Below are 50,651 nucleotides of genomic sequence, written 5' to 3' on the forward strand. Positions count from 1 at the left end.
ATTACTGGTCAAAGCTACGCTTGCTCCTCTGCCTTCCTGCACACCTTTGCAAGCTATTTTCTCAACCCAGAAAAGAAAGCCACCACCCACCAGCCCACACTGGTGTGTCATTTCCAGTACCTGATGGCTGATCTTCTGCGGATGCAAGATTGGATCTCGTTCTTTACCTGATTTCCCCGCACACCCCAAGCTTTTCCTCAGTCTTTTGCTGGAGCCAATAAATCTGGAAATCTGTTCTGCATCTCAGTTGTTTAAAGCATGTGCTTGACTTATCTCTTTATTGCGTTTAGATCTGACCTTTTTCTCTAAGGAGCCTCAGGTGGCACACGTGGTTCTCCCTCTCAATTACAGTCCATGACAACCCTGTGAGGTAGATTGGGCTGAGAGGCAGTGAATGGCCCAAGGTCAGCCAGTGAGCTTTGTTGGCCAAGTGGAGATTTTAAGCCTGGGCTCTCGGTTCCTAGTGTGACACTAACCAAGGTTCCACGCTGGCCCTCCTAACTTATACCGTCTTACTTATTTAGGACTCTTACTGACTTATGTAAGGGTAGCTTATAAAAAATCAGCTCTAAGGTGGTCCATGCCTTCAGACTCACAATCTAACAAAAAAATAATAATGCTTCTGGTTATATATATATATATATATATATATATATATATATATATATATATTAGAAAGGAAACAGGCCACCCAGCATTCCAAAGAAGGAAATAGGAATATAGTTTTGAAATAACCCTGTTTCCTTAGCAAAGATCACTGGAGAGACCCTTTCTTTCTTAGAATCATAGAAGCATAGAGAGTTGGAAGGGACTTAGTCTACTTTTCTAATCTACCCCCTGCAATGCAGAAATTACAGCTAATACAGTGGTACCTTGGGTTACATACACTTCAGGTTACATACGCTTCAGGTTACAGACTCTGCTAACCCAGAAATCGTGCTTCAGGTTAAGAACTTTGCTTCAGGATGAGAACAAAAATCGCACCGCTGCGGCGTGGCAGCAGTGGGAGGCCCCATTAGCTAAAGTGGTGCTTCAGGTTAAGAAGAGTTTCAGGTTAAGAACGGACCTCCGGAATAAATTAGGTACGTAACCACAGGTACCACTGTATTCCTTTATTGCATTAGGTAAAGGTAAAGGGACCCCTGACCATTAGGTCCAGTCATGGCCGACTCTGAGGTCGCGGCGCTCATCTTGCTTTATTGGCCGAGGGAGCTTCCGGGTCATGTGGCCAGCATGACTAAGCTGCTTCTGGCGAACCACAGCAGCACACGGAAACGCCGTTTACCTTCCCGCCGGAGCGGTCCCTATTTATCTATTTGCACTTTGATGTGCTTTCGAACTGCTAGGTTGGCAGGAGCTGGGACCGTGCAATGGTAGCTCACCCCGACGCGGGGATTCGAACCGCCGACCTTCTGATCGGCAAGCCCTAGGCTCTGTGGTTTAACCCACAGCGCCACCTGCATCCCTTTATTGCATTACACAACACAAAAAGTTCTACACGCTCTGTTGTATTCTTTATCTGATACTCTGCCATAAGCCTTCATCCCTTCATGGAAAAGCCAGGATGAGGTCTGCAGTGGCACCATCAGGGCAGGATTTTGGCACTACTCAGCTGAATGAGTAGGTGGGATACGCGCCCACCCCACCAATGCAGCAGCACTAGTGTGCCACATGTGGGAGACTCAATACACATAAGAACAAAGAGGGAAATCAGTTCATCACTGAGGATGTTCTGGCAAAAAGGTGGCAGCTTCACTCTGAGGGGTACCAGGAGTTGGGAATTGGGCAAGGGGTTTAGAAAGAGGGTAGGGTACCTAGGAATGAGACCTGAGAGACTAAACCAGGAGCCAACACTGCCCCCTATTCCCAAAAAGCAAATCAAAACTCTCTGGACCTGGGAAGATCACTGTTGCTGTTGCAGGCAAAGTCTCAATCCAAACAGGAAGCCTTTTTTAAAGTCCTTCCTGTCTTAGAGAGCCAGTGAGCTGGAAATTATAGCAAAGAAAATTAAGAGGCTTCAAGACACAGCAATCCCAAAAGCACAATCCCCAATTCAGGAGGGAGTTGTCCTCCTTCAAAACAGCCCTTCATAAGTGCTGTGATGCCACAGGCAAACCACTTAACATATTTTTGCCCTGAAATCCTGCAGTGTGATTAAAAAAAATAGGTCAAAAATGCCTCCTAGGCTCTCCTGGGAATTACAGTGTTGTTATAAGGGTGGGGGGAGCACCAACCACACACCGAAACCTGTTCTTTAAGAGGGAGCGGGAAACTGAGACTTTACGGGAAACTTACAGATATCTGTACAGCAAGCAGAGATGAGTTGTGACGCGGAGATCAGTTGTGATGCGGCAGCTAAAAAAGCCAATGCAATTCTAGGCTGCATCAATAGGAGTATAGCATCTAGATCAAGGGAAGTAATAGTGCCACTGTATTCTGCTCTGGTCAGACCTCACCTGGAGTACTGTGTCCAGTTCTGGGCACCACAGTTCAAGAAGGACACTGACAAACTGGAACGTGTCCAGAGGAGGGCAACCAAAATGGTCCAAGGCCTGGAAACGATGCCTTATGAGGAACGGCTAAGGGAGCCGGGCATGTTTAGCCTGGAGAAGAGGAGGTTAAGGGGTGATATGATAGCCATGTTCAAATATATAAAAGGATGTCACATAGAGGAGGGAGAAAGGTTGTTTTCTGCTGCTCCAGAGAAGCAGACACGGAGCAATGGATCCAAACTACAAGAAAGAAGATTCCACCTAAACATTAGGAAGAACTTCCTGACAGTAAGAGCTGTTCAACAGTGGAATTTGCTGCCAAGGAGTGTGGTGGAGTCTCCTTCTTTGGAGGTCTAAGTTATTCTTCCATTTCTCTTAATGATGATTTTAGCTTCTTGATTTAAGGTTTTTTTAAATAATTTTTATTAACTGGCCAATCAAATCAAATCAAATCACATCACATCACATAAATTCCAAATTACAAAGCCGAATTTTAAATTTTGTTGAGGGCACCCATATTTCAAGATCCGATTTAAGTTAGTCCTACTAATGAACTTACTTTCATGCCAGGATTTTTCAAATATTATATTCAAGAAGGTCCTTCTGAGTCCAGCCACCAAGTGCTCAGATACGATCTAGGCAGAAATAGCCCATAAGATTTTCCATTTCCAAATCATTTGGGACCAGCTTACTCTAAGCACTACTGCCTAAGGGCACTAGGCTGCCTAAGGGCGGCTGAAGAGCTGCTTGGTCTAAAAGAATATACAAGGTTTCACAACTGATATTTTGTCACCAAAAGAAGAGAGCAGGCACCCCCAAACTAGGCCCTCCAGATGTTTTGGGACTACAATTCCCATCATCGCTGACCACTGGTCCTGTTAGCTAGGGATCATGGGAGTTGTAGTCCCAAAATATCTGGAGGGCCGAGTTTGGGGGTGCCTGGAATTGAAGAACATGGGGTAGCAGGCTAGCTTTAAAGACCTAGTGGAAAGTGTTTAGGGGAAGGTTGCTAGAAGGATGAATGGATGAAATATATCCCATAGTATGTGTGTTCTGATGTGGCCCAGGATATCAGTAAAACTTGGGGGTTGGGGAGAAATAAGGAATACAAAGGATCTTCAGTATATTGATGCTTTATTGCATTGGAGACAGAAGAAAGAATGTAACAGGTAGACTTTAACAACATGCAAGATTCCGGATGTTAAGAACATATTGTAAATGATGTAGAATGGGGAGAAAATTGCATCTGTTCAAGATACAAGTCCATTGAAATAGCCATTATCAACATTAAGCGCACTACTATGATGATGCTCCACATAATAATAAGCACAGAGAACTAAGTCACTGTCCCATGGAGCTTATAAGCTAAATTTCAACAAGGGGAGGGGAAGCAGGGAGGACAGCTGGGGTAATGAGAGGCTGGTGTGGACAAATATTCAAGCTGAGTTTCAGTTTGGGTGATGAAGATTAAGGGGTAAAATTCAAGGGCAAGGTGGAAAGCCAGGAAGGCTTTGAAGGAAGAGGCAAAATATGAGTGACTGATGGATTTGTGGTTGTTTATGGCATGATAGCTGCTATAAACAGATTCATCCAGCACACTTCTGACCAGGTGTTTAGCAGAATTGAAATACAGTCCACTGCAAAGTGTGAGGAAATTGGCCCTGAGTCTTGATTGATGAGCAACACATAATCGTTCTGGGTAGATTACTTTCTTGTCCTCTCAGCAGATCAAAACTGAAACTCTCTCAGTCACTCTCACATAATGCACTGCGCATGTCACTGTCTTATCTTTGCACACCCAGAGTTTCATTTTACATGCAGAAACCCACGGTTTTCTGAAAACGAATGACCAATAACCACAACAGGATCCTGGTGCAAAAATCACTGATCTGATTTTACAAATACAGTGGTATCTCGGTTTTCCAACATAATGAGTTCTGGAAGACCGTTTGACTTCTGAAACGTTCAGAAACTGAAGCATTTACTTCCAGAAGCATTTACGTATGAAAAACTCAATATGGAAGCCGTGTGGCATGTTCAACTTCTGAAGCAGTTACTTCTGGGTTTTCAGCGTTCGAAAACCGAAACATTCAACTTCCGAGATGTTAAAAAACTGAGGTACCACTGTAAGTGCCCCAGATATACAGTGGGTTTAAAAACATTATTGGCCATTGTGTTCAGAAAAGAAAGCAACTGCATTTGTAAGGTGATGCTCAATAGCTTTATAGTGCAGAGCAGCCTTTCTCAACCTGTGGGTCCCCAGATGTTGTTGACCTACAACTCCCATCACCCCTAGCTAGCGAGGCCAGAGCTCAGGGATGATGGGAGTTGTAGTCCAACAACATCTGGGGACCCACAGGTTGAGAACAGCTGGTGTAGAGAATGGGCTCTTGTCTGGACTGTACATTCTGGAGTGCATATATAAGAGTTGTACACCAGATCTGACCAAAGCCCAAATCCTGAACCACATCAGACTGATTTGAGGGGGTGAGGGCTTTAACCAAGTTGAGCTGGGATAGCCCCAAATCTCTCCAGGTTGGATCAGGCCACCTAAAGTGATCCACGGGTGTCAAGGGATGGGATGTTGGGTGGGATGAAGGAGAGGGGTGCAGTGTCTGTAAAGAGCAGCTCAGGGCTGTTTGCATGAGGGTTTCTAAACAGACCTGAACCATCATCTAGCCCAGAGGTTTTCAACCATTTTGAGTCCATGGCTCCCTTAACCAACTACATTCTTTCTGCAGCACCCCTGTGGGGCTCAGGAGCCCAGTTATGTCATGCCTTGCCTGCAGAGCTGGCAGTCTCTCACCTTTTCTTGAGCACCCTTCCTTGTGGAGTGTTCCCTCTGCCTCCTCTCCTCTCTCCTTGGGAGTCCACCGGGTAATTGCTGCTGCTGTCCCTGGTCTCTGAGCTGCCCCACCACCATCCCAAAGAGAGGGGCCTCCCAGAGGCACCATTCGCCTTCATAGCTTATAGCCAGGGCTGCTGCTGCTGCTGCTGCTGCAAAAAAGCTGTGCAAGCCTTTGGGAGGCAGAGATGTAAGAGGGCATAAGAGGAGGGAGGGAAGGGAAGAGGGACAGAGGCCAATGTTGCCCATGACACCCCTGGCCATCATTCAAGGCACCCCAGGGTGCCAGGGCACCCTGGTTGAAAACCACTGATCTAGCCACATGTGTCTGGTTCCAGTAAAGAAACACATGTGTGCAATAAAAGCTGCTGCCTGCAGGGCTCTGCATCACCAGCTCATTCAACACAAGGAAAGCTGAGACCAGGATTGAATCCTTTGCCCACCAGCTGGTGAGCGAAGGGTGCAATTCTGCTAGCTGCAGGGATCTGCTTCACCTGTGGAGTACACTCTGGAGAAGCAGACTCAGATCTCTCAAGGTGGCCTGACCCAATTCCAAATCCTGACCCAATTCCAAATTATCTTTTCAGTAGTTTCTGGAGGATACTTGAGATTTGCGCTACCTGTTATACCCTACTTGTGATCTTCAGACATGAAATCTAAGGGTTGTGTCAAACGTTAATTCTACTCATTGCTATTAAAGGACATGTCTAAATTAAGTCAATAAATTTTAATAATAATAATAATAATAATAATAATAATAATTTATACCCCACCCATCTGGCTGGGCTTCCCCAGCCACTCTGGGCGGCTTCCAACAAAATATTAAAATACCATAATGCATCAAACATTAAAAGCTTCCCTAAACTTCTACTCTGAGTGGAACTGTGTTGGATACAACCCTACGTATAGAGTGATTCTTTGGGAACTTGGTATGCGCTTTTAGCAATGAAAACTTTTTTATATGCATAAAGTTTTGGTTCAGCACACAATTTGGCATTAGCACAATAATATAGGTCCACGGCCCAGTTCTTTAGGCTTGCAGTATTTCAGCATGGGGGACCAGCGATAGCTCACTGTGAAGGAGTTCAGAACTATCAGATTGTCAGAGGCAGGCGAGCCACTGGCTGCCGTTTCATTATGGCGGGGTGACATTTCATTTCCCCCGCGGTCAAGCTGGGGGATAGCAAAGCTATGCCCAGTTCTTTCGTCTCCAAGGTTTGAAGAAGTGCCATTATCAACACCTCCTTGACCCGATTCTCCTCCTTGAGCCTGAACTATCGATCTAGCGCCATGTTTTTCATCTGCACAGGATACAGCACTGTGCTTGTCATAAGCCATTTCCCCTGAAGGCTCATCTTTGACGTCCACCAGGATTGCAGTTGCCTTTGTCATCTCCCCTGAAGGTTCCCCTTTGACAGCAGCTAGGCTGGCAGTTGCACTAGCCATCTCCCCTGAAGGCTTGACACCAACTACGTAAGTACTTGCATGATGATCAGAGCTTGGGCAGGTGCCATGACCCATCTGCCTTGGATTTTGCTCTTGAATGAAGACTACCTGCCCAGGTACACAAACAACGCCAAGCTGTTCATGGTGTCCAGTGTGTGGACAGGTGCAATTGCCACTTGTCTCAACCAAAGGTTGCCCTGGAGAGCAAACTAAGTTTGTCACTGCAAAGTGTCCATTTCCGTGACTCGGTCTCTCACCGCAGTTCATTCTTCCTAAATACTGAGGTTAAATCTAAAAGAAACAAATAACCATATATATATATATATATATAAATCTGAAGGTAGGTTGTAAAGAAGTTAAAGGCTATTGAGTTCTCCTGGAGTCCAAGAGGACAGCTCCCAGGGCTCAGGCCTGAGAAAAATATTATAGGGCTGCCCAGATGTTGTTGGGATATAACCCCCATCAGTCCCAGTCATCAAAGCCAATGATCAGGGATAATGGGAATTGAGGTCCACCAAAGTCTGGAGAGCTGTAGGTTCTGCACCTTTGAAGTCTGAGAACACCCACATTTAAAAAAGATTTTTGCAGCCCTCAGACTCCTGTTCCTTTTCTTCCAGAATACGTCATTCTGCTTGAAGAACAAATAATATGGTACTCTGAGGTAGCGTGGAACACTTCATTTCCATTACTTAGCTACCACATATCAAGAGCTACTTCCAGGTCAAAGGGCAAAATAATCAGATGCGTTAAACCAGTGGTTCTCAACCTGTGGGAATCCAGATGTTGTTGGACTACAACTCCCATCATCCCTAGCTAGCAAGGCCATAGACATAGGGATGATGGGAGTTGTAGTCCAACAACATCTGGGGACCCACAGGTTGAGAACCGCTGCCTTACACCATAAGAAATTGCTAGATCAGGCCAGTGGCCCACCTAGTCCAGCGTCCTGTTCTTACAGTGGCTGATGGGACACTCCTGGGACACTTACAAGAAGGACATGACCTTCCAGCAACTGGAATTCAGAAGCACACTGCCTCCAACAATGGAGGGAGAACATATCCATCAAGGTTAGTAGCCATCAATAGCCTTCTCCCCCACAAATTTGTCTCATCTCCTTGTAAAGCCATCAAAATTAGTGTCCATCATTGCCTCTTGTGGAGAGCAGATGACTTGCTCTTAACCGTGTCTACTGAGAAAGAACTCCTATTGAATTCAATGGAACTTGTCCCCAGGAAAGTGTTGCCTAAGTTTAAAAATAATAAGGAAAACCAACTTACCTGTTTCAACAGCAGCAGCTCATGGAAAGCAGAGAAGCTAAGTGATGAAAGGAGGGTTATTTAACATGGGAGAAGCCTTAAAAGTCGCTCTGCTCATCCATCCCAGGAAATGAGGCACTGCAAAAAGAATGGCGCAGTGGTACAATTTGCCAGCATAACATGCTTTTATCTGGCGTTTTCATGGTCCGCTCTCTTTCGTTGTGTGTTGACTCAGCCTGTACATCACCCCCACCCCCAAGTTCATTATAAAAAGGAATATATTCAGTGCTTCCCATAGATAATTAAACCCCTTTATCCAGCTTAATGACACAGTAGCTTTCATGGTAATCATGCCTCCATCATGGGGCTAAAAATACCTTTGGGGAGTTATCCCAGAAGGCATGCTTAGCCCCATTTTCCAGGTAAGATGACCAGTACTTGTGTGCAGTTTCTGGCTTGCTCACTGGGATTAAGTTTTTAGCCAGATGATGCTCACTTTACACATAGGAATGCAGGAAGTTGCTTTGTATTGAGCCAGAGCAATTGGTCCACCTGGCTCACTATTGTCTACACCAATAGGCAGTAGTTCTTTAGAGTTTCAGGCAGGGGATTCTCCCAGCCCTATCTGGACATGAGTGGAATTGAGCCTGGGACCTTCTGCACACAAAAACAGGAGACATAGGACATGAGCTTGAGACCTTCTGTGCACAAAAACAGGAGACACAGGACTGTTTTGAAGCCATCCAAGTTGGCAGCCATCACTGCCCCTTGTGAGATCAAGTTGCATAGTTTATGGCAATTAATGGACCAATGGTCTGACTCAGTGTAAGGCAGGAACCTGAGCCCCTCCATATGTTGTTGAACATCTGCTCCAATCAGCCCCTGCTTGCATGACCGATGACTGAGAATGATGGGACCCTAATTTCCATTATCTTCAGCCAACATGGTGAATAGCCAGGAATGATGGGGCTTCAACTCCACCTGCAAATTCTGCTACACAGTTCTTGTGGGTGGATGTTAAAGAGCTACCCCCCTCTCTCCAGAAGCCAAATGTGAAAACTTTGCAAAGAGGTTCAGACATGACTCATGTTGTGGAGGACATAAAGTCCAGGTATTCATTAAGGAGTCACTGTATAATTAACTTATAGTGCAATAATACACATGTATACTCAGGAGTGAGCCTCTTTGGGTTTAATGGGACTTACTCCCAGGTAAGGGGCCACAGGATTGCATCTGAGGCTTTCTTGTGAGGAACAGGTGGAGAAGATTTCATGATCAGAGGGTCATAAGAATGTAAGAAGAGACTGCTGGATCAGGCCAGTTGCCCATTTTGTCCAGCATCCTGTTGTCATTGTGTCGGCATCCTTCAGGGGTCGAGATGCCAGCCGGCTAGCCCCCAGCTGGATCATGCCCTTCCAGCCATGATAAACCCCCGACCTCTGGTGCGACGTAAATCAGCGACTCAGACTTCAAAAGCCTGAGCACGCTATATCAGCAGAACATACTGTGCAAACAGAACAGGCGTGAGGCTTGTGGAAACATACTAACAAGCTACAGATTTATTAAGCATAAATCAGGACAAAAGAAACATGTCGTCTCCCTTTCTTCTTTATTTGTGCTTCTGCCTTGTATTTTTATCTTGCAAACCACCCTGAGATCTTATGATGTAGGGCAGTATATAAATCTAATAGATAGATAAATAAATAAGCATTTTTATACCAACCTGGGAGTTAGCTCAGGTGATCACTTACGTGTGACTTAAGCATCTAAAGATGACACAACAAATCAGGTCAGAGTAAGACTGAACACAATGTGTGGGTTGTTGAACCCCAACACTGGCCTTCTCAAACTGGAACCTGGAAATCCTGCTCTAATTCTTGCTAAGTATGTCATTTCTGCTAACAGTGACCTCTTTGAGCATCTTTCAGAGAGCTGTCCAGCAGTGGGAGGCCAAAGCTGTAGCAAAGCAGGTGGGGGAGCTGTCCAAACGTGACAGAACTGAGAAATGTGATGCAGGGCTCACATTTCACACACACACACACACACACACACACACACACACACACACACACACACAAAGGTACAAAAGTGCTCATATGAGGGGAGAGTGTGAATTAAAATTAAAATATCCATGAAAAATTAAATTAAAAAATCCAGCCCCAAATCCATCCTCAAATCTAGTTCCACTTTTAGGCATCATTTTTATTGGAAGGGGCTTGAAGACTACTTTGTTAATCCAAAAGCTTCAAAACCCAGGATATTTTGGAGCTGGATTGAATGAATGGGAAGAGACATTTTGCCATTTATTACCCATTGATGAACTTGTTTGGGATCTGCAAAGTGGTACATGTAAGAAAGGGGCCACCTGAGGACAGCCTTGGCTACATTTGAATACATTTCACACAGATGTCAGTTTCACACGGGTACCTATTTGGACATCTGGAGGTCTTGTGTTATAGGTTTAAGGGGTCACCAAATCCAAGAGTCATGAGATCTACTCTTAGATCAGGAGTAGCCAACAAGATACCATCCAAGGATCTGGATTACAGCTCCCATAATCCCCAGCCATAGGCCATGGTGATGGGGTTTGCAACACCTGGAGGGCACCATGTTGACTAACCATGCCCTAGATAATTTGTTCCAGTTTTCCAGAATAATCTCTATGTTAAGAACTTGCCTTGACACCAAACTCCCAGGACATTCCAGTGATAGGTGCAAAGCCACTTTGTTCTGTCAACTGTAGACTCTTGTGAGCAAAACTGTTTTTTATTAAGAAATGACCATGAAAGTTAGCATCTTGGGTGATTTTGCAATTTTTATTGTGTTTCAATCGACGTAGAAAGTGTGAAGGCGGAAGATAATCCAAGCCATCAACAAGACAATTTTGGCATCATCTGCACTTGCCAACAAACTTGCTTTCTTCACTGATCAGATCATCACCAAAGGCTTTTCAAGGATTAATCTTGCACAATGAGTAGCTGTCACAATGCTTTGTGCTTCACCAGCAATGAAATATGTAGAATGGGGAAGAGGAAAAGCACTACATCAGGAAGACGGGGGTGTTGCGCTTGACACTGGGGGTGGAAGAAACGAACTTGAGATGGATTTGTGACAGGTCTCATTGAGTTAGTGCATAAAGGGGTTAAGACAATAAAGCTGGATTCATAGACTAGCTAGGTAACGCCCTCTCTTCTCTGATGCAATGAGTTGTGCAGAGCAAGGAATAAGGGGCCTGGTTTCTGATGATGGTCAGCTGACCAGGCTATGGGGTCAGCAGTTAACAGTACTCATCAGTCCAGCTGCTTAGAAGACACCAGCAATTCACAGGGCCTTCCCTAAAAAAGTGTTTCGGACTACAACTCCCACATTCATCCTCATCCCTGTCCATTGTTAATGCTGGATGGTGCTGATGGAAGTTTTAATCCAAAACAACTGGGGGGTGAAACTGGTCTCATTTATCTGGGTGGCTGAGAATATGGCAAAGAAGCTTCACTGCTGGCCCTTGGTGTCTTCAAAGTCCCCTTTAGGGCCATGCAGGTAGCCACTTCCAAGGGAAATCATGAGAAATAACCAGTCATAAATCATGAGCAAAGAGTAAAGGTAAAGGTAAAGGGACCCCTGACCATTAGGTCCAGTCGTGGCCGATTCTGGGGTTGCGGTACTCATCTTGCTTTACTGGCCGAGAGAGCCAGGTTCATGTGGCCAGCATGACTAAGCCGCTTCTGGTGAACCAGAGCAGTGCACGGAAATGCCATTTACCTTTCTGTCAGAGCGGTACCTATTTATCTACTTGCACTTTGACGTGCTTTCTAACTGCTAGGTTGGCAGGAGCAGGGACTGAGCAATGGGAGCTCACCCCGTCATGGGGATTCAAACCGCTGACCTTCTTATCGGCAAGCCCTAGGCTCTGTCATTTAACCCAGCACCACCCATGTCCTAAAAAACCACACACAATGAGTTAGAAGCCAGCAATAAGAAATGAGGGGTCATGAGCTATGCACAGCACTCATTGTTGACTTCCCATCAAAGTCCCAGCTTGGTTTAGGAGTCCTTAATGATCCTTCCAGGACAAGGAGAGTCAATAGTCAATATCAATGTCTGGAGTCTCTCCAGAGCCTGAGGACACTTCATTGCACCAGGGAATGCCCTGAAAAGACAACCCCAGGCAGTGGAGCATTCGGCAGCTCACCATCCAGCGCAGGATCACTCAGTCTCATGATATTGTTATCCCAGTCCTGGTGGTAGTAAGCACTGGGTCTTCAAGTTTGTGTCACTGAAGATCCAGTTGCCGGGGTTTATCAAAGTGCCCCTGACAACATTTCTTTGTTTTGGCCCCACATGATTCGGTAGAGCAGGTTGCTTTCACAGGAGCACAACATGACTGGCTGGTAGAACAGCATGATGGTGCTTGCTGGGTGCTCCTTGGGGTGCAACAGGATTGGACTGGGATGCAGTATGGGGTGCAGCAGGATTTTCCACAGCTTGGAGCACAACAAGAGTCCAACAGGAGTGCTCACTACACGAGGAGCAGGAGGTTAAGCAGCAGGGAGAGCAGCGAGATGGAGTGGCACAGCAGGGCAGATGCTAACTATTGCCCCACTAGTGCTGCTGGCGGGTGCACAACAACCAGAAGAGCCCATCTTGGTGAAGTGACAGCAAGTCTAAAGAAGCCAAACAAAGATATTAAAACTGGGTTAATCAGGACAACCAGCATTAGAGTTTCACAGAATGCCTTCTCAGGCAGGACACTTTAGGTCCAGCAAGGCCATGACTTTCGAAACTGTATGCATGTATGTTTACAGTGCTGTCTCCAACTAATTACAAGTACAAGCATTCAGAATGGACTTGCAGGAATTAATGAACCTAAGTTAGTCATATCCATCAGCCTCAATGGATCAACTCAGAGTAGGGCTCACATGGGATGTAACCCTACTTTTTTATAACAATCTCAAAACAGCTTTCAAAAATAAGGTGGAAGAGGCATCAAAATTCATTGCAACTTTCAGAAGAAAGCAACCCATAAATGATAATGGGACAGTGACACACACACCATCTATTCATTTATACTGATTGATCCATCAATATAGGGTTGGATCTAAAGTAGACCTGCTGAAGTGAATGAACCTGTGGTAGCTATTAACCTCAGTGGGTCTACTCTGAGTAAGACAAATGTTGGTTATAACCCATGGATAGATGATAGATAGATAGATAGATAGATAGATAGATAGAAGATAGATAGATGATATAGATAGATGATTAGATAGATAGATGATAGATAGATAGAAGATAGATAGATGATATAGATAGATGATTAGATAGATAGATGATTAGATAGATAGATGATAGATATAGATGATAGATAGATAGATAGATAGATAGATAGATAGATAGATAGATAGATAGATAGATATAGATAGATAGATAGATAGATAGATAGATAGATAGATAGATAGATAGATGATAGATAGATAGATGTAGATAGCGCTGCATCCAATGTTATCCCTATTCATGTTATTTGGGCAATTCTATGTACGCTTTCCTCTAACCTAAACATTTTTGTTTACTTTTATTGTTTGTTGGAGACCCACACCACAAAATCCCAACATTCCATTTACAGCTTGTGTCATCAAATCCTTGAATTGTAGAGTTGGGAGGTATTCCAAGGGTCATCTAGTCCAATCCCTTGCAGTACAGGAATTACATCTCAAGAATCCCTGACCTCCAATGAAGGAGAATGCACCACCATCAAGAAAGGCAAAGTGTGTGGGTTCACATTACAATGGAATCCAACCCTCATTTCAGCAGGATCCCAGAGAAAGCAGACTGAACTGGGTCTGGCTTGTAAAAGCTGAAATGAAAGAAGATAGGGCAGTCAGTCCAAGGCAGATAACCGGTGACCAAAGGAACGTATCTTTACACACTTTACACACTTCCTTTCGCTTTGGAAGTGAGGCATCGGCCAAGAATGGCTAATTTCTTTTTATTAAAGACCAGGCTCCCCACTGTTTGACACATATTGAGACTCAACCCCTATCATTAAAAGCAAATATTTTCCTATCGGGGATAATTAAAAGGTCACATTCCACCGAGAACACTATAATTCACATGCCGTACCAGGATGTACATAGAAAGCTGCGTTTGGCACCAGGATGTTAGGTTTGGTGACTATCATGGCCAGCTGGGCTCCATGTGCCTGAAAAATCATAATAACTTAAATGTGAAATGTTCCTGGCTGTCCTTAACCACTCTGGGCTGTATCAAACTAAATCCCACTTAGGTGGGCTATAACCAGCCAAGACCCATTGAAATTAATGGACCTGTTAGCCATGGCCATCAATTTCAATGGATAGGACTAACATTAGATACAACCCTCTGTTCTTTGTTCCATTATCATTCAGTAAGCACAGCTGATTCTGCCCTCTTACATATGAGTGGTGCGGCTTTGGCTAAATATGCGCAGCGTCTGGTTGCTGGATCAGGCCAACAGCCCATCTAGCTCAGCATCCTCTTCTCTCAGTGACTAAACTTTTCGCCTCTTCATCTGCATGGAAAGAGTCCAGTGGTTACCTTCATGGTTCATTTCAAGAGGGACTTGCCCCCCACAGCAGTGTAGCACTCTCCCAGCCAGCCTTCAGCCAACCTGCCCAAGATGGATCTCTGTCTGTTTTCTCCCTTCTTTCTCCCAGCTGCAAAGACTCTCTTTTCCTGACACACACCCCATCAAACACAAACCCCATCACTATGGGAACCTCTGTCAACCCAGGCCCAAAAATTCTTCTCAAATGGACCATCACACCTTTTTTACAGACCATGGCTTGGAAAAGAGGCTTAGCCTGTCTATTTTCTACTGGCCTGCAATCTTCCCTTCAATACAGTTACAGACGCTTCAGGTTACAGACGCTTCAGGTTACAGACTCGGTTAACCCAGAAATAATACCTCGGGTTAAGAACTTTGCTTCAGGATGAGAACAGAAATTGTGCAGCGGCAGTGGGAGGCCCCATTAGCTAAAGTGGTACTCCAGTTTAATAACAGTTTCAGATTAAGAACGGACCTCCAGAACAAATTAAGTTCTTAACCTGAGGTACCACTGTACTCCAAAGAATAAAAGCCCCACTATTTATTAATTTCTAGGGTTTAGGGGGGTCCCCCCAAATCTACAATAATACAATTGACACTTAGAGCCTTCAGTGTAATTTCTTCTTCTGAATACCTAAAATTGATATGAAATACCATACAATGGAATTCCCATTAAGTGAGAAAGAAATGATGAATGAGATTTTTTGTGTGTGTGTGTGTAAAAAGCATGGCTTTGGGTTCATGAATTCTGTTAAGCAGGTCTATAGATACAAACATTATTGTCCTGAATTCTTTTAGCACCGCTGGCTGGATTAAGGACCACCCTGTTATTAAGTTAATAACCCAGCTGAAGACGTAGAATGGCAATGATGACTAGTGGCCAGGTCAAGTACCACATGGTCTTGTTAGGGATGTGCACACTAATGGCTAATAAGAGTTTACCATTTGGGGAGGGGGTGCCTCATTTCCTCTGGAAACATACCAAGGCGCTGTATAAAAGGTCCACAGCCCCAGACCTCTTCATTCAACCACTGGGTTCCTCAACCTTACAACTCTTCATCTACCACCAAACAAGGTAAGCTGTGCTTCTAAATGTATTGTGTATTTGAGAGATACACACACAGAGTGTGTGTGTGTGTGTGTGTGTGTGTGTTTGTGTGTCCAATGGTCAGAGTAGACCCAATGAAGTGAATGGATATGGCCATCTTTGGTCCATTAATTTCAACAGGTCTACTCTGAATGTAACTTGGGTATAGTTAAGTTGCATACACCCCTTTAACTAAACACCTCTGCATATTATAGCATTTCTATTCTGTTCTAAGTTCTGAGCTGACGTCTGTAGCAAAGGCTTACCTCGATTATGAATCAGAGAAACAAACCTGATCCCATCTCGTTCCCATTTTTAAATTCACCACTTAAGTCCCATTCTGCAAGTGCTTCTAGCATTTTAAATAAGGGGGGCAGGTGTTTTGCTTCACAAAGACATTTGGGAGCACACCCTCCTCCCATGATATCTGATAGCTCACAAATGCTCACAAACACCTGTTTGTCCTTTTGAGTTATGACTCTTTTAATCTGCTCCTTCTAATGTTATCTTTTTCTAGCATGCCAATTTACTGCATTTTTATTGTCAGTTGCCAGGTGGATGGAATTATGGAAATATTACTATTGAAATATTACTATTGAAACATCCAAAAATACCTACCTTGTTAAGAATGTACAAAATGATGAAATAATATTGATAATAATAATAATAATAATAATCAGAATAGACCTACAAACTAATACTGTCGCTGGACGACATTAAGAAATTTCTGGAGCTCTGATCAGTGCCAAATGGGTGGGTCTAGCAGCCATTTGGGTTTCCCACAATGCACTGGAATGACACTTCATCGGGTGCACTGGGTGAACGTAAAACAGTGGCTAGAATAGGAAACTCGGTGCCCATAGTCCAGTAAGCCGGCCAGGCTCTACCATTCCACCAGGCTTCCCTAAACTTGATACGAGCCCTAGAGCAGTTAGCAAGTGTCAGTTCCTATTAGTCAACCCACGATGGTGCAAATGTAGTTCCTCCTCTACATCACAAACATAATGTATCTTTCACCTGTTTCAGCCTACCTTCCACGCTCAAAGATGGGTTACTGTGGCTGTGGCTCCAGTTCAAGCAGTGGACCGAACGTCATTTGCATCCCCTGTGGTGGCGGTTGTGGCTGCGGTTGTGGCTGTGGTTGCGGCTGCTGTTGCTGCCCTTGCTGTTGCTGCTGCCCCAGCTGCTGCTGCAGCAGCCCCTGCTGCTGCTGTCCATGCTGCTGCTGCTGCCCCAGCTGTTGCGGTTCCAGCGGTGGATGCTGTATCTACTACATTGGGTCTTCTAATGGCTCTTCAAGCTGTTGTGGTTGCTCCTGATACTTCGGACATTCCACCCGGGCTGCAGTAACAGCACAATCTTCCCAGCATCCCAAATGACAGCATCGGCATCCTTCGGAAGACTTGTCGGACGACCTCCTCTTCTCTTCTTGACCAAACCGGAAACCCTAGAGATTTTCCTCTGTATGTTTATTATAGCACTCTGATTCTCTCGTTCCCTTTAATTTCTTTGGAAGATTTCCCCCATCCATGGAGAAGCTCTAATGTGTAAAGGAAGCATGATGATGGTGTAGATTAGATGGGTAGGATTTCTTCTTCTTCTTCTCCTTCTTCCTGAGCTGTAGAACTGCCTTGTACTTCAAACTGTTGCATAAATAAAAAATAAAACAAAACAATTATAATATATTTATTGTCTATGAGGTTTCTTGGAAATTAGCTGCTTCATGTGGTAGGGCTGTGCACTGCTAGGTGGGCATTCTACTGAGAAGGACCTTTCATGTGTCAATGTCAGCCAGGCAGGAACCAGAGGCAACACCACCAAGAGGGCCTCCCCTGATTATCACAGGGCCCAAGCTGGTTTATATTGGGGGAGCTGATCCTTTAGATACTCTGGCCCCAAGGCATTTAGGGCTTTATGCTATAATGCCAACACATTGAACTGGACTTTGTAGCTCACTAGCAGCCTCTGCAGACCTTTCAAGACCGGTGACATATGGTCTCCTCACTGCCATATTTACCAACCTAGCAGCTGCGTTCTGCACTGGCTATAGACTCCAGACCATCTCTAAGATCAGCTCCACGTAGTGGGCAGTACAGTAGTCTAAGTAGGAGGTCATTAGACCATGAGGTCAGGGTATCCCAGTACAGGAATGGCTGCAGAAAACTAGCCTAAACTGGACATAAGTACTCCTAGTCACAGGAGCGACTTAAGAGTCTAGGAGCAAGATGGAATCAAGAATATAGATAGAGACAATGAGAGAGAGAGAGAGAAAGAGAGACCTGGGTAACACAATTTGGAGTGCAAGGGTACCTATAACTGCTGGAATTTAGTAAATGATTGATAGAATTTAGATAATATTTGGAGTCTTGAAGGAAAGATGACAGGCCAGTGAAAAACACAGACAAAGCTCTTCTCCAGGCCAGGGTCTCACCTAGGATAGAAGTTATTAAGAATGATAAAAGATACTAGAAGCATGTCATTAACCCATCAATAGAAACAAGAAAGGAGGCTCTGCTGGTGAGGGTAGGAGGTTGCCCAGGTGAAGGCTGGATATCACAAAGAAAAATGTTGTCCTTAAAAAGAGAGAAAGATCTGGAGATAGGGGGCAAGCAGACAGATGTGGGGGGTGTGGGGGAGTTGTTTGGAGCAGGCCAGGACTGAAGTCTCAATGTGTGTGTGTGTGTGTCCATCAAAACCATATCCATCTTCTACTTCTCCCCTAAATCTTTTGTATGGAGGTCATTTCCATTCCCATGTGACCTTCTGCTTCCTTCCATCTAATTATTTCTTGATCCAGTCCTGCCAACTTTTCACCAGTTTGGTCTGGGGCCTCTGCATATTCCCTATTTCCATTTTCTACCTCATATTCCTCTGGTTCATTCCCCCCCCCATCATCGTCTGGCTCCCCGCCCCCATCTTCATCAAACACTGATCTGATCATTTTTAATTGTTCAGCCATGTGGACTATAGCCACCAGGTCATCACAGCCAGTGGTATAACACCAAATGAGTCTAGACACAAGCTCATCATGATTGACCCCCTTGTCCTTCAGTGCTTTATGAGGGGACATGTATGTAGATCAGAAATATAGAGGGAGAAAATCAGAAGGCATTGGACACCTTAAGAAGTGGTACAAAATTTAGTATTCCCTTTAGGCTCTAAAGAAGATTCTTAATTCATTGGTCCTGCTTTAGAAAGAAAACCACCTAAATCATAAGATCCCAAATCTGGGCCTAATAGAATTTCAGCAAGTTTCCTATGTTAGGAAAATCAATCTTTGGCATTACAGCAAGTTTGGGGGAACATCTGGTACTCCATAAGTTGTTGAACTATGGTTCCCATGATTCCAGGCTATTGGCCTTGCTCGTTGGGGCTGATGGGAGATGTAGTTCAGCAACATTGAGGATCACGATTGTTACTATATATCTGCCAGCTCTTCCACCTTAACTTTGTACATTATACACTTTTTGCCAAAGGTACTGTACAATGTCTTCTTTAATGAAAATATACCGTAATTGTTAGAAAGAGCCTGGAGGAGTTGGTTTTGCTTCCCCACTCCTCTGCATGCAGCTGCTGGGTGACCTTGGGCTAGTCACACTTTTCTGAAGACTCTCAGCTTCACTCACCTTACAGAGTGTTTGTTGTGGGGGAGGAAGGGAAAGGAGAATGTTAGCTGCTTTGAGACTCCTTAAAAGATAAAGGTAAAGGACCCCTGACAGTTAAGTCCAGTCGTGAACAACTCTGGGGTTGCAGCGCTCATCTCGCTTTACAGGCCGAAGGAGCTGGCGTTGGTCCGCAGACAGTTTTTCTGGGTCATGTTGCCAGCATGACTAAGCTGCTTCTGGTGCAATGGAACACCAAAACCAGAGCAGCGCATGGAAACGCCCTTTACCTTCCCACCGGAGCGGTACCTATTTATCTACTTGCACTTTTTGGTGTGCTTTCGAACTGCTAGGTTGGCAGGAGCAGGGACAGAGCAACAGGAGCTCACCCCATCACTGGGATTCGAACCGCTGATCTTCTGATCGGCAAGCCCAAGAGGCTCAGTGGTTTAGACCACAGCTCCGCCTGCGTCCCTTGACTCCTTAGGATAGTGAGTTTGGATTTGATATCCCGCTTTATCACTACCCCACTGAGACTCCTTAGGGTAGTGATAAAGCAGGATATCAAATCCAAACTCTTCTTATTCTTCTTCTACATGCAATGTAATTCACATGAACTGAGCCAGCAATAGTGAATCAGATATTTTTGGGTGCAACAGGTGTTGCCTTGGGTTCATGGATTCTGTTAAGCATGTCTACTGATATAAACATTCTCCATAACCCTCTTAGCGTTCTCCAGTTAAACTGTGGATAATAGAGCTATTAGGTTTAAGGTAAAGGTAAAGGTAAAGGGACCCCTGACCATAAGGTCCAGAGCTATTAGGTTTACTGATGCTTTTAAAGACATAGTGTGGAAATGTTGACCATGAGCCAGATCAAGGTTTTTGCAGCTGATAATGGTACATCATTTGGATAGAGATGGGTACTTCAATGGATAATAAAAATAATTAATATTTTTTATTTATTTATATCCCGCCCTCCCCGGCGAAAGCCGGGCTCAGAGCGGCTAACCACAGGTAAAGCACAGTGTACATAAAATCACACAGTCAATTAATTAAAATACATTCTAAAATCAATTCAGAATCGAATTAATGGCAACCATTGGGCTAGAGTTCTATGAGGATTACAGAAGGAGAGAGGGGGTCAGACTGTTTCTTGGCCAAAGGCCTGGTGGAACAGCTCCATCTTGCAGGCCCTGCGGAAAGATGTCAAGTCCGCAAGGCCTAGTCTCTTGTGACAGAGCGTTCCACCAGATTGGGGCCACGGCCGAAAAAGCCCTGACTCTGGTCGAGGCCAGCCTAAACTCCCTGTGAAGAGTTTACCTCTTTTCTCTTTTTTGGGGGCAGTAATGAGTGGTGGTATTCTGCCTGCAAATTTCATCCACTTCTTTGAAAGGGGAAAAATATAGCTATTTCCCCACAGTTGAAGAAAACAACTGTGACATTGGGCATGATTCATGCTTTCAGAAGCAACAACATTGCTTGCAAATGATATCCTTACCTGCCTTAAAAGGAATTTAGGGGAGCATTCCTTCTATTATTATGTTTTTCTGGCAAAAAACAAAACACCTGTACCTGTTTCACTTTAACTTATAAAGCTTTTTGCATTCTGAAGAGGCTAGTTACCCTTCAAGTGTTATCAGTCTTTGTTGAAAGGGTCAGGAAGTTATAGCCATTTGCGATGTCATCCGTGGTGATGGGGATGAAAATGGTTCATATTAATTCCCCCCCCCCCCGGGGGTGTTCATAAAAATTGATGTACCAATACTCAAACCTTGATAAAAGTGTGATGGGTGCCAGGTAATAATAATAATAATAATAATAATAATAATAATAATAATAATAATAATAATAATAACAACAACAACAACAACAACAACAACAATAATAATAATAATAATAATAATAATAATAATAATAAATTTTATTTATACCCCGGCCTCCCCAGCCAAGATGGGGCTCTGGGCAACTGACACCAGGTATAAAAACAATTGATTGAAATACAACATAAAAACAAGATTAAAATACGACATTAAAACATTAAAATGAAGCCTGATTTCAGTAGGAACTCAAATCAAAAACTCTAAAAGCTAGAGATAGGGGAGACAACCCCCCCCCCCCCAATTTTTAATGCATCACTTCCACTATTGGGCGGGGGAGTGTATTATGAGGTTCTAAATCTGAGGTGAAGAGAATTTCAGAAGGATTTCCATGTTTGGAAATACTGTGTTTGGTGCTAGACTTTGATGTCCATGATTGTTACGACTGCTAACACTTCCGCACTGCCATTGTTAAAGACTAGATCTTCCTTGCCAAAGGCAACTTGTCTCCCTTAATAACAATACAGTTGGCACTAAGAGCTTACTGTGTCCATTTGTGTTGTTTTGCCCTGCATGTAGAAAATGGATATATAATATCATACAATGGAATGCATGCTTAATGGGCCAACAGTGATGAATCGGATGTTTCTAGTGTAAGAAGCATGGCCTTGGGTTCATGGATTTTGTTAAGCTGGTCCATGGATGCCAGAATTCTTCTCCATAATCTTCTCAGTACCCTCTGGCCAGATCAAGGACTGTTATTAGGTTTAATCAAATTTCAGCTTATTAGGTTTAAGACATGGAGTGGAAATGACGAATATGAGCCAGGTCAAGGGACGTGCAGGTGATAATGGCACATTGTCCCGGCAGGGATGGATTCTTTGATGGCTAATGAAGAGTTTACCATTTTTGCCATGATGCCTCACTTCCTCCGGAAAAACAACAGAGATGTATAAAAGGCCCACCACCTGAGACTTCTCCATTCAATCACTGGGTTTCTGAACCTCATACACCTCTCCATCTACTACTGAACAAAGTAAGTTTAAGTACTTTATATCTGGGATATTTTTTTTCTGGTGTTGGACCTATTCTGAGTAGACCTATTGAAATTAATGGACGTGGCTAACTCTTTTGGTTGGATATGTCCTTTTAGCCGAACTGACCTGCATATGATTCTATTTATATTCACCTGTAATTTATGACCTTACTTTGCAAATCCCTGCCTATTGACCCTGTACCCTCTCCAGCACCTGCTTAAACCATTTTTGTTCTGTCAAGGCTATTCAGACATGTAGATTTTGACCTGCTTCAATCCTTTTTTTACTGTTAATTTCAATTATGTTTAAATGTGTTTAATTTTTTTAAACCATTTTTACTGATAATTTTAATTTTTCTAGTAGACAGCTTAGAGGTTTCATTACCACCAAGCAGGATAGAAATCTTGCTAACTAAATAAGCAACTTACAAGTCAGATCAGCAGGGCTGGTCTCATCTCACTTCATATTAACATCTGAATATGATGCCCTACCGTAGATGCCTTCATTATCTCAAATGAGATGGTCTCTAACTGGAGGGGGAGGTGGGCTTTGGGAGTTGTCTTCTGCTTAGGTAATCTACTCAATGAAGATTCTTGCTATCGTCCCTTGCTATCGTCCCTCTTGCTATCTTTCATGGGCTTTTATTCTTTCTAAGTTTTGAGTTACTGGCTGCTGCTTTTAGTATCGCAGTCTTGGGGTTCGCCATTTTGTTCCGTTTGTGTGGCGGATAGCAAGGTGGACTGAAGAAGCATTTTAGAAATGTTTTAACAACCATGACTATGATCAGTGTCAAGGACCGTGCAAGATTCTCTGAAAACCTTACACAGGTTGAGAATAGGTCTACTATTTATCATAATCCTGAGCAGTGCTGGATTTACATATAAGCTTAGCAAGCTCGGTCTCGGTCCAGTATACCTGAAGGAGCGTCTCCACCCCCATCATTCTGCCCGGACACTGAGGTCCAGTGCCGAGGGCCTTCTGGCGGTTCCCTCATTGCGAGAAGCAAAGCTACAGGGAACCAGGCAGAGGGCCTTCTCGGTAGTGGCGCCCGCCCTGTGGAACGCCCTTCCAGCAGATGTCAAAGCGATAAACAACTACCTGACATTCAGGAGACATCTTAAGGCAGCCCTGTTCAGGGAAGTTTTTAACGTGTGATATTTTATTGTATTTTTGGTTTTTATGGAAGCCGTCCAGAGTGGCTGGGGAGGCCCAGCCAGATGGGCGGGGTATAAATAATAAATTATTATTATTATTATTATAAGCTATAGGTTAGGGCTCCACTCTCTTAGGGGTCCCCCAAAAAATTAAAGGGAAAAAACCCTGGATGTACATTTCCAAAATATAAGATAAAAAACAAATAAAATAAAACCTACACACAGCAAAAGTGTTTGTGTTGTGTAGGCTCCTATTTGTTATGTGCAAATGGCTTTGATACCTATCAAATCCATAAATTACCATATAGCATATATTCAACACAAAAAACAGTGACAATTTGTTGTTGAGAAAGGAGAGCTGGACATATAAAGGTCCCCATTACCTTCAGTAGCTTAGGGCCTCATCCAACCTAAATCTGGTTCTGACCCTGGGTTCCCATTAAAACTTTTCTGGAGCTCCAGTTAGTGCCAAGATTTCCAACAATGCTTTGGAGCAGCACTACATCAGGAGGGTTTGGGGAACTTAAAAACTATGTGTCTCATTGGAACACTGCTGCCCATTGTCAGGTATGTCTGCCAAACCCCACCAATGGCACTAACCCCCCCCCCCGGTACCTTAAACCTGGAATAAGCTCTACACCTGTCAGCAAGTGGCAGTTCTCAATGGTTAGTCCACTAAATTGTGATCATCATTTCTCCTCTACATCACACACACACTAAACGTAATGCCTATTTCATCTGTTTCAGCCTACCTTCCACTCAAAATGATGGGTTGCTGTGGCTGTGGCTCCAGTTCAAGTGGTGGACCCAACATCATCTGCATCCCCTGTTGTGGCGGTTGTGGCTGTGGTTGCGGTTGCGGTTGCTGCTGCCACCCCTGCTGCTGCTCCCAGTGCTGCGGTTCTGGAGGGTGCCGCATCATCTACATCAAGAATAACAACTCTTCTTCCGGCTGTGGTTGCTGTTGCTGATACTTCGGACGTCCCACTCAGCCTGAAATAACAACACGATCTGTCCAACATCCAGAACAGTATCCACACCATCAACCTCCTTTTGAAGACCTGTTGGGTCACCTCCACCTCTTCTCTTTGCCAAGTGGGAAACCCTAAAGCTTTTGCACCTGCCACTTATAATAAGCTGCAAATTTGCTTCCCTTCCCTTTAATCTCTTCGGAAGAGGTTCTCCAAGAAGACCTAAGAAGCAAAAGAAGCATGACTACTGCACAGAATTAAATGGGTAGGGTTTGACCACAATTTCCCCCCATTTGCTGGGCTGCGGAACTGCCTTCTGCTTTCAGCTCTTGCATCAATGAAAATAAAATAAAATATATTCTATAATATAATGATTGTCCCTGAAGTTTCTTGAAAATTAGGTACAGTGGTACCTCGGGTTAAGAACTTAATTCATTCCAGAGGTCCATTCTTAACCTGAAACTGTTCTTAATCTGAAGCACCACTTTAGCTAATGGGGCCTCCCGCTGCTGCTATGCCGCCGGAGCACAATTTCTGTTCTCCTCCTGAAGCAAAGTTCTTAACCTGAGGTACTATTTCTGGGTTAGCGGAGAGTGTAACCTGAAGCGTCTGTAACCTGAAGCGTATGTAACCCCAGGTACCACTGTATTGTAGGTTATAAGGTTGTCTAGCAACTCCAATGGTTTATCTAACACCATCTCTAAGGCATCTAAGCCAGGAGTCATCATTGATTTTCCTACCAGCCAATTCTACACTGATTTATGATCAGAGGCAGTGATGCTTCTGAATACCAGTTGCTAGAAACCACAGAAAGGGAGAGTGCTTCTGTGCTCAGTTTCTGTTTTCCGGTTTCCTATAGGCATATGGTTGGCCTCTATGAAAAGAAGATGCTGGACTAGATGCATCACTAGCCTGACTCTTCTCATGTTCTTCTCATGTTTGGATTACATCCTGTATGCAGATTGGGGAAATGTTTCCTTTCATCTGTCCAGAATCTATTTGCGTGTGGAGGTCCCCAAGCTGCCCCTCAAAATAATTCACAAATCACACATAATTTTTGTTTAAGGTTTTTGGCATAATTTTGGCCACAACTTTATTAAAATACATAATCTTTGAGTGGTTGCTTAGGCATTGGTTATGACTATCTGTCCCCCCACCTGGGACAGAACTGACTTTCCGAACTCCCTCGGAAGCCAGTGTAGGGAAAACAATATTGGGGATCAGTTGAGCTGAGTGACAGTCCCTCACCGCTCACCCAACCTGCTCCCTAAGGCTTGCCGGCCCTGGTCCCATTTCAGGGATTGGACGAAATCGTGGCAAGCCCCAGGATTCCTTTAACGGAATTCCCTTCCACACCACCATTGGAGGGGCAGGCCCAGCCTATCCTTACCCCTCCTCCACCAATTTTTATAACCAATGCCTAACCGCAACCTTACAAGTTGTGACAAATTGCTAGGTAGTAGGCAAAAACCAAATGGAACCAGCCAATCAGCCAAAAGGACAAAATTCCTACTAGGCCCCTGCCCCAACGGCGGATGACCTCATGACAGGCATAGCAAGGTCAACCGGAACTCAGGACGGGCGGGTGATCCGATGCACTCAGCGAAAGAGAAAGGAAAAGCTGAGTGCCCCAATATTTAAAGCCTTTGGTCCCACCCACCAAAATTGCAACATGCAATTTGTCCCAGCAACCCAGCCTTCCAATCGTTGCCCCAGGCCAGCACAATTTTACCTGCCTAGCAACAGAGGGTTGGCTTGGCAGACCCCACCGCAACACGTGCTCTCATTTCAGGGAGAACACGCTTTGCCATGAATCTCAGTTGGCCTACCAATATCTTCTATAGTGCTGAGAGATCTTTTTTTTTTATAAGATATTTATTAAAGTTTCACAAATTATATAGACAAACACAATAATACAAACAAACACAAACAAAAAACAAGTATAATTTCAAACCCTTATTTTCTTATAACTTACTTCTCCGACCTCCTCATACCTCACCTTTCTGTATTCCAATTTCAGATTTTAATTCAGCAAATCCTCACCCTTAATTTTATCTAATTTTTAACCTTTCTTCTTCTTTTAACTTAATCCTTACAGCTGTAATCCACTTAATTTCTAAAACCGCATCATTCTAACATTCATTAATTTTACAATGTTTCTTAAGATAGTTCTTAAATTTCTTCCAATCTTCTTCCACCGACTCTTCACCCTGGTCTCAGATTCTGCCAGTCATTTCTGCCAGTCCCATATAGTCTATCACCTTCATCTGCCATGTGCTGAGAGATCATTACTAGCACAAATGGTTTGGAAATATGAGACAGGGGGCTGATATACACACACAGAACCTGACAACGACAAAGCTTCATACCCCACATGTTAGTCCAGAAATGCTATTGTTTGGTTTGCGGAACACTCTGTACTCATCTCTTGAAAAGTGGAACATATTTGGGTTCTTTCTATTTTCTGGAAGTGAACAGGACTAGGATGAAGAAATTGAGGAAATGTTTTCTCTGAGCTTCCAGTTCAGGCATAGGCAACCTCAGCCCTCCAGATGTTTTGGGACTACAACTACCATGATCCCTAGCTAACAGGACCAGTGGTCAGGGATGATGGGAACTGTAGTCCCAAAACATCTGGAGGGACGAGGTTGCCTATGCCTCTTCCAGTTCATAGGGGTATAGTAAAATGATTGCTGTTTTTCAATCCCTCAAATCAAAGGCATGTGTCTCAGTTATTTAATATTTGCATAGGAAAAAGTCCTGCTGAATCAAGTCAAAGGTCTGTTATAATTCAGCATCTGTGGCCAAGATGTTCTCGGGGAGCCAAAATATGGATCCTAAAAGCAGCAGCTCCCAACCCCTACATATGATTCCCAGAACTAGTATTCAGAGGCATACAGTGGACGCTCGGGTAGCGAACGTGATCCGTGCGGGAGGCACGTTCACAACCCACAGCGTTCGCAACCCACAGCACCGCATCTGTGCACACGCGGGTTGCAATTCAGCACTTCTGCGCTTGCGCAAAGCGCAATTTAGCGCTTCTGCACATGCGCAACCGCCGAAACCCGGAAGTAACCCATTCTGCTACTTCTGGGTTTTGGCACGTCCGTAACCCGATAAAAGGCAACCTGAAGTGGCTGTAACCTGAGATATGACTGTACTGTCTCCCCCCCCCCAAGTTTTTTTTAAAAAAAGTTTCAACAATACAATAAAATAGCATCTAGAAGAAATAGAATCAAAACAGAGCATTTGACTGCAGTATTCTCTTATCTCAATGCATGTCTGTGGAAAAACACTGTAGGGCCAGGGCCAATACCCTCACAGGTGACTTCCCCTGTTCCGCAGTGCTTTAGCAGTGCATAATGTGCTATTTCATAGCAATTGGGAGACTGTGAATTGCAAGACCTCAAGCCGGGGTGTTGGCCTTTTAAGAATCTGAAGTCTCCACTAGGGGGCAGAGCCTAGAGGAGGTTGTCTCTAAAGCAGAGGCTTGACTCAGCTGCTCTCTGACTCTGTTGGAGCAACTTACTCACTTGGAGCTGCCTGGCATCCAAGGAAGCTGCTTGTTGGAAGATTCAGGTCAGATAAAGGAAAGCACATATTCATGCGCTGAGTAGTTAAACTATGGGACTCACTCCTGCAAGAGGCGGTGATCACCACCAACTTGGGTAGCTTAAAAAGAGAAATGGGGGTGGGGTGGGAATCATGGAGGATAAAGCTATCAATGGATACTGGACACAATGGCTATACTCTGCCTTCATAGTTGGAGGTAGTAATGTCTTTGAATATGACTTGCTGTAAACCACAGGAAGGCACAGGGCTCTTGTGCTTGAGTCCAGCTTGAGGGTTCCTGTTCTGTACTGAGCTGAATCCTAGAACAATAGGATCTAGAATGCAGCAGTCTGGTTGGTCCGCAGGAGCCACCCAATCCAGCTCCAGGTGGAGGTGAATCAGCAGGAGCAGCCAATCAGGCTTCTGGAGGAGGTGAATCCACAACCTGATTGGCCTACAGGAGCAGCCCGGAATTAGCCAGTCGCGCATGGCCCATTGTGTGAATAATGTATATATAGCTAGACATTTTGGGGAAAGTTTCATTCATTGCTACTATGAGCTGAATAAAGAGCATGAAATTCACACTCGACTCTGAGTATATTTCAGTTCCCCATAAGGATCTGGCTGAACACTGAGAAACAGGATTCTAGACTAGATGGGTCATTGGCTTGATCCAGCAGGGCTCTTCATATATGTTCCTGGGACATCTGACCTGCCTGGTTTCCTTGATCTACAATAAAGAATTAAAGTATGCACATTTTCGTCCATTTCAGCCTCTGTGTATTCCTTAAAGACATCGAAAGAGTAGATGGACTGCTCCAATGCTTCCAACATTTGTTCTCTGACCATGTTCCTGATATTTAAGTGTTTAGTTAGTCATATGAGAGGGACTCAGTGTGCATAGTACTTTATGTACATAGGCAGTGCTTTTTTTTCTTCCTAAAAAAATTGTTTAGGCAGTACTCTCATTTTGACTCCAAAAAATCACTATTATATACAGTGGTACCTTGGGTTAAGAACTTAATTTGTTCTGGAGGTCCGTTCTTAACCTGAAATTGTTCTTAACCTGAAGCACCACTTTAGCTAATGGGGCCTCCTGCTGCCACTGCGCCACCACCGTGCAATTTCTGTTCTCATCCTGAAGCAAAGTTCTTAACCCAAAGTACTATTTCTGAGTTAGTGGGTTAGTGGAGTCTGTAACCTGAAGCATCTGTAAACTGAAACGTCTGTAACCCAAGGTACCACTGTAGTTCAAATCGGGGAAAATAAATACAGTAAATGGACAAAAGTACAAAGACTCACAAGATGTTTAGGGGTATGCGTACCCCTGCATCTCTCCCCCCCCCAAAAAGCACTGTACATAGGGACTTGTGTAGAGGAACCTACCTTTTATCAAATGCTATTCAGACCTTTGTAAATTAAAATTGGCATCTTGGAAACATACCAACAGCCGGTGCACTTGGCAAAACAGGAATAGCATTTATTTATTTTTAAATAAAACATGGGCATATTTACTTATGATAGGTTATTTAAGCCTTGTTCAGCTAATACAGATAATCAGATTAAAACAGGGTGGGACTGCTTTATACTCTTCTCTCAGAGGAAAACTGGAACGCTCTCCTGTACTTGCAGTGCTCCAAATCCTCAGTGCCCATGCATGCACATATATTGATATGTACATGAGCACTTGTCTAAAGTCAAGAAATATCCATTTCCATCCCAGAGGTTTGACCACAAAGCAACCACAAAGACCATATCCTATTCTGGATAACACCCCACTCCTAAACAGGGAATACACCATAACTAAGTGGTAGAACATCTGTTTTACAGGTAGAACATATCAGATCCCCTGCCTTATACCATGAAGAGACACCACCAGTCGGTGCAGATAGTATTGAGCTATGTAGACCATTCCTCTCCTGCTCAAGAAAGCATCTTTATGCCATATGGCAATAGTTTGTTTTATCACTGCCAGCTTGATGTCACGCTATCATTCCTTTGTCATACTCCTATACGTGCTTTCAACTCTGATTTCAAAATAACCAGGGCACCAAGCCAATGGAACATTAATCACTCACAATTAATAAATGCCTAGTCGATGAGAGATATGGATTAAGCAGGGGAATACCAATTGGAATGGAGGAATACAGAAGGATGTCAGCACTACGTCAGGAATCAGCTGGTGTTTAGAGATGCCTCACTTCCCCTGGGATGGGTCGGTGGCAGTGTATAAAATAGGAGAGGGTTCTTCACTCCTTCACTGGAACTTGTTCTTCTAAGGAACTACCGCTGCTGAACAAGGTAAGGTGTTTATTATTATTCATGCAAGATATGGCAGGGTATGAGAGAAGTTGGATATTTGCACTTTCCCCCCTCCAAATTCAGCAATTATTCTGTGTTGGGATGGGCAGAATTTCAAACTATCCATTAGGGACAGGCATGGAGACACCCTTCTATAACAACATTGGATCCATATTCTTCCATATACTTGCTCCTTGGTGATCCATCCCAAAGAATCTGACAGAAAAAGACAGAATTGTTTTATTGATTCTTTATGTTTATATCCTACCTTTCCCCCAGGGATCTCAAGGGAGTGTAGATGGTTCACACAAGACGTCTGTAGAGATTTAGGCTGAAAGAGAGTGATAGGCCAAGGGACTGACCCCCTACCCAGTGAACTTCATGATGACCAAGTGGGAATTTGAACCATGGTTTCCTGGGTCCTAGTCCAACACTTTAATCACTAAGCTACAATGGCTGTAGATGTTGTCTTCAATGCCAGACCAGTGTAGCAAATATGGAGTGGGAGGACAATAGCAGCAGGTGTTGAATAGGTTCGAGGTGTTCATCAATGTATTATCTTTGCCAAGTCTTAAGGTGGGGAGGTACTCTAGATGTGTCCAAGTTTTCTCAGTCTTTGGGAAGGAGTGGGTTGTCTACCGACTGGCAGAAGCTTGCCTAGATCTCAAGCAGAGGTTTCTCCCAGTTCAAAGTGAAGATGTCAGGAATTGAAACTGGGACCTTTTGCATGCAAAACAGATGCGGTGCCATTGAACTATGGTTCTCCAAGACATAGAACTGGTGACTGAGGGGTGTTGAAGAATCATTCAGAGACTGGTGGACCACACAGAGCACTAACAGGATCCCGATGAGTCTAATTCCAGTCTATATATCAAGTCTATGTGTAGCCCATCCCAGTAGTGATGTATGGAAGTGAGAACTGGACCATAAAGAAGGCTGATCGCCAAAGAATTTATGCTTTTGAATTATGGTGCTGGAGGAGACTCTTGAGAGTCCCATGGACTGCAAGGAGATCAAACCTATCCATTCTTAAGGAAATCAGCCCTGAGTGCTCACTGGAAGGACAGATCCTGAAGCCGAGACTCCAAGACTTTGGCCACCTCATGAGAAGAGAAGACTCCCTGGAAAAGACCCTGATGTTGGGAAAGATGGAGGGCACAAGGAGAAGGGGACAACAGAGGGCGAAATGGTTGGACAGTGTTCTCGAAGCTACCAGCATGAGTTTGACTAAACTGCGGGAGGCAGTGGAAGACAGAAGTGCCTGGTGTGCTCTGGTCCATGGGGTCACAAAGAGTTGGACACGAGTAAATGACTAAACAACAACATGTGCATCCCATCGCCCTGATTGTTTGGCCCCTAGGTTCATGACACAAACCTCACTATTTTTTGCAATCCCAGTTAAGCAGCAAAGACTAACATCTCATGAGCTCATGGTGGGTCATGACAGGAGACCTACTGGTGGCCAGTATAGAAGCCTGATCTAAACGATATGTTTTGAAAAGTGTTTTGTGGTTCCTCCTCCAACCATCTCTCTGTCTTCTTTACAGGTTTACCCTTCTACTCTTTAAAAATGAGTTGCTGCTGTTGTGGACGTCGTGGCTGCTGCTGTTGCAACCAACGTAGGCCAAGAGTGGTCTACTATGTCAGGAGGCAGGTCCCCGTTTCATCCAGCTGTTGTGGCCGCCGATATTCTTACGTCCCTTCACGAAGTTGCTGCTCTCGTGGATCTCAGCTCCCCATCCAGCAGTGCTGCCCACCAGGGAAGAGATGCTAAATAAATCTGGGCTGGCATTGAAAAACGCTGGAAGTCTCCATCTCAACAGCCGGGTGGAGAAGAGCATCATGGAGAACCCCGATTTGAAAACCTGTTTGTTCACCTCTTGCAATCGCATGTTGCTGAGTTAAATGCTTGAAACCTTTCTCATCACTATGATCACCTCCTCTGCTCAACTGAACAATTTCCATTTGCTTTATTCCTTGGAACGAATTCCTGAATTAGTTTCTAACAATTGAATGAGAGGCGATACTGTGCTTTTGAGCCACATGGTGTGCAAAGCAAACATTAAAAAAAATTGTGAAATTAAATAAGTTCTCATTTTCTTAATACTTCACTCCCACATGACCACCTCTTGTCTGCAAACTACACCTGCAAACTACTTGTCTGCAAACTACATTTCCCAGGGACAATCCTGGATTTACAGAAGCCGTCCCAGTTTCTGATTTGATCCTGGAATGTCCCACTTTTCCTTTGGACATCCCTATTTTCTTTGGGGAAACGTTGGAGGGTATGGAGTTATGCAACCCCTGAGCCTTGGAGATAAGTAGCTATGCAGCCTTTAGAAGGCATCTGAAGGCAGCCCCGTAAAGGAAAGTTTTTAATGTTTAATGTTTTATTATGTTTTTACATATGTTGGAAACTACCTAGTCAAATGGATAATTACTATTAATATTACTAAGGGTGTCCCTATTTTCATTGGAAAAATGTTGGAGGGCATGAACAATCAATCTCTTTCACCAGGGAATTCTGGGGATTGTACCTCTGTGAGGGGAATGCTCAACATCCTTAACAAACTACAGTTCACAGGTATCAGATCGGCCAGACTTCAAGGGAATACGAACTCCCTCCCTCACGACTGGATGCCAGAAACAGGAATCAAGAGGCCTTACCAATGTATTTATTTAAGAATCACAGAGACATGGAAAGTACATCCACTCAAAAGATGGCGTTGCTCCAACTGGGCTGCTCCACCCTCCAGTAGTGGTGTAGTGGTTAAGAGCGGCAGACTCGTAATCTGGTGAACCGGGTTCGCTTCCCCGCTCCTCCATAAGCAGCTGCTGGGTGACCTTGGGCTAGTCACACTTCTTGAAGTCTCTCAGCCCCACTCACCTCACAGAGTGTTTGTTGTGGGGGAGGGAGGGAAAGGAGAATGTTAGCCGCTTTGAGACTCCATCGGGTAGTGATAAAGCGGGATATCAAATCCAAACTCCTCCTCTTCTTCTTCTACTAGGCTAATGAGGAATGACACCCTGTCTTTACCTCCTCCTCCTCCTCCTCCTCCTCCTCCTCTTCCTCCTCCTCCTCTTCTTCTTCTTCTTCTTCTTCTTCTTCTTCTTCTTCTTCTTCTTCTTCCTCTTCTTCTTCTTCTTCTTCCCTTCCTAGCAACAGCACTTCAGCTTATGGTGGCCGCCAGGTGTTAATTGTCTCTGGCTCCTTTGCTCTTGCACTTTCAATGCACTCTGGCAGGGCCAGATTTAGGTCTGATGAGGCCCTAAGCTACTGAAGGTGAATGGGGCCCTTTATATGTCCAGCTGTCCTTTGTCAACAACAAATTATCACTGTTTTTTGTGTTGAATGTATGCTATATGGCAATTTATGGACCTATAGATATCTAAAGCCATTTGCACATGCTGCCATGCAACCAGTCCATGCAGAATGTAGGCACCCTATATATGGAAAGGAGCAAACCAGTGATATTTTAGGGAGCAGGCTAGTAGGCGGGACCCATGCCTAACATCATAGGAGCCTACACAACACAAAACATAGTTGCTGTATGTAGGTTTTATTTTATTTGTTTTTTAATCTTATATTTTGAAAATGTACATCCAGGTTTTTTTCCCCTTTAATTTTTTGGGGGGCACCCAAGAGAGTGGGGCCCTAAGCTATAGCTTATTTAGCTTATACATAAATCCAGGACTGCATACCAGGTTCTGGGAGAAGTGGGGTTGGGAATGCTTTCCAGTGCTAACATGTCACCTGGCTGTTCTGGCTCTGTCTCCCCCCTCCCTTCTCCCAACACCTCCCAACTCTTCTCTTCACCTGTCTCTGAGCTGTGACCCTCATCAAACCACTCCTGTAAATCAATACAATTTTCCCCTTCTCAGGAAGGTTCAAGAAGAGGGGGAGGGTGGTCTCCACCATTCCTCCTCAGTTCTGTCCTCCTCAGTCCAGTCCCTGACAACAGGCTTCTTTGAGGGTGAGAGGTTATAACAGGCATAGGCAAACTCAGCCCTCCAGATGTTTTGGGACTACAACTCCCGTCATCCCTGACTACTGGTCTTGTTAGCTAGGGATGATGGGAGTTGAAGTCCCAAAACACCTGGAGGGCTTGGGTTATAGTTTAGAATTGTGAAATATTGCTTTAGATGTATAGTGCAGATGGGACCTAAGAGTCACCTGCCAGGTCTTTCAGCTTCTATATGTAAACTTGGGGTTGGTGGATGCCATTTTGTCCCTCACAAGGCACAGAGGTAAACAATGGAGCGTGCTCCCATAGGAGTGATGGCCACCAAAATGGATGGCTTTAAAAGAGGATTAGAAAGATTCATAGAGGATAAGGCTATCTCCATGGTCAAAGGCAGCAATGCTTATGAATACCAGAGAGTTCTCCTGTGCTTGGTTCCTTGTGGGCTCCGTTTTGAGGCATCTGGGTGGCCATTTTGAGAGGAAGATTCCCCCAAAGGAAGGAAGAACTGTAGCTCAGTGGTAGAGCAGCTCTTTTGCATTCAGAAGGACACAAGTTCAGTCCCCAGAAAGAGTCCGCCTGTCAGTGTGCATCTTATAATGAAATGCCTCCATACAAAATGGCTTGAGAATTGGAATTGTGACTTAAATAACTGAAGGGTGGAGGGATATTGAGGCAGATTTGAACCAGTAATCATTCAAATCTACTTTTCCTCAGCCCACCCGGTAAACCATCAGCCTTCCACCAAACTGGGCAGTGGGAGAGCATGTGTGTGTGTGTGTGTGTGAGTGAGTGAGTGAGTGAGAGAGAATTTCCAGCAAAAAATAAATAAATACAAAAAAAGCAAACCAAAATTCTGCACAGAAATTTATAGGGAAAATAATTGTCCCATCCTTGAAGGGGAATTTATGTGAGGTTCAGAGTGTTTTCATGAGGTAATTTTGAGGGGAAGATCTGGGAAAGAATAAGAACAAATGCTTGGGCTAAGAAATTGTCAATAAGGGATTGGTGCATTAGATTTCCACTGAGGGAAAAGAGAAGTGGAGTTTGCCTCATCAGGCTCTTTGCAGTCAAGCGGCTTCTAAAACTGGAGGGGAAGGAACGTTAGGGCAAAGATGGCTCCTTGCATCCCTAGCTGTGCATGCAGAAAATCTTAATGAATAAAAAAGGCAGACCCAGGAGTATGGTAGCTTTCATGATTTCTTAATTTTTATTATTATCTGCACATGTAGTTGGAGAAAGCATGCATTATAGCTGAGGACCCTAGAACACCAAGAGGAAACTCAAAACACCATCTATGCTACATACAATAGGCTTGGCTACATGCAACAGGCTCCTTTGCTGATGAGAAGGCTGTTGAAGGAATAATAGGAAACACAGAAGAAGGAGATTCGAAGTAGTGACTGAAGGAGCCTGGTGAGAAGCTTCAGGCAATTCATCCTTTGTAATCAAGTAACCCAGCAGCCTTAACGACCAATGCTGTTGGTCGCTATTCCGGTTGTTGCATCGACTGCTTCTGGACTTTGTTTGACTCTGGACGGTCCTTTAGCATTTCTTGGTGCCACAACATTTAGTGGTACAGCAGGGGGCACAGCATGTCTGGCTGCAGCAGGGAGAGCAGCAAGATTTGCAACTGCTGCATGGGGAGCAACAGGACTGACCACAGCAGGGGGAGCAGCAGGACTGGCCACAACAGGGGGAGCAGCAAGACTGGCCACAGCAGGACTGGCCACAGCAAGGGGAGCAGCAGGACTGGCCACAGCAGGGGGAGCAGCAAGACTGGCCACAGCAGGACTGGCCACAGCAAGGGGAGCAGCAGGACTGGCCACAGCAGGGGGAGCAGCAAGACTGTCCACAGCAGGACTGTCCACAGCAGGGGGAGCAGCAAGACTGTCCACAGCAGGACTGTCCACAGCAGGGGGAGCAGCAAGACTGTCCACAGCAGGGGGAGCAGCAGGACTGGCAACAGCAGGGGGAGCAGCAGGACTGACCACAGCAGGACTGTCCACAGCAGGGGGAGCAGCAAGACTGGCCACAACAGGACTGGCCACAGCAAGGGGAGCAGCAGGACTGACCACAGCAGGGCACAGGGCAGCACAGGAGAGCTGTCCCACAGGAGGAAGAGCAGCAATCGTTACAGCCCATCTTTTGTGGAGTGAAGGCAAAGCTGAAAGAGAACCAAAAGGATACATTCTCTCTCTCTCTCTCTCTCTCTCTCTCTCTCTCTCACCGTCCATTGTAGGGGCTGCCACCTCTGCTCACCCCACTCACCAACCCCATCAATCCAGCTGTTAATCTCCCTTCCCTCACATTTGGCCAATTCATCCTCCGTTTACACAAAACCCCTCCCCTTAAATCTACCCCCTCTACAGCCCCCTCTCACAGCTCATACCAACCCCAACCCTATTTATCTGAAGAAGGAAGGGGCTTCAGAAAGTGGCTTGCCAAACTGCTCTCTGAGGCACCTCCCACTCTGCTTTAAACACCGCTGCAATGAAAAAGCAGTCTGCGCCACAACATTCTGTTGTATCTAGCTTGTTGTGCAAAGTAGAATATAGGAATGCAATAGAGGGATGGAAACATAGGATGCTGTCTTATGCTGAGACAGACCATCATTCCACCAAGCTCAGTATTGTCTGCACTGATGGGTAGCATCCAGGGTTTCCTAACTGGGGTCAATTCCCAGCCCTACTTGAAGATACTGAAGACTGAACCTAGAATCTTCAACATACTCTACCACTGAGCTTTGGTCCTTCCAGGCAGATAATGGGCTGAGCGGAGACTTCAGAACTCGCTTACACTAGATTACCGCACTGTGAAGAAAGGGCTCCAATTCTGTCAAAGGTTCTTCCCACTTCCTCGCTTTTAAAATACAAAAGAATCAGTGGAACTTACCAGTTGTGGTAGACTGTGAAGTCAATGAGGTAATGTGAGTGAAGGACAGAGGGATGGGAGTCCTTTTATGCAGGTCCACAAGCCCATCCCCAAGGAAGTGAGGCAGCGTAAAAACATGCCCAGTTCTTCCTTGGCCATCCAAGCGCATTGCCATCCGCTGCGCCATCATCCGGTCTGTAATCCTTCCTGGGATCTTGTTGTATTTGTGATGAACAAAGTATATTTGGGGCCTATTATTTAACTCAGCTAATAACACTGTAATTTCCCCATGTGTCTAAGAGGCACTCAAAAGATTAGTGTAATAGGAAGAATATTTAGCATGGTGGACATTTCACTCAGCTGTCTTCCCGGATCCGGTGACCAAAAACACTGATTCATGAGCCGGAAGGTCTTATCCCACTGGAGATGCATGCCCTAAATGTCATCCCCCTCCCATTAGGAGATTCATGTGACTTTTCAGGTAAGTTATACTTACTGAGGAGGAAATATGACACCCAGCAAAGTCAAGTTGCCAATGTACATGGGGGGACAGTGACAATATTTAAATAATCCTGATCTATGGTATTGATGGATGTGGGTGGCGCTGTGGTTTAAACCACAGAGCTTAGGGCTTGCCGATCAGAAGGTTGGCAGTTCAAATCCCCGTGATAGGGTGAGCTCCCGTTGCTTGGTCCCTGCTCCTGCCAACCTAGCAGTTCGAAAGCACGTCGAAGTGCAAGTAGATAAATAGGAACCGCTCCAGTGGGAAGGTGAACGGCAGTTCTGTGCGCTGCTCTGGTTCGCCAGAAGTGGCTTAGTCATGCTGGTCACATGACCCGGAAGCTGTACGTCGGCTCCCTCGGCCAATAAAGCAAGATGAGCGCTGCAACCCCAGAGTTGTCCGTGACTGGACCTAATGGTCAGGGGTCCCTTTACCTTTACTTTACCTTTACTAGATATAAGGTTTACCTTTACTAGGATAAGGTTGTCAATCTCTGCTAACATTGATGACTGTGTTCTCCTTCCACTGTAAGCATGCTTGTGAAAGCCATTTTCTGGGGAACCTAAATGGATAGAATTGCTGTTCCATTCATATTCTGTCTTGCTTGCCAGTTTCCCCAGAGGCCTTTGGTTTACCACCATGAGAAGAAGATGTTGAACTAGGTAGGCCTTTGGCCTGATCCAGCAGGGCTTTTCTTGTGTAACTTGCAACTTTGCTTATGCAACATTCCATGCCAAATTACCATATTTTTCACTGTATAAGAAACACTTTTTTCCTCCTAAAAAGTAAGGGGAAATGTGTGTGTGTCTTATGGAACAAATGGAGGCTGCACAGCTCTCCCTCTTGCTGTTCTGGCTTCAGGGATAGCCACATAAAGCCTCTTCAGCGAAGCGGGACCGTTCCTCCAGTTTCACTGAAGAGGCTTTGCGCTGCTCTGCTGAACCCAGCACAGCAAGAGGGAGAGCTGTGCAGAGCTTCTTGTTGTGATGCCTGATCCACCCTCCTCCTTCCTCTTCAACAACATTTGGTTCAGAATATTTTTTTTCTTGTTTTCCTCCTCTAAAAACTAGGTGCGTTTTATGGTCGGGTGCGTCTTATAGAGCGAAAAATACGATACTAAGAAATGTGCTTGTAATGTGGGAGTTTACTGACTACTGTTTGTCAACCTAGCATAGTACCATGAACTGAAACCTCAAAGAAAACTCTTCCTAAAACCCTTAGTCCCATTTCCTGTTCATCTCCAGGACTTGGGCAGGGGAAATTTGGCTGAAATCCAACTAAGTTCTATTCAGCATAGACTCAGTGAAATAATTCATTCCCATGAACTTCAGTGTAGGATTAGCAGTGGATACAACCCATAATAGATGTCAGGGGTTCAGGAGCAGAGGCAAGGGCAAGGGAGGAAACAGAGAGCGAGGGGGAGGAGGCAGAAGAAAAGATGAGTGATGATGACGACCCAAGATCTCCGAGTCTTTCCAGTGAATCAGAAGATTCACAGAAAGGAGCACCAGTGGCCAGGGCAAGGGGGGAGCCTAGGGGGACACCCCAGGAAGAAAGGGCCAGAGGGGGCTCAGAGGGGAGCAGTTGGAAATCGGGACCAGCGTCACCAACAGAGAGCAGGGGAGAGGAAGGGCGCCAGGTATCAAGCGCTGGCAGCTCACAACAGGAGGGAGGGCACGAGTCAGGAGTGGCCACACCTCCATCGGAGAGTGAAGAAACGGTCAGACGGAAAGTGGAAGGTTGGGCGCGCGCGCCAAGTTCGAATGCACAGGAAGGTGGCGCAGTAAGCAGCCCGGAAAGGGAGCCAGGTCCTAAATCCCGGCGCAAGGAGACAGGAGGGTCCGGGGGGTCAGCGTCAGAAGAATCCCGGAAGGAAGAGACCCCGGGGGGCAGAGGGACCCAGAGAAGAACAGTCAGGCGGAAAAGGTGAAGTAAGGCTAGGGTATTAAGTTGGTGTACAGGGGGCGGAGACTCAGACGGAGCTTCGCCGGTCTAACCCTTAAGACGTAGAGCTGCGCGCAGCAGCTTGAGAATGGAAACTGTAACTCAATAAAAGACTTTTACAAGTGACCGCTGGCTAGTGTGATCCTCTGTGAGCTAGGATCTGGAAGCAGCTCTGACAATAAATAACAACATATGTTGTTAGTCTCCATTTCCCATTGGGTCCAGTTAGCATAGTCAGTGGTCAGGGATGCTGGGAATTGGTGTCCAACAGCATCTGGTGAGGGAGTCTCTAATTTGGGTGATAACAACCACAATATTCAGCCTCGTTGTTTTTGTGTGTGTGAGAGCTTCTAATTTACCCCTCAGTCTAGTTTATACTTCTAAGCACATGCTGGTTAGACCTGAGAATTGCTCTGCTATTAGTATAAGATGTTGTTAATGATATGCTATTAGCCAACCTTCTTTTAATGAAAGGTGTGAATATAGACAAAGAGAGAGGAGTGGAATGTGCTGTGCTAGAAAGACATCGCCTTTACTTAACCTGAATGTGCCACTGTTGGTGGTGTATCACTTCCTAAGGAAGGTCAAGTTGCAGCAAGAACCCTCTGTGTCAGGTGGCAGAGAAACCAACCCCCGTGGCAGGTTGCTAGGAATGGACAAGACAAGGAAAAGTCCTTACCATCTGCTTTTATCCAATATTCACAGAGAGAAGCTTGGAAATCCATCCTCTTGGAATAATAATAATAATTTATTATTTATACCCCACCCATCTGGCTGAGTTTTCCCCAGCCACTCTGGGCGGCTCCCAATCGAGTGTTAAAAACAATACAGCATTAAATATTAAAAACTTCCTTAAACAGGGCTGCCTCCAGATGTCTTTAAAAAATAAGATAGCTGCTTATTTCCTTCACATCTGAAGGGAGGGATTTCCACTACCGAGAAGGCCCTCTGCTTGGTTCCCTGTAACCTCACTTCTCTCAATGAGGGAACCGCCAGAAGGCCCTCTGAGCTGGGCTTCAGTGCCCGGGCTGAATGATGGGGGTGGAGACGCTCCTTCAGGTATACAGGACCGAGGCCGTTTAGGGCTTTAAAGGTCAGCAATAACACTTTGAATTGTGCTCGGAAATGTACTGGGAGCCAATGCAGATCTCTCAGGACTGGTGTTATGTGGTCCTGGCAGCCACTCCCAGTCACCAGTCTAGCTGCCGCATTCTGGATTAATTGCAGTTTCCAGGTCATCTTCACAGCCCCACGTAGAACTCATTGCAGTAGCCCAAGCAGGAGATAATCAGAGCATGCACCACTCTGGCGAGACAGTCTGTGGGCAGGTAGGGTCTCAGCCTGTGTACCAGGTGGAGCTGGTAGACAGCCTCCCTGGACATTGTCCTGAGGAAAACCCCACACCTCTTTTCTCCCACTTCCCCATTCATCAACAGCACCCTCCCACACTTTACGGTTGACACTTAGGGCCATCTGTCTCCAAGCTCTTTGCTCTCCTACTTTCAAGGCCCACCAGGTTCTGGGAGACGGTGGACTGCTTTCTACTGATAACGTGTCAGCCAGCTGCTACTCTGGCTCTGCCTCCTCCTCCTCTACCATTATTTCCCAAATTCCCCCCTCATCTTCCTCTGAGCTGAGACCTCCCTCAAACCCCTGTTGTAATTCTGAAGTGTCTTCTTCTCTGGAAGGGTCAGGCTGGGGGAGAAGGTCTCCACCATTCCTCCCCTGCTCAGTCGTTGACACAGAACAAAATAAAAGTTTCGATGGATCAGACTAAGGTGGGGAGGGGTTCTATCTAGTTCAGCAGCTGGTGTCTCACAGTGTCCAAAGAGATGCTTCCTGGAACCCCTCCCCCCCAAAAAAGGAATACAATGGTACCTCGGAACTTACTTTGTTCCGGAGGTCCATTCTTAACCTGAAACTGTTCTTAACCTGAAGCACCACTTTAGCTTATGGAGCCTCCTGCTACTGCCGCGCCGCCGGAGCACAATTTCTGTTCTCATCCTGAAGCAAAGTTCTTAACCCAAGGTACTATTTCTGGGTTAGCGGAGTCTGTAACCTGAAGCATCTGTAACCTCAAGCGTATGTAACCTGAGGTACCACTGTACTCCTGAGGGGTGTTGTGTGTGAGTGTGCAAAGGAATGCCATTATCCTTTTTATTGGTGCCATGAGAAACAATTCAAATGAATAAGAGTGTATTTGCAAGCTTTTATTTAGTCCAGAAACATTACCTAATTCCACTATTTATGGAAACATTGTGTTTCTGTTTAAATGTATTGAAGTCATTTGCATAATCAACTGCATTAGTTTTGGCCATAGCAGACAGAAGAACGGAATAGCAGAAGCTGAACTGCAGAAGAACGGAAACAATGACTGTGACTAACAAGGAATGTGACAGATATCTCTGCCTCCATACATCACTAGATACAACCTATTATAGTAATAGTAGTAGCAGCAGTACCGGTAATAATGTTTTTTAAAGCAATGGTTATATTTATTAAGAGAGAGCAAGCACATGACCATAGAAATCCAATGCCAGATGTTCTGAGCAGGCTGAGGAATCAATAAGCTTTCAGTTCTGAAATAAATTCATAGGGTTGGGATTGGGAATTGGGCCACCAGGGTATTGTAGGATTCCAACTCCCATCAGACCTTGCCAGAATGACCAGCAATAAAGGATGGTGGGAACTGTAGTCCAGAAACATCTGGAGGGGCCACACATTCCTCATCTGTGCCTAAGGTCCTGGACTGACCGAGCAACTCATGTTGTCTATCCATCCCTATGAGTGCCATTTTGGCTAGGGGGTGAGAATTACAAGGTTAACTACAAAGAAACAGCTCTAATGAAGGGTGTGCGCACAGTCAAGGATCATACACCAGATGATGTTGTAGTGGAAGCTAATGCCGTGCTTTAATGGAGACATGAGCATTGTTGAGTAATGGCTCACTATTAGGGGCAGCAGTCGCAGAGCTGCATATGAAGGTCCACCACCTGGTAGTTATTCACTCACTCACAGGACGCCATATTTTATCCCGTTCTTATCAGATACTACATAACATCTTTTTTGCAAATAGTTGAGATTGTAGTGGATCAAAGGAATATCCCAGACTGATTTTGTGATGGACCTGGAGAGTTATTGTCCCAAGAACAGGCATGTCCAAAGTCCATTTTGGGGGCATAATCTGGCTGTGGTTGGCCCTTTGGTCGGCTCTCATGGCCCTTCACTTCATCAAATCTGGCCCTCTTTGAAAAAAGTTTGGACGCCACTGCCCAAGAAGTTCTATCAAATGTTCTTATTTTTCCAAGTGTCTCCCAAAAGGTAAAGGTAAAGGACCCCTGACAGTTAAGTCCAGTCATAGACGACTCTGGGGTTGTGCAAATTGCTGTGCAAAAAAACTAGAATATCCTCCTAAGTATGTGTGTCATGCATGTGCCCTTCCAATGAGATATGGCCCCCTTCCCAAGATTGTATGTGAGATGGAGATGTGCTCCTCAAGAACTCAGCTTCTGATCCTTACTGGCCCAGCAGCCCTTCAGCTGGAGATGCGTGCCAAGCAGATGACTTATGCAGGATCTATGACACAGTCCCCATCTCAAGGCAAAGGAACACAAGAACACTCTACTGTGCTTTAGAATCTTTATTAACTGCTGTATGAACATATTTCTCCCCCATATAGGAGTTATTCAAAGAGATGAAAAGAGAATGACCCCCAGGACCACCATGATGATAAAGAGAAGACTACTGGCATGCCTCCTTGAAGGAAAAGAAAGCAAAATAAGAAGGAGATGAGAAGAATCCAGGGTTGTAGAAGGAGGCAGGAATAAACTTAAGGCACAGAAACAGATGAATCCAAGGAGTCCGCCAGCATGGAGGAGGCAGCAGCTCTCAACACTTCACTGAACTTCTTCAGCAGCAGCCTTGCTTAGGATAGCAGCAACAGGAACCACAGCCGCAAGATCCGCAGCCACAGCCACAGGAACCACAGCCGCAAGAGTTGCAGCAGCAGGGGGAAGAGCAGCAGCAGCAAGGAGTGCAGCAACAGGAAGGACTGCAGCAGCAGCAGGGGCAGCAGCAGCACTTGCAGCAGCAGGGAGAGCAGCAACAATTGGAGCAGCAGGACATCTTAGCGGTGGAGAGGGAAGGCGGAGCTGAAAGGATTCAAGGGATTTCTCATTAAGCAAACACAACACAATATTAAGGACGCCATAGATATACAAACATTACAGCTTAAGACGAATATGAAATGTATGTTTAAAGATTGCTACATGTTGCATCAAGGAAAGGAATGCATAAACTGGCCTCTTCTGAGTCTCCCTTGGGAACTCACTGGAAGTCAGGTAAACACATCTGAGAGGATGCTCTCTGAGCCCCCAACATCCTGTTAGGAAACAGATGACATGCTTGGCAGAAAAAAGACTATCTTAGATCCTGTGCAACACAATATTAGGCAAATATTTTAGTCCTACAATGCTGAAAGAATTCAGCCCTAAAGGCAAGATCCCAACTTCTCTTTGAATGAATAAAAACATGTGTTGTAAGAAATGGCATTTGCAAAAGACCTTCAATCCCTTGCACCCAAGAGAAAAGTAGGCTTTGAGTTAGAATTAACATCAATTACGCTTTTCTCCATGCACACCTCCCCATGTGGCAGGAGGCCAGGATTGGTCACCAAGAATAAGAAATATAGTGAACCAGTTTCATTGCAAAACTGGAGCTGTTAGACTACATCCTAAAGACCTGAAGCTCTCCTGAAATCTAGGAAACTGAAAGAATGAAGACAGAACATACCTTTTTCAGCAATAAGATTTGGTGTGGATGTTGGATCCAGTGAGTGAGTGAGGAACTCCTAGCTGGTGGTCCTTTATATACCCCTCTGTGAATCCTCCTGCAAACAGTTATGCACCACTCAATGATGACGAGGTCTTCATTAAAAGTCCTCTACCACACAATCATCAGGTGCATGATTCTTGACTCTGTCCACATCCGTCCATTTTAAAGGCAGGTGATTAAAGTTATTCTGCAGTTGCAACACAGTAATTCCCAGTTCTGTCCAAAGGGGGCACTTATGGAATTGCTTCAAATCAATTATGTTCAGATGAACAGGCATCATATGTGTTCCTCTCTGAGATCTGATGCCATAGGGTATTAGTTTTTAGATTGTTGACCCTTAGACACAACCTTTAGGCCATTCTTTCTTAGTACGTCATGCAACATGTACTCAGGGCAGGCCCATTATAGTTCATAGACATGGCTGACTTTGCTTTACTCATTTTAGTGCTTCTACTCTAAGTAGAACTTCTGGATAGAAGCCAATTACTTTTGCACAGCTCAGATGTCTGGTGTGAATTACACTGTGATATTCTTTTTTTTAATAAATAATTTTTATTGAGATTTAAGATCACCCACCAACACCAGTAAAACATCAAATCTTATTACATATATCCTACTTTATGCTCCGTAGAGCTGTTGACTTCCGTCCTTCCCTTCCATCAGTTTTCCTATTCTATTCTATAGTTCACAGTTTCTTTGATTAGATATTACAACATGACATAAGATTTACTTCAATCCTGCCAAAGTTTTCAAATTTGTACAGTTCTCACTTATATAGATCAAAATTTTACACCATTCTTTTTGGTACTTTGTCTCCTCCTGACTGTGAATTCTGTGTGTCAATTTAGCCATCTCAGCATATTCAAGCAGCTTTATCTGCCATTCTCCTATTGTCGGCATCTCCTGTTGCTTCCACTTTTGAGCTATCAGAACTCTAGCTGCTGTTGTTGCGTACATATATAATATTTGATCAGTCTTCTTAATATCTTCTCCCACCAAACCTAACAAGAATTCTTCCGGCTTTTTGGGAAAGCTATACTTAAACATCTTTTTTAACTCGTTATAAATCGATTCCCAGAACTCTTTTAATTTATTACATGACCACCACATATGAAAGAAGTCGCCATCCTTTCCCTTGCATTTCCAGCAAGTTTTACTACTAGTTCTGTACATTTTTGCCAATTTGGTGGGAGTAAGATACCAACAATAGACCATCTTCATAACATTCTCTTTTAAGGCAGAACAAGCAGTGAATTTTATACTCACATTCCAGAGTTTGGCCCATACACCATAGTCTATGTTGTGTCCTAGATCAATAGCCCATTTTATCATATCCTTTTTAATAAGTTCGTCTTTTGTATTCCATTCTAATAGGAGATTATACATTTTTGAAAGTAGTTTAGACTAACTTTCTATAATGTCTACGTTGTGATATTCTTTCTGTGTGACAGAATCCTGGAAGACAGTCATCAGAGGCAGCCCAAATGTATTGCGGTAGTCTAGCACTTAATTTTTGCTGTAGTAAAGATTTGTGAAAGCCACATATTAAATAAAAAAAAATGGGACTGCTGTTGTTCACCCTCCTGGTCAGCTAACCAAACAGCCCCAATATGGTGGCAAATGCTATTCACGTTTGCTCATTGCTGATAAATATGTATTATGATGATCAGATAACAAGTCCCATGGATCCAAACGTCAGATCCTTTGAGCTTGGGGCGGGAGGTAGAGTCAGAAGATCCGATGGTATTTCCTGGTAAAAGAAGGTGTTGGATCACGATGAGAAATTCCCATGGCACCCATTCATCTCAGCGTAATTATTTTTAAAAACAGTCCCATAACTGCCCCTTTAATCAGGGCTGAGAATTACAGTGTTTCCAGAATGCAGTTTTAATCATATTCTTTAAAAGGGTTGTGTGTGTGTGTGTGTGTGTACAGTCAGAGGTCATGCCCCAGATGATGGTGTGGGGCAGCATCAAGGTTTAATGCAGACCATGATCCACGGGACTTGTTATTTGATGATCATAACACATATTTATCAGCAATGAGCAAACATGAATAGCATTTGCCACCATATTATGGCTGTTTGGTTAGCTGACCAGGAGGGTGAACAATTACAATCCCATATTTTTTTTTATTTGATATGTGGCTTTCACAAATGTTTACTACAGCAAAAATTAAGTGCTAGACTACTGCGAAACATTTGGGCTGCCTCCGATGACTGTCTTCCAGGATTCTGTCACACAGAAAGAATATCACAGCCTAACTTGCACCAGACATCTGAGCTGTGCAAAAATAATTGGCTTGTATCCATAATTTCTGCTTAGAGTAGAAGCATTGAACAAACCTTAGTTAGCCATGTCTATGAATTTTAATGGGCCTGCCTTGAGTACATGTTGCATGCTGTACTCAGAAAGAATGTCCACGGGTCAACAATCTAAAAGCTAATACCCTATGGCACCAGATCTCAGAGAGAAACACATATGGTTCCTGTTCATCTCAACATAATTGATTTAAAGCAATTCCATAAGTGCCCCCTTTGGACAGAAGAGGGAATTACAGTGTTGCAACTGCTAAATAGCTTTAATAGCCTGCCTTTAAAAATAAAGGATTTGGACAGAGTCAAGAATCACGCAGCAGATGATTGTGTAGTAGAGGACTTTTAATGAAGACCTCGTCATCATTGGATGGTGCATAATTGCTTGCGGAAGGATTCACAGAGGGGTATATAAAGGCCTACCTTTCAGGAGTTCTTCACTCACTCACTGGATCCAACATCCACACGAATTTTATCACTGAAAAAGGTATGTTCTGTCTTCATTCTTTTGGTTCCCTTGATTTCGGGAGAGCTTCAGGTCTTGAGGATGTTGTCTAACAGCTCTGGTTTTGCAATGAAACTGGTTCACTATATTCTTGGTGACCAATCTTGTTCTCCTGCCTCATGGGAGTTGTGCATGGAGAAAAGCGTACTAATTAGATGCTAATTCTAATTCAAAACCTTCTTATCTCTTGGGTGCAAGGGATTGAAAATCTCACCCAGGTCTCTTGAAAATGCCATTTCTTACAACACATGTCTTTATTCATTCAAAGAGAAGTTGGGATCTTGCCTTTAGGCCTGAATTCTTTCAGCATTGTAGGACTGAAATGTTTGCCTAATATTGTGTTGTACAGGATCTAAGATAGTCTTTTTTTCTGCCAAGCATGTCATCAGTTGCCTAATAGGATGTTGAGGGCTCAGAGAGCATCCTCTCAGATATGTTAGGCTGACTTCCGGTGACTTCCCAAGGGAGACTCAGAAGAGGCCACTTTATGCATTCCTTTCCTTGATGCAACATGTAGCAATCTTTAAACATACATTTCATATTGGTCTTAAGCTGTAATGTTTGGATATCTAAGGTGTCCTTAATATTGTGTTGTGTTTGCTTAATGAGAAATCCCTTGCTTTCTTTCAGCTCTGCCTTCCCTCTCCACCGCTAAGATGTCCTGCTGCTCCAATTGTTGCTGCTCTCCCTGCTGCTGCAAGTGCTGCTGCTGTCCCTGCTGCTGCTGCAGTCCTTCCTGTTGCTGCACTCCTTGCTGCTGCTGCACTCCTTGCTGCTGCTGTTCCCCCTCCTGCTGCAACTCTTGCGGCTGTGGTTCCTGTGGCTGTGGCTGTTGTGGCTGTGGTTCCTGTTGCTGCTATCCAAAGCAAGGCTGCTGCTGAAGAAGTTCAGTGAAGTGTTGAGAGCTGCTGCCTCCTCCATGATGGCGGACTCCTTGGATTCATCTCTTCCTGTGCCTTAAGTTTATTCCTGCCTCCTTCTATAACCCTGGATTCTTCCCATCTCCTTTTTACTTTTCTTTCTTTTCCTTCAAGAAGGCATGCCAGTTGTCTTCTCTTTATCATCATGGTGGTCCTGGGGGTCATTCTCGTTTCATCTCTTTGAATAACTCCTCTATGCGGGGAGGATAATATGTTCATACAGCAGTTAATAAAGATTCTAAAGCACAGTAGAGTGTTCTTGTGTTCCTTTGCCTTGAGATGGGGAATGTGTCATAGATCGTGCGTAAGTCATCAGCTTTGCAAGCATCTCCAGCTAAAGGGCTGTTCACCTAGAAAGGATCAGAAGCTGAGTTCTTGGGCAGCACATCTCCATCTCACATGCAATATTGGATAGGGGGGCATATCTCACTGGAAGGGCACATGCATGACACACATAACATCCCAGGTTCACTAGCTATTATCTGTTACGATATTGAAGCAATGCAGCCGCGAGCTACTGCTAGCTTGAAAGCAAAACATAATGGGAATGTTGGGAGTGTTCCATGGGAAACAGAGGGACAGTCAATTCACAGTGCAGAGGGCACCGGAATTAGCTCAGAGTGTAATATGAGCTGTACAGAAAGTACAGGAAGAGTTAGTCTCTTGACTGCTGGATCTTGATGAGAGCAGTCATGATTTTTGTAACGCTGCAAAGACAGAAATAAAGGAATGTAAATATGTTTCTGTCTATCTCTTTCCCCTGCCTGGGGGGGGGGCAGGAAAGAGGAGGTGTGTTCTTCTCATGCCGAGAAGGATCGCCTATCGCGACCGAGCCTGTATTCTGCCGGGGAATGCAGACAGGGAGGTCAACAGGAGATCAAGCCAGGTGCCTGGAGAGTGGCCAGTTTCTCCTGATAAAGGCTTGATTCCCAACATTATCTCTCCTTGAATTAATGGGTGTAGTGAACACAAGGAAGAGCAAGGTCCTTTGTCTGAGTTCTGGGACAGATGCCCATCAAAGGCACCTGTCTGGTATGTAACAGCAGAGAATTCGAAAAATAGGTGCTGCCACACACAAAACCTGATTAAATCAGTGTGTGGTAGGGATTTTCTGATAGGTGCTATCTGCAGGAGTCACTGTCTCATAGGAGCCAACTCCTACGAAGCCCCCACAAGAAAATATTTTAGGGGGCTGGGCTCCCCCAAGTTGAGGGACATTGCCATTCAAATGGTGTGTGCATTCATGTGGGTTGGGGCATATCTAGGCCTCCACAATATTTTATTCAAGTTGGCATGCCTGATCTTTCTCCTGCAAATCACACTGATTGGATGACTATGAAAGGGAAGAGGTGAGAATTTAAACTGCATCATACTGAGTGCTACATGTGGATCCAGCCTAATATATTTTGATAATGTTGATGAAAGCAGCTGTTTTGACCACCCCATCTACTTTGAGATCTCTTCTCAAATTCCTCCGTTTCTTCACTGATCGTTTCATTGCCCAGAAGGTGAAGGAAGCAACCAGGAAATAATCTATATTGGACCTGGTCATCACCAATAGGCAGGAATTGCTCTTTGAATTGGAAGTACTGGGGACCTTGGAAGGAAGTGATCATGTCCTCTTGGGTTTCATGATACACAGACAAGGGAAATCTGGATGTATTTTGGATATGTACTCTGGATTTAAGAGGGCTGATTTAAAAAAGATGGGAGTTTCTTAAAGTTGAAATATTGAAGGAACAAATGCAGACAATACCAAACAGAAAGAAAAGTTGGAGGCATCTAAAGAAACCAGTGGGGCTGCATAAGTAGCTTATAGAAGAGATGAGATTTCAGAAGGGCATATCTGCTAAATTGAGGAAATGAGAAACATGAAGGATGGGTATGCACCAGTGGCTAACAGTTGCAAGATGAAGGCCAGGCAAACAAAAGCTCAGAAGGATCTCAGTCTTGCAAGACAGAATGAAATAACAAAAGTGGTTTCATCAGCTATGTTTGAAGAATAAGAAAGCAGTATATCCTCTGGGTGGAGAGGACAAAGAAATGCTATTGGGTGAAGGAGGTGAAACTGCTCAACCCCTACACTGTCCCTCCCGTCACTTAAAATTAAAGCAGAACTCAATTTGGTGACAACAGGATAAAAGGTGCAGGGAAGGAACTGCAGCCTCAGGTAGAAAAAGAGGTGGCATGGGAACACCTAGCTACTTTAAATGGATTCAAATTGGCAAGGCCTGATGAGCTGTGCCCAAGGATACTAAAGGAGCTTGCAGATATAACCACAGAGCCTCCATCCATAATTTTTGAGAATCCATGGAGGAAACATGTGGTCCCTGCAGACTGGACAAGGGCAGATGCTGTTCCCATCTTCAAACAGTTTGTATGTGGGGAGAAGACTCATGTAGCTACAGATTGGACAACTTGACATCGATACCAGGAAAGATTATAGCGCAGATAAGTAAACAGTTGACCTATGAGCACATAGAAAAGGCTGCTGCGATTATTAAGACTCAACATGGATTTCTCAAAAAATTGTTCATGCCAGGTGAATCTCAATTCTTTTTTGGATAGATTTACGAGCTTGGTGGATGATGGGGCTGCTGTGGAAATAGTGTACCTTGATTTAACTAAGGCTTTGGAGAAAGTCCCCCATGGCAGTTG

General features: G+C 44.5%; 6 long non-coding RNA genes across 6 annotated transcripts in view; 5 read left to right on the forward strand and 1 right to left on the reverse strand.

Annotated features, from left to right (window-relative positions):
- LOC310694106 overlaps window positions 1–241 on the forward strand; it is a 2,653-nt gene extending 2,412 nt beyond the window's left edge. Inside the window, exon 2 of the long non-coding RNA XR_014519541.1 lies at window positions 1–241. This exon is cut by the window's left edge and continues 402 nt beyond it. This is a non-coding gene — a long non-coding RNA (uncharacterized lncRNA).
- A 15,408-nt stretch (window positions 242–15,649) lies between these two features.
- Window positions 15,650–17,388, forward strand: LOC310693902. Its single transcript, XR_014519412.1, has 2 exons — window positions 15,650–15,691; window positions 16,730–17,388. It is a non-coding gene; the product is annotated as an uncharacterized lncRNA (long non-coding RNA).
- A 4,726-nt stretch (window positions 17,389–22,114) lies between these two features.
- LOC310694366 lies at window positions 22,115–24,657 on the forward strand. Its single transcript, XR_014519626.1, has 2 exons — window positions 22,115–22,160; window positions 24,063–24,657. It is a non-coding gene; the product is annotated as an uncharacterized lncRNA (long non-coding RNA).
- A 5,346-nt stretch (window positions 24,658–30,003) lies between these two features.
- LOC310694102 lies at window positions 30,004–32,227 on the forward strand. The gene is made up of 2 exons (XR_014519537.1): window positions 30,004–30,139; window positions 31,687–32,227. It is a non-coding gene; the product is annotated as an uncharacterized lncRNA (long non-coding RNA).
- A 10,819-nt stretch (window positions 32,228–43,046) lies between these two features.
- LOC310694394 lies at window positions 43,047–44,255 on the reverse strand. The gene is made up of 2 exons (XR_014519655.1): window positions 44,213–44,255; window positions 43,047–43,572 (listed from the first exon to the last, which is right to left on the reverse strand). It is a non-coding gene; the product is annotated as an uncharacterized lncRNA (long non-coding RNA).
- Window positions 44,256–47,019: 2,764 nt separating this feature from the next.
- On the forward strand, window positions 47,020–48,241 carry LOC310694438. Its single transcript, XR_014519703.1, has 2 exons — window positions 47,020–47,055; window positions 47,704–48,241. It is a non-coding gene; the product is annotated as an uncharacterized lncRNA (long non-coding RNA).
- The last annotated feature ends 2,410 nt before the right edge of the window (window positions 48,242–50,651 follow it).

The sequence above is a fragment of the Podarcis liolepis genome, assembly GCF_965112155.1.
Source record: "Podarcis liolepis genome assembly, chromosome: 15".
NCBI lineage: Eukaryota > Metazoa > Chordata > Lepidosauria > Squamata > Lacertidae > Podarcis > Podarcis liolepis.